A 70,312-nucleotide genomic window follows, 5' to 3' on the forward strand; every position below is an offset into this window, starting at 1 on the left:
CTTCCCTGGGACCCATTTTGTCTAATTTATCCTTGTTAGAGCAGGTTAGACAGTTTGTCACTGCCTCGGGAAAGCATTTTCTGAGGGTCTCAGGTTGCGGACTTTGGTAGAGTACACATGCTTATAAAGCTAGTAAAGTGAACTGTCATGGAAGTTTGTGACTACTACATTTGAGCCTGTCTCCCTGACTACTTCCCAGTTAGTATGGGGACATTTGTGTTCTCTACCATCAGGCAGAGATTCAGCAGTCAAGGCAAACCCGGAAAGGGTTAGAAGGGGGTGGAGCGTGATGACTTGTATGTATGGGACGGGGCAGAAGAGAAGCTATGGGAAAGTGGAGAGTGCATTCCTCCTCCAAAGGCATTGAAAACTGTCTAAAATACACTAAAATTACCATAATGATATGCTAAATGAGTGAGTGACAAACCGTGATGGAGTCATTGTTAAAAGTTCCCAAACCGAAGCAGGGCTGGGGACTGGCCCTCCTTTTCAATGCTGAGCAGGGTCTTTCCTCTCTCTCTTTCCTCTTTCCTCCCAGTGCCTGGTGCTCAGCAGGCTGTAGCAATTGCTCAGTCTAAGCAATATGTGCTAACCCACCCTGCTCCAATCTTGGGGACGAGCCAGATGATGTCTTCTACCTTGGGACTCAGTGTGATGGAACAGATGGGACCTCAGAGAGACCCCGATGATCTAGAAATGAGTGCTTAGCTGCAGTGTGTAAAAAAGTGGGAGCCAGACCCCTTCCCAACTTGTTCAGCCAAAAAAGACAGAAGATTTGTTGCGGGAGCATAAAATATTTATCTCTGTCCAGGATGACAGGACCAGCACTGGCCCAAAGGGACAGGCATCTCAAGCATTTGCCTGAGCTAGAGTTCTGTGATGAACACGGGAACTTCCAAGGGCAGAATGGGAGCTGTGGTAGTCAGGTTTTATTGCTGCGATAAAGATCGTGACCAAAAGCAAATTGGAGAGGAAAAGGCTTATTTGGCTTACACATCCCAGGTCTTGGTCCACTGAGGAACCTGGAGGCAGGAACCTGGAGGCAGGAGCTGAAGCAGAGATCGTGGAGGAGCCCAGCTGACTGACTTGCTCCCATGGCTTGTTCAGTTTGCTTCTTATATGCCCCGGGACCACCTGCCTAGGGATGGTACCGCCCACAGTAGGCTGGGCCCTCCCATATCAGTCCCACAGGCTTGCCTGCAGGTGATCTGAGGGAGGTGTTTTCTCAGCTGAGGTTCCTCTTCCTAGATGACTTTATCTTGTGTCAAGTTGACAAAAGCCAAGCAGGACAGGAGCATGTACAGCAGCCCTCTGCCACCAACATTTCAACGTTGAGCTGGTTGTAAGTCAGTGCCTTCTCTGTAATCTTCTCTCTGGGTCACAAGTTGTGACCAATGGGCTAGGATCTAGTTCTGGGGGCAGGGGTTGGCCACCTTTCCCACAGCAGGTGTAGGGCTGGGTCTAGGTCCCGGAAGAGTCTGTTCAGGTTTTCTCTGTAAATCAGCCCTGGGAAGTAGTACTGGAGAAGGTTGTGCCACTGATCCTATGGACTGCCTGAGGATGCAGCCCCCGGCTCCTTTCCGGAACTTAGTGTTAAAAGCTGACTTCTTCGCAGTGGCTCTGTGACATTTGGGTGAGCTTCAGTTCCCTCATCTGTGAAACGGGGATAATTATCTGCCAGCACAGCGCTAAAGGGGCTTGTATGGAGGTTGTCCTCTTCCTCCTCTTAGTGCCTACCTACTTCAAAGGAGGTGTTGTGTGCGCTTGTGGAACACGGAGCAGTGTTCTCTTGCCCTGGGCTTTTCTAGGTCTCATTCCTCGGGCGGATGGATGACTCCCATGCAGATCTTCAGCTGGGGAGGACTCTGCTCTGTTAACTGACCCTGAGGCTATGGGGAGGGAGTGCGGAGCCCTGGTTTTAATAATTTCGAGGTTTTGCAGGCTCACTGGGGACCTGGGTCTCCAGGTCTGTAGACCGCCCCTCCTGAGAAGTCTCTTGGGATGTTTCCAGAGATACCTCTGAGACCCCGTCCACGCTGCTCAGCAAGTCCTCAAACGCCCGCTGCCCACTGCTCCGCACTGCTGCCTCTAGTGCCTTCTGGCGCCGGTAGAAGTGGGAAAACTTGTTGAAGATGATGGTGATGGGCAGTGCCACCACCAAGATGCCCCCTAGGATGCAGCCTGAGGCCGCCAGCTTGCCAGCCACAGTCTCCGGCACCACATCCCCATAGCCCACAGTGGTCATGCTCACAGTGCCCCACCACCAGCAGGCAGGGATTGTATCAAAGCCCTCATTTTCTTCTTCGGCTGTGTAGGCCACACCAGAGAACACTGACACACCCACGGCCAGGTACAGCAGTAAGATGCCCACTTCACGATAGCTGTGCTGAAACAAAATGTATGAACTTAAGTCAGCGCTATCTGGACTTACAGGCCTAGTATCAAGAGACACCGAGGCTTACACAGTATAAAAGAGGATCCGACATCAAATGGTAAAACTGGTGCCAAGACCCTGACTCTGAACTACACTTTTCCAACTACATTAAGCAACAAAACTCCCTTCGATTGGACACAGGCCTAACTTCTGTGTACATGGTGCCTGTTTGGCTACACTAATTAGGATCCTGGTGTTTTTTATGCACTCACAGAACCAAGAGAGCCACGTTTATATTTCATAATGTGAAGAATTGGTTTCATGCACGTTTGAATTGCTCTATAACATTTCTGACAAGTATGAAAATATCGTCTGCCCCACAAGGAAACTGAGAGGGCATGAGTTCCCTAGGCCCTCTAAAGAGTGTCTGGTTCTCAAACAAAGCTGTCCTGCTCACCTTGCCCACCAGGGATGGTTGGAAATACTGGGAGACCTTTCTTTACTTGGAGACCATTCTTGTTGTCATAGTGGGGACAGGCTGGCACGCATCCATACAGGTCAGGGATAAAGCTTACTATCTCACAGAACATAATTCTTCCCAATGAAGAATTACCTGTCCTCAAATGCCACCAATTCTGAGAACCCCTTTTCTACAGCAGGATAACATACAGAAGAATTGTGTGGGGGTCTGTTTAAAGGCCAGAACTCAAGTAGGTCTGAGGTAGAATGAGAGGTTTTGCCTTTCTGGCAAGCTTCTGGGCACCGAGGAAGCTGTTGATGGCCTGAGACCTCACTTTAGCAGTAAGCCCTGACGCCATGCTATGTTAGCCCGTGTCTCGACTCTCACAGCTCCGGTTATCGCTCTTCTCCTTCCTTGTTGGCAAAGCCAGGAGCCTCAAACTCTGATTCTCTGCAAAGTAGGGAGGGTTTGGCAAGCATAAGGCTCTTCCCTAGGGTGGTTCTGCATTAGAGGGGTCTGACTAACATATTTCCCTGTTTCTGCTTGGTACCTGAAGGCCCTTCCCCAGGGCACACACCAAAGGATGGTGTTCTGGCTGCTGTGCATTATCAGGACAAGCAAGATGCTGTCATGAAGGGGGAGAGGGACTTGGGGGTGCCTTTCTGGGGATCCTTCACAGGGTTACCTAGAGCTTGGGAGAGCGCAACACACTGGAGGTGGGCACAGCTGGCTTGTTCTCTGGGGTCTGCCACTTATTAAGAAGCCACCCACAAGTCCTGTCACCTCTTAGAACGTCAGTTTCCACATCTGTAGTGACAATACAAGCCATTCACAAGCTCCTCATTGTCCTCGGAACAGAAAACAAAGACATGAGTCCAGAGTTCATGTCCCCATACCTCAATCTTGCATCTCGTCCCCCTGTGTCCCTCTGCTGACATGCACTCTGTTCCCTCATCAGATTGTGGCACAAGTTCTTCATGTTGCCTCCTCCTCCTCTGAACCAGGCTAATTTCATCCCCTGCGCAGGGCCAGTGGCCAATAAACTGCAACCAGGCTTATAAAACAGCTTAGCCACCCCAGGATCTTCATTTACGGGAAGAAAATAAATTATAGCATCTGCCGAGGAAGTTGTCCTAAGGACTAATCAATAATGAATGTGAAATTGGCACAGAACACTCATTCTGTGCGCAATAAATGCCAGCTCTCAGCTATTCCTAGGTTAAGAGGAACCTGAGACTCCCTGCACCGTCCAAAGAGGCTAGAAGAAAAGTGCAAGGAGGGAAGCCAATTAGCATCCTGCTTTGCATGTTTCTTTGCGTTATGTCTTATTTGATATTTGACAGACGCATCAAAAGCCTTTCCCTCTCTTTTCCCTTCCTTCCTGTGGACAACAGTGGTTCACCTTAATTTTTAAGAGATGTATTTAGGATTTTGTGTATGCTTATGGCTTTATGCATGTGTGTCTGGGTGCCCACAGAAGTGCTGGAGTCCACTGGAACTACAGTCCAAGTGACTGTCAGCCACCTGATGTGGGTATTGAAAACCAAACATGGGTCCTCTGCAAAGGCAGTTCCTGCTCCACTACACGTGATCTCTCCAGCCCCGTGATTCCCTCCATTTTATTTTCTGTATTTATTTTTATATATTTTTTTCTTCATTCTTCTGGGGGAATACAGGTAGCACCAAAGCCCTTCTTTTAATTTTTTTTGAGATTTATTTTTATTTACATGTAAGGGCGTTTTGTTTGCATGTACATTTGCGTACCACATGTGTGCAGTGCCTGTGGAAGCCAGAAGAGGGTATCAGATGCCCTGGAACTGAAGTTACAGACTATTGTGAGCTGGGAACCTAACCTAGGTCCTTTGGAAGAGCAGTTAGGGCTCTTAGCTGAGTTATCACTCCGGGTCCAGTAAGACCTTCCTTACAGAGTTGCGAGTTTAAATCAGGATGAATATGGATGTGTATCCGGCCTCTAGCTTTATGCCTGGCTCAGTGGGTAGTGTCTTGCCACCTGTATGTGGCAAGGCTACAAATGCAGCAGTTAACCCACTGCCCCAACCCTGTCTCAGCCAGCCTACCTTGAGCGTGGCGCCCAGCGAGCGCAGCCCAGTGGAGTGGCGTGCCAGCTTGAGCACACGGAAGATGCGCATGAGGCGGAACACTTGCACCACCTTGCCCAGGTCTCCGAGTTCCTCTCCGCTGGCACCACGCCGGTCACCAAGCGCCGCGCCAGCCAGCAGTGTGAGATAGAAGGGTAGCACCGACACAATGTCGATGAGATTGAGCGGGTGACAGAAGAAGTTGCGCGTGCTAGGAGCCAGCAGCAGGCGCGATGACACTTCGAAGCTGAACCAGGCAATGCAGAAGTACTCCAGGCGACGCAACACTGGGTCATCGCGCACGTCATCCACGCTGCGACCCGCGGCCACTGCAGCCACCGCTGCCGCTGCCTCCCGGGCTTGGTACTCCGGCAAGCTGTGGATGCACATGGCAGCGATGGAGGCGAGCACCACGCCTATGGACACGCAGCTAAAGAGCTTGCTGGGCAGCGAGTAGCCCGGGTTCTCCATGGTGAGCCAGAGGCGGCGGCGCAGGCGGCCGCAGCGGGCTGCACCGTATCGCGCCAGCTCCCGCTGCACGTCGGAGATCTCGTCGGGACATGGGTCCACGCTGCTCGGCGTGTCGCTGTCCTCGTCCCAGGCGCGAGGCCGTGTCACTCGCCGCTCCAGATAGCGCGCGCGGCAGCACGTGGCCAACGCGTTCTCGCCCAGGCCCCAGTAGTCGGCCTCCTGGCCGAAGGCGAAGACGCACAGCTCGTCCAGCACGTGCAGGTGGCCGGTGCGGTAGAAGTGCAGCAGGCCGAGGAAGAAGCCCGGGTGCCGATCGAAGTAGAACTCGCGTGCGGCTGCATCATAATCATCGCACAAGCGCCGTGCCTGCTCCTCGGACGCTGCCGCCTGTAGACGGCCCAGCCGTGTGCCCGGGAAGCGTGCTAGGGCACGCGCACTCAGCAGCCGCCGCACTCCGCCCACGTTCACGCGCAGCGCCTCATCTCTTGGTCGCCAGGGGACCCGGCAGCCCGGCCGCGGGAACTCGCTCACCATGGCTCAGGTGTTCTACCCTGTGGGTTAAAATCCTTGCATCCATCCACCAGACAGGGTGCTGGAGACAGTGCAGTGCCAGGCATGCAGTAGGCACCCAGATATTGAATGCTCCCTGGACTCAAGTCAGGCCTGGGTCTGAATATCCTTCATCCCCAGACTTGATGACTTTGACTAAGTCACCCATCCCCAATTTATTTCCTCCAGGGCACAACAAATGGGGAGGCCTACCTTAATGGGCGTTAGAAGCAACGGGATGGCCGGGCATCAACTAGGGGCTAGTGTAGGACATCACCTTTTCCTGGACGAGCTTGGGTTTAGGGATCCAGATGTCTACGGTAGCTCTTCTGAACCTCAGTATCCTCCTCTGTAGACGGGGCTAATTAAGGCTTACTACCTAGGATCATTAAGAAAGATGGCTGAAAGATTCTTGATTCTCAGAGTGTATTCCCTGGACTAAAAGAATCTTCATCATAGGAATTGGTCCAAGATGCAGAATCTGTCCTGATTTTGATGACTCACAACCTCTGAGGTAGGAGCCTGCACTCTGTGTTTTTACATCGTTTTATTATTTATTTGGAGGCAGGATCTCACCATGCAGCCCGCTCAGACAGATACTAAACTTTTGATCCTTGGGCCCCAGTTTCCCGAGTGCTGGAATTACACACACACACACACACACACACACACACACACACACACACACACACATACACACAATGCACCCAGCCAGTCTGTTTTTAAGAAGCCTGGAGGAGGGTGATTCTAATACATGGTCAAGTTGAGAGCTACTGGGATAGACTATGTAATAATATGCCTGTGCCCTTCACACCCGACCTCAGACCTTGGTTCTGTGTTACCTTAGCAGTTACATATTTCCTCTTAGCCTTCCCCAGCAGGATCAGACTATCTGCTTGACAGTGTGGGTAAAATGATTGTGTGGCCTAATTCTTTTTCCAGGCTCACAGAGTTTGTTACATTATCCACCTATGTCACTGTCTTCTGGAGTCAGGCATACTGGAATTTAACTTTATCCTTAATGGACCTGGTCCTTGTTTTTCTCTAGATATTGGTTTCCTACAGAATACACAATGCAGACAATAGCACACATTTCAGAGATAGCCAGGGGATCCAGATGGTTTATAGAAATTGTCTGGCTTCAGCTGATACTCCAGAAATGCTAGATTCTTCCACTGTCCACTGATCCCTGATCCTCCTGGAACTGAGGGCTGCTGGCTCATACCTGCTCCATGAAACTGTGTCTCTCATGTGTACTGAGTGGTCAGTAATGCTTTCTTCCAGGGGGTGGGCACACCAAGCCCTGGAGCCCAGATGCCCTTCACTAGTACTGAGCTTGGCATTAGGGGGATTGGGATTTCATCCTTAGCTTGGATTCTGTGCTATGGGCATGCTACTGCGGATGAATTCTTATGAGAATACATGCAAAGTCCCTGGTGCACAATGGATGCTCAGTAAATATCAAAATCGTGTCCCTTCTTGTCATCAGATCTGAGTTCAGATTCTGAACTTGCCACTTCCTAACTGTTGACCTGAGTGGATCCATTGCCCCCTCTGAGCTCTGGTTTGTTCCTTCCTTTGTAGTCTGGACTATACAGGAGAGACTGAGGATTAAACAGCCCTGATGTTTATGGAAGTACAGTCCCTGGTCCATAATTGGTGTATCACTGGCATCCTCCACCGGCTTTGGCATCAGAACATGCAGTTTCTAATTCCACTTCTACACACATTAGAAGGGTGACAGAAGGGAATTTACCTGGCACTCGCTTTCCTGCTGTATGAATTCAGATAATTAATTCAGCAAACATTTCTTGTTAAGACTCCCAGTCAGTCAGAAAGACTGAGTGACTGTCCATGGGCCTCTCAGGGAACTGGTTCAGCACTCTTGGTACTTTTTGTGAGCACCCTTTGCATGCTGGACGCTTCCCTGAGCTCTTCACACACAGCACACCTGTGTGTTTTTATCCTGACACCACCCAGGTTTTCTAAATCCCATTTTGCAGAATGTGCAAGCAAGACCACCCCTGTCATGCTGGCTGTCCGTCCTTGGAGGTCTAGAAGGACTATAGCACCAGTTCGCAGGCCATCCCAGCCTCCCACTCTCCCAGCCACGCCCCTCCCCAGGGAGGCTCCTTACCTGTCCAGTCCTCCAGGGAGTCCAGCGTGCCAGTCCCCAAAGGTGCCGCCCCAGCTGGGCTGTTTTCTGCCCCGGAGGCCCCGCTGCGCCTCACTACTGCGGAGGCCCCGCGGCCCCCTCCTTTCCTGTGTTCCCGTCCCCTGCGGCTGAGGCTGCATCGATCGCTGCCAGGGGAGGGAGGGAGGCCGCGGGCAGTCGGGCGGCCGGAGGCGGTGGTTTCTATTCTTGCCTGGGATGGATGGGGGCCTAACAGCTGGGAGTATCCTTCAAAGTCAGAGCCTGGAGGCATGGGACGGTTAGGGAATGGGGACACCCTTGGAGAAAGGTTTTAAGCTCTGGCCCAGGAATGACAGAGACCACGACTTGTTTAATGATTAATGTGTGACAAGCACTGTTTTAAGTGACTTAGCCCAGGCAGTTTTGACACAAACGCGGCAGGGACACGCTCTTAAGCTTCTGACTCAGGAGGTGCCGTCCAGGTACTTGCTCAGACCTTGGAGGCCTGACTTGTGAGGTTGGGGAGGCGCTTTAGCTCCTTGGAGCCCCAGCTATGCCTGCATAGGCTCTAGTGCACCCCTCTCTCCATGAGTGTTGTGAAGCCAGAAACCCGTCCTTCTGTACCGGAGGCTCAGAAGGCCAATGCACCTAGAGAATCCGGCTTCCTTCCTTCCAGGAGGGTTGGGATGGGGGGGCGACAGGGGAGGGGGGGGGGGGGGGAGAAATGGAAAGACAACCTTGCTGAATACTTAACAACCCCCACCCTCCAGCATTTCCTGGGTGGCTGGCTCCTTCACTCATAACAGTCGTCACCAGTATTGATTGTGGGCCTCCCTTGGGCCAACATGAGCCCCATCCCACCATTCAACATGTGAACATATCTGTTGGTGGGGTGAGCTGTTATTATCAGCTGGAGTTGTGCGGCTAGGTCACATGGCTGAAGTTTACACCAAGTGTACAACAGATAAGATGTGAGCCACTTATGTCATTTACAAGTTCCCGACTGGGGGAGTGAGGTTCAGACGGTAGAGTGCTTGCCTGTTGAGCATGAAGCACTTGGGGTTGATGTCCAGGACTGTGCAAACCAGGCTCTGTTGCTTAGAGCTGTCATCCCAGCAGTCAGGACACAAGGTGGGGGGCGGGCACAGAAGTTCAAGGTCATCCTTGCTTGGATAGTGAGTTCTAGGCCGGTTGGGATCATAAGATACTATCTCAGTTTGTTTGTTGTTTTGTTTATGATAGCAACATGAAAAAAGTAAAAAGAGGGCTGGAAAGGTGGTTCAGCAGTTAAGAGCCTGACTGCTCATTTAGAGGTCTTGCTTGAGTTCAATTCCCAGCACGCACATGGTAGTTCACAACTGTTTATGACTATAGTCCCATGGGAGCTGATGCCCTCTTCTGGTGTGAGGACAAACATGCAGACAAAATACCACATACATAAACAAATGTCTTTAAAAAAAGATGAGTTTTAAAAATAATGTATTTTATTTAACCCAATATGTCCCAAATATAATTTTAATATGATATCAATAAAGAAATTAATAATGAGATACTTCCTATATTCACTTTTGGGCTGAGGTTTTGAAATGTAGTATACTAGTTTTTTTTTAATTGCAGTGTTACAAATTATCATAATTTCAGCATCTCCTACCTTACAAATTTGTCATCTCACCATTTCTGTAGATCATAAATCTGTGAATGGCATGTCTAGACTGTAGTCATTTATGTGTGTTTCAATGTCTGTGCATGTGTATATATATATATATATATATGTATATATACTATTAGTGTATGTGTGAATATATGTATGTGTTAGTATATGTATGTGTATATGCTGTTAGTGTATGTATGTACGTATGTGTGTTAGTATATATATGTGTTTATGCTGTTAGTATATATGTGTGTGTTAGTATATGTGTTTGTATATATATGGATATATGCTGTTAGTGTATTGTGTATGTATGTGTGTTAGTATATGTATGTGTATATGCTATTAGTATATGTGTGTATAATGTATGAGTGCTGGTGTAGTTTTATGTGTGTTAGTGTAAGTGTGTGCTTGAGAGTGTGTGCTTGTGTATGTGACTTACTGGTGTGCTTCTAGAGTACGGTGATGACATATCGGTTCTGTTATTAGATTATGTAAGGTTATGACTTCTGCTGACTTTCATGAAGCAAGTTACCCCGCTGGAAGAGCAGGAAAATGAGGGTGACTTCTGCCCACTGTGAGGGTGACTTCTGCCCACTGTGAGGGTGACTTCTGCCCACTGCCAGCTGGGTGTTTGGTTCCTTTGCCCTCACAGAGCTGAAAAGCTGCCAGCAAATGCTTGCAAGCTGAGGCTTCTTAGCCGAGGCTCCGATAAGACTCCCACCCAGGCTGAATGTGGCTGCAGCTTCAGAAAGAACAGGACCTGTGCTGGGCCTCTTAACTCAAGGACACTATGACCTAATAAGTATATATTGTTTAATCTACTTCATTCATGGTGACTTGTTACTCAGTGATAGATAAGGGTTTTGCTACTGGATTCCTGTGTGACCTTGAACCAAGTGTCTCTTCTTAGCTGTTTCTCCTCCTTATGTGCAAAATGAGAATCAGATCTCCCTTCTGGATTTCAGAGCAGGTTAGCATGTGCTGTGCCATTCCCATAAATAACTTTCCCTTTGCTGTCTCAAGCTAAGTTAGTTGCAGGAACAGAAATGGGTTCCCAGTGGCTACACTAGAGAAGAGTCTGTTTTTTGCTGTAGGATGCAGCCGATACAGCTGCCCTGAGCAGCTCTGCAGATCAGGCTCCTTGGGACTCTCTCCTGCTCTCTCTGGTGGGACCCTTGTCCCAGGAGTGGAGGACACTGGTGCTTTATGCACAGCCCCTAGAGGACCCAGTAGTCTTTTGTGCACAGTGGCTCCTGGGATGCCTTCCCTTTGAGAAGCTTGTCTTTCTGTGCCCCTTTGTTAGAGCTTCCCCCAGGCTGCCGAAGCCTTGTATTGCTCGCAAGAGGAGAGCTACATTTGTTTCTGCAGATGCCCTGCGTGTTTCACCCTCTGTCAACTCCCATGAGCCTCTAAATCAGTACCATCAAATGAATCTGTATGCCAAGATGCTCACTGGGGGAGTCCAACCAAGACAGTTCTCTAGGTTGTAGGTGTAGCATCCACCTTCCAGGAAGTGTGAAGAGGTCCATGGTGGGGGGGGAAGGGGAGGAGAGGAGCAAAGGCTGACTTTGTCTATCAGTGGGAAAACTGTGGCTTTCTGGGAAGGCCTTCCCAGTAGACTAATCTCTACTTCTGACTGGCCGGTCTGGAGCCACATTGACTTCTCTAGCTGGAAGGAAGCCAGGGGGGAGGTTTAAAGTTAATTTAACTTTTTAAATCAATATGGACTGTTATTAAAGTGCACAAATATACACTTGTGGCAGAACTCACATTTCAAGTTTCTGTGTCTGTGTTACCTGGGCAATATGTAGACTGTCATAAGCGTTCTAGTAGCTGAGTGCTACAGATGTTATTTCTAATTGGAGACACTATTGTTGGAAATGGGGGTGTGGGTGGATGATTAGTGTGTCACATTTTCTCCTACCAAAACTCAGGGTTTGGGCTTGGACAGCTTCCAGGCCTCTTATGGCCTCCAGTAGCCTGGCAGGCCTTTACAGCCTGCTGTATATCATGTAGATTCCTAGCTGGGCCCTTATTTCATCCACTAGAGTGTGAGGCATGGCCTGTAGCCTATAGTAAGGGCTCATCAAACACTATTGAATGAATAAAGACAGAAAACAAGGTTGGAATTTGCAAAGGAACTGGGGTCCCAGCATGCCAGGAGACTTTCCACAAGCGCAGTGGGTTTGCAGCGGGAGCTCAGCAGCTGAGGGCTGAGGAGAGGCTACATAGACACGGCTAGTCTCCAAGAAGTAGATGGTGAGTGGACCAGGAATTGGACTAGAGAGACTGTATGGCTATTCCCCCTATAATTTTAGAAGCCACAGCCTGTGATCTGGCACCTCCTGCCACTCCAGGGACCTAACTCAGAATTCAAGACCCCTAGAGTGCTATTGGACCATTCGTTTCCAAACATTAGCTGGTTTATATGGATGTAAAGAGAAGCCTTTTCCTTGAGAGAAGCCTTCCCACCAGCCTGATTCCAGAGCCGCACGAGTCCCAAATAAACACACAGGAGACTATATTAATTATGAAGCTGTTGGCCTTGCTTGTTTCTTACTGACTAGCTCTGACTTAAGGATTTATCCCATAATTGTTAATCTAAATATTTCTCTTACCGGAGAAATTTCCGGGCTTCCTACCCCATGGCAGTTACATCTTGACTTCCTGTGTTTCTCCTACCCAGAATCCTCCTGGACTCATAGTCCCACCTATGTTGCTTCCCTATTAGCCAACAGTGCTTTATTGACATATACACAGGACTTCCCCAACACATGGAGGCTTCTTTCCTGAGCCTCATCTTTTTCTCCCTCAAGAATGAAACCTGGGGAAATGAGGTGTGACCCACCAGGCCTCTGGTGTCCATGATCGAGCATGTTCACAGGAGCTTCTTGGAGCTGTGCAAGCCTTGTTTTTTTATCTATGGATACCCTTGTTAAAGCATCCACCTACTGTAACTACTTAATAAGGATATAAAGAATTGGGACCCAACGGTTCCAGGTTGAATTCTAGCTCTGGTATGTTTGACTCCTTTGGCTTTGTCTAAATTAACCTCTTTGTCCCTCAGTTCTGTTTGTATGTGAAACAGGGAGAAACAAAAGCTACTCAGTAGACCTGTGAGGATTCAGTGGGGTTGATTGTCCATGTGAATGAAAGGATATGGGGCACAGGGTGGTTACTCTGTGATGGTCAGCTCTTGTCTGGGTTGGTTGTTGTCCAAGGAAGGAGATGCTGTAGCTGAATTCTGACTGTATCACCTCCCACCACATCCCAACTAAGAGCTGGGACAGGTTGCTGTCTCAAACTGCTTCTCCATTGCTACACAGGAGTACCAGTCTCCACTTCCTCTGGGTGATGGGTGAAAAAAATGTGTTTTAAAGTGGGAAGCAAAGGGTGGGCACTCACTCTGGACTAAGTAGCAGTCAGTTCCTAGCAGCTGCCATATTTCTGTGACTTCCTCCCACAAATATTAAATTAGCCCCCCATAAGTGTGAGGTGTCGCTGAGGCAGCTGAGCTTTAGGTCACTGGCTTCCGGATGAGCTCTTCTTGTGACAGAGGCTGGAAACTTCCAGAAGGATGGTAGCTTGTGACTGTTAGTTCTACCTAAGCAGGTTCCCAGCTAGGCTCCAAATTACTGGGGTACTGTCATAGCTCCTCTTTCTGTTGCTGGGACAAAACACTCTGACAAAAGCAATGGAAGGTTTATTTCAGCTCACAGATCAAGAGATTGCTCTTCGTGGCGGGGGAGTCAAGGAAGTGGATGCTTGATGCAGCTGGTCATATGATGTCTGCATTTGGAAGAGGTTGATGAGTACACGCATGCTCTGCCCTGCTCACTCACCTCATTCTGTCTATATCAGTATCCAATACCTAGGGAATGGTCCCACCCACAATCAAGATGGGTCTTCCTCCATCACTTAGCATACCAAGATAGCCCCCGCCCCAGGGATGTCCAGAAGCCAAGCTGGCAATTTATAAACTGGCTATTACAGGTGGGACATACACTATCCCCTAGGGAACCTGGAAGGGAAGGGACATGGTGGGCCAAGACTATGATCCTGTATTATCTGTGTTAATGTGACAAGTGAGGAAACTGAGACCCAGAAGGAGGCCGAGAAATATCCAAGATGGCACAGATCCCTCCCATGACTCCAGAGAGCTTTCTTTTTCCTAGGTGTCACCTTGATCTATGTTGTTAGCAACTGTTATTATGAGTCAACAGTTCAGGCATTGGAATCTAGTGAGAAGGGCTGTGGCAGCCAGAAGGTGGAACTTGGCTCATCTTTTGGACTACAAAGGGAAGTGGTGAAGGGCTCCTGGGCTGCACAGTGGGGTCACAGGAGCAGGGACGGGAGAGCCAGAATTCCCAGGTCCATCTCTGTAGTAGCCTGAGTCTAGTGGACAAAAGGAGGCTCAGCAGAGGAAAGGGCGGAGTGCGGCAGGGGCGTGTGCCTCCTTTCCCCTCTTAGTCAGTCCTGGGAAGGAGAGTCAGGAATTTAGCTGTCTGGATCCAAATAATGGATGGGTACTTTCTGACTCCTCTCAAGAAACCCTTATTAGGCTCTGACTGTAGGCTGGACTCCAGGGAAATCAAGAAAAGTGAGCCACAGACCAACATGGGAGACAGACCTACTCTACACATGACATCCCAGCTGCTGGGGCACCTTTCCCTGGATATGGGACAATTGGAATGATCTTAACAAGAGCTTGGCTACAACATGAAATGACATCGACTCCCCAAGTGTCAGGCTCTCTTTGCACTTCCCACTGCCCAGGGAGCTGACTCAGTCAGAGCTCTGCATCTCCGACATCTCTTTAACCCTTGTTAATCTCCATTTATTAAAACAGAGACAGGCTCTGCCTTGGCAGGTGGCCATATCTAACTGGAGCATGAATTAACTTAAGGAAACTGCTGTCTTCATTATAACTGACTTCACAATTTCATTCTGTTTATGACCAGGGATCTTTCAGATCTCACTTACTGTAGTGACCCGACCCCACCATCCTTTAGAAATGAATTGTTACATCCCAAAGTGAGCCATTTAGACAAAGACACTAAGTAAATAGATGCACAGGGGTTACTTTATACAACTTGACACATTTTAGTGTGGTTCTGCAGGGATGGGGAAGATTGTAACAGGATGAGTGTATGGACTGTTGTTTGGGAATTCCTGGCAGACATTAATTTTACAGAGAGAACTGTCCAGGGATGGGTTCAGGGCTCGGTAGAGAAGGGGCTGCTTGAGTTGGCATAAGTGGAGGAAACAGGAAGTAGAGGAGGATGTAGAAACAACTGAGGTAGGGTGGGAAGCTCGGCATGAAAAGGGATGGGGTACTGCAGTGATGAGATGTGTCTTTAAGGTCTCCCTGCACGCAGCAAGAGAACCCTGGAGGCATGCGTTGTAGGGGAAAGCAGCTAGCAACAAGCCAGTGTCTGTCAGGTACAACTGTTCTGCAGAGATGAGCTGGATGGCAGGATCCCTGGCCTCCACCATGATCTCTTCCCGGTGGAAAACACACCTGAGGCACAGAGTCACAGATCCTAAGCCAGAATTAGCCTAAAGAAAGGGAAAGAAAGGGTTAACCCCCCGCTTCTATACCAGAACTCTGAGTTTTACTCCTCCATCTAGATCCGATCAAGCCAACTCAGGATTGCGGAGGCAGGACTCCCCAGCCTCCTGCAAAAGGGCAAACTGAGGTCCAAGGCAGCTCAGGGATGTGGTCTTGGTGGCACAGCACGTTCAGTAACAGAACAGGGGAACCGGTTTCTCTGACACTCTAATGGGAACCCTTGTACACTACTTCTCCAGCTGTGACCATGGGGGGGGGGCTCGCTTCTGGGGGCGTATCCTGCTAGACCGTTAACCTGGAAGGACATCCCAGAGCCAGGCTGGAGGGGAAGGCACCGTCCCGGGCCCCAGGAATGGTACCTTTGCTGGGGTCTCGGCAGTCCCGGCCACAGGCACCAAGGCAGCACCGCTTTTTGCCTGAGCAGTCCGAGTCTTGGTAACACATGTGCTTTACAGGATTGAGACAGCGGAGTTTATCCACCGGGCAGTTTCCCAGCTTCACTGCAGTACAGCGGCTTGAGTGAGTCTTGCTTGTGCCCACCAGCCCTGGGGCTTGAGGCTTGGGCGTTGGCACAGTGGAGTGGGCACTCACCTGAGACCCGAGGGACACATTGGAGGAAGCAGGATCTGGAGCAGCACTTCAAAGATGAGGGACACTGGCGGTCATTCAAGCACTGATCAGGGGTCACCTGGAGGCAAGGCCCGTCGTCTGGTGGGCAGCCCCCCAATTTGTCTGTACGAGAACCCTCACGTCATGCAAGCTGAGGCAGCTCAGGGTTGTGTAATAATCACTGACTGGGGGATTGCAGGTTCTAACCTCTCCGTCTCTTACTTCTCGCTTGCCACCAGCCTGAGTTTTATAGTTTTTCTACCGTGTAGGGCTAATTTGACATTCAAGGGGCATAATGGATAGGAAACAATGAAACTGAAAAACTCAGGCTACAGAGATCACTTAGTTGGGACCTGAGTTTGACCCTCAAAATGTATGTTAAAAAATAAGCATGCACGTGTGTGTGTGTGTGTGTGTGTGTGTGTGTGTGTGTGTGTGGGCATGATACCTGTGCTTGTAATCCCAGCCCCTAGGAGATGAAGACAGGCTGATCGATGAGGTCTGCCAACCAGTCAGCCTGGTCTACTAGATGAGTTCAAGGTTAATGAGAGACTGTGACTCAAAAACAAGGTGGGAGCCACCAGAGAACTGACAGTCTAGGTCGCTGTTTTCTGGTCTCCATGCCTGCACATATATGTGCACCTGTACACACATATGTGCCAACATACATACCCATGTACACACAGTCTCCACCTCAGACAATAAGATGATGCCTGGTCCAGTCCCTGCCCACCTGCATCTCCCTGGCTTCATTCTCCGTCACTCCTGCTCTCCTGCTCTCCTGTTCTCCTGTTCTCCTGCTCTCCTGAGTACCTCCAAGTCCACTCACTTCCCACAAGGCTCAGGCTTTGCCTGGCACCGTCTTCCACCCTGGCCCCTTGGTCAGTTTGTTGATCTCAGTTGAAACGTCACCTCTTCAGAAGACCCTGCTTCTCCGAGCCCATGGAGGCGGGTCAGCACTGGAGTGTGTGCCTGCAGCTGCTTGTCCCTCCCATGGGCTAGAGGTTGAGACTTGTCGCCTGCTTGCCCTCTTCTTCCTAAGCACAGCACAGTGCACAGTGCGGGGGCCTTAATGACCATTGGGAAGAGAGGGATTTGAAGGGAGGCCCAGTGTTGCACGTATGCCAGCTGCTTGCCAACCAGGCACACCTGCAGTACTGTGCCCACCACTTCAGATCCAAGCATCAACTCTGTCTCTGAGCCCTTCCCCCTAGCAGCTCTAGAATGCTCTGTCCTGGAGTTGATCTAATAATCTTCTTGTGATTTCACACACAAGTTGGAAATCTTACTCACTGACACACTTTCTTATATTTTTGGTTGTGAGCCTAGCCTTTAATGGCTGAGCCATCTCTCCAGCCCAACTGAAACATTTTCTATGAGTTAAACACACACACACACACACACACACACACACACACACACACACACACACACACACACAAATTAAAGCCCTCAAAGGACAGTAGCCAGCCTACCCAAGCCCTGGCCTGCACTAGTATTCTCTGGGTCTTGTTCCCTTTTATCGGTTTGTTCTGCTTTTGGCTGCTTTGAGCTATAAGGATAGGGCTGGTCCTAGGGCTTTAGTTCAATCTAGCATCACAGCAGCTTCAGTTGGATCCAGGGCTAGGATATGATCCCAGGGACTCTCCTCCAGAAGTTCTCCCTGCCTCTATCCTGCAACCCACCCAACACCAGCTCTGCCTACCCCCCAGAAGATCCCGCCTCCTTGCTTGGAGTTCAGACAGCTCCATTTGACTCAAAGTCAACCTTCTCTCTCTGACCCTTCCTGGACACTGACTGTGTACACAGTAGGTGGTCCTCGACTGGTCCACTGTCAGCTTTAGTTCTTAAAGTAATGGTTTAAGCTGAACTGCTGCCCCCTTCTGGAGAGTGAAAAACAGCTTGGGAGAGAGCACACATTTTGAGGAATGTCTCTTTGTGAGGGAATGTGGGTATTTTCCAGGGAAGATAACCTGTGTGTTATCATGGGGTGGGCTGGGGGAGGTAAGAGTCTTTGGAGACTACCTAGAGGTTAGGATTTAATATCAAACTCAGAAGCCCAGTACAGGGATGCTCAGGCCTCAGACAGTGGGCCAAATGGAGCTGTCTGAATGCTAAGCAAGGAAGCAGAAACTTCTAGAGGGGGGTAGGGAGGGTGCGCACTGGTGGAGAGTAGACTGCAGGATAGAGGCAGGAGAACTTCTGGAGCAGGGCACAGGGGTTGGGTTCCAGGAACTAGACTGATAGGGATGGGGAAGAAAGTTGGCATTTTAAGTGGGACAAAGTGTCAGTGCCACAGAGTGGAGACAGACATAAAAGTCCAGAGTGTGCGAGAGAGGTGTATGTCATACTTCTCTACCTGATCTCCTTACCACCTTTCCTCCATGCGTGCTATGAGTCTCTCTCTCTCTCTCTCTGTCTCTCTCTCTCTCTCTCTCTCTCTGTCTCTGTCTACACACACACACACACACACACACACACACACACACGCTCATACAAAACTCTCTCACACACACCGTAGCTGGTCTCGTTGACACATTTTTTGTGAGTCTCTCCTTTTCTTTCTCTCTCTCACACTTGTTTACACTCTTTCACACCCACACACATACGGCAGCCAATGTATAGACTCCATGCCTGTGTAGCTATCTTACCTGGGCATGGTTAAATCAGTATATTCAGCTTCACAGATGAAGTTGGGTACATGAGCCTAGCCCTTGGCACACAGCTCTCTAAGTGTAAGTCCACAAAACTGCCAACACCTTGACCTTTGAACGAGGAGCATGGGCTCCTATAAATTAAAGCAGGGGTTGAGCTTCCACCTAGGCAAGCTAAGGTTTTCCTTCCCCCAGCCTTTGTCACTGTCTGAAATTCTACCGAGATGTCTCGTGGGAGAGGAGCCAGGGAAGGATGGATTGATATGAACTAGTAATGGTAAGTGTGTCACCTGACCAGGCAGAGCAGGCCCAAGCTCTGGTGGAACCAGGTCTCTCAACCTGGGTGTGGTATCAGTGCACTGAGTCTCTCTAAAAGGTCACCACGTACGCTGCACTTATGGGCATACCTGACATTTATCCTTCAGGGCCCCATTTACTCTTGAGAGGAGAGCATGGACCCCATTTCATGGGGAGTGAGTTGGTGAAGTAAACCCTTCTTACTCACAAGAACCACGACCAGACACCACTTTTGATACCATCTTATTCTTTGACCTTGGGCAGATCTTTACCACTCTGCCTTGGTTTTCTTATCAGTAAAATGGGCGATAAAAATAGTACTGACTCACTGCAACACAGAGAAGAGTTCTACGTGATGGCTGCCTGAATCACAGGCAACACAAGGTCTGGCCTTGGAACCTCCTAGCATCCTTCCGTCCTCACCCAGGGATCTCCAAGCACCCTCCTCCCCAGACCATCTCATGCCCCAGGCAGAGCCCTGTGTCTCTGAGAAAGGCATAATTCAGGCTAAAAGGGATGGATGCCATGTAGAAGTCGCTCTCTTTATCTACTGACCGTGCACAGGCTTCCCCAGCCTTGGAGGAAGGGTTTCTGTCCCTATTTCTATACAAAAGCAGGGTCAGTTCTGAAGAAGTGAATGTAGGTCAAAGCATTCCAGCCTCAGAGGGGATGGAGGAGTGGCCTCACCCGGATAGGAAGATGCCTGTGTAAGAACACCTCTGCATCCCTCACTGTCAACCCACCATCTGAGTTTTGTCAGAGGTGGAGATGGGTCTGACACAGGGGAAAGGAATAAGAAAAGTAAAAGCAGAGATTCCTCCCATCAGAGCACAGATCCCAGGGGCCACATTCCAAGTCCCTTCTACAGGTTCCTGGGCCCAGAGAAGGCTTATTACCCCCGCCATCATTGATGCCATCAGAATGGTAGGTATGTTTTCCCCTATACAGAGAGACACAGTGACACATAAATACATGTAGACATGTCCATAAGTTCAGACATACTAAGCGTATGTATATAGACAGAGGTTTTCACAGGCACATACGCACACAGAACAAGGTGTGTGTCCTTGAAAACAATCAGATGTGAATTAGGCACAGGCAAGCACTGGGAAAGTGGCAGAGTTAATACACAGGTGAAGACCCAAGCATAACAAGCATGATGTACAGATAAAAATACAGGCTCCTGGGAGCACTGAAGCATGTGAACGAACACACACACACACACACACACACACACACACACACACGCACACACACACACACACACACACACACACGCACGCACGCACGCGTGTGCACATACACCCCACTGGCTCTCCCAAAGCCCTCACTCTCATAGAGAGGAAGAAAGCAACTGGCCCCTGGAGTAGGGGGGTTCACGGACACTCACCTCCCTTATTCCTACACAAGGCCACAGGCAATTGGGTCTCCAAAGCCAGGAGGACTACCAGGAGGAGGGAGCCCTGGATTCTCATGTTTCTTTTGTGGCACCCAATAAGCTCAGGGCCCAGAGGCCCCAAAATTAACAATGCCAGAGCAGTTGAGTCAGGGGAGGAGGACCAGAGGACGATTAGGGCTTGCATTTCCCTGATCTTGGCCCCACCCCCCTGCCTCTGAGTATTGGGCAAGTCTTCTTGCCTGTCTTCAGGTTGCAGTTTTCTCATCTGTAGAGTGGGACATGGAGGAGGGGTTATAATGAAAGCCACGCACAGAGACTTTTTCCTTTAAGGTGGTTCAACTTACATCGCCTGCTCTGCCTGGGAATGTGAGCCTTGGCCACCTCCACCCTCTGACTCCAGGCATCTGGAACAACTGGTGCAACCAGGCCAGTTAGTTGTGCCCAGAGTCTGAAGATGCATAGGGAGATGGCACTGAACTCTTGTTTTGTGAACATGTTTACTAAGCATGTAATTCTTCCATTGATTTCCTTTGGTTACTACCCCAGTTATGCCCCACTGCCTATCCAACAGCTCTACTGGGGATTAAATCCAGGGCCTTTCACATGCTAGGCAAGCATTCTACAACTGGGTTACATTCCTAACCCCTTTAACTTTTTAAGTTTTGAAACAAGGCCTTGCTAAGTTTCCTAGGCTGGCATTGTACTTGCAGCTCTGTAGCCCAGTCAGTCCTCAGACTTGTGATGGTCCTACCTCAGTTTCCCCAGTAGCTTTGATTACAGGCCTGCACCATCAGGCCTAGCATATCCCCCTTCCTTCTTCAACACTCAGTGCGCTATTCCTACGAAGGGTATTTCATTGCTTTGTAGCAAGTGAGCTCTGCTTGCCAGTTTAAGCTCCTGTCACCTGTGTCTTCTTCAGAACACTAAGGCAGACTCTCAGAACTCGTGCCTCCAGGATCTCAATTCCTAAGGCTCCAAGCAAAGGAGCCTTTTCATTTCTGCATTTCTTGTGTTCGGCTTCATTGATGGTGTTCAGGGTGATGGTTGAGAGAGGCATTTGCCCTCCTGACTCTCTTAAGGTCTTGACCCTCCCTCAGGGGCAGGGATCATCGTGGATGGTAAGAAGTGATGCCAAGAAATGGGGATATCAAAGGGCCAGGGTTGGTTCAGGTTGACATGGTGAGAGAGGCCAGGCCTAACCCCTCATCTTGGGCCCCCGTGGATGGAAGTGAGACCAACATCCTTGGGAGGGCACTTCCAAAAGCATCTAGTGGCATTGCCCTTTGCCTGGGCTAGCATGGCTTATACAGGATGGATAGTACATAGCTCTGGTTTGACTAATTAATTCTCTGGCCAGGGCCAATGTAGGTGTCTATGAGACTCCTGCCTCCCTGGCCTCCTGAACAAATCACTCTCCTTTTACTCAAGGACCCCACCCTGAGTTTCATGGATACTGGCTCTGCCCTTGGTGAAAGAGAGTAGCTGAGGCTTGGCATCCCATGGGGACCCAAATGGAAACTCCAGAGTATGGTACTCCATCAACACTGGGGCGATCAAGGGCTTGCCCCAAGTTCTCCCATTCAAAAGATGAGGAACATGTTAGCCAGAGATGGGAGTGAACTGCTCCAACGATACACACCTAATTCCTAGGCAACTTCCTGGATATTGAAAGCAGGGGAATACTTCATGTGTCCCTGAGAAAGGAAGGTGACATTCCAGGACTTGTCTCACTTACTCATACCTAGTTTGGGACAGTCACCCAGGAAGGGCTTGGGTTCAACTTGAATCCTTTATTCCGTGTTCAAAGAAAAGGAGGGACCCTGTCATGTAGGGGCTACTGACATTTGGGACTCTGGCCCATCTTTGGCAGCTTTATTTTGGTGGAAAATTTTTATGGGCTGCATTTCTCCCAGTTATCAAAGTTCACATCCGTGGACAACATGCTATTCCAGGACAGGTTACTCTGTAGACATTCTCCTGTGTTGTAAAATGTTCTCGAAACACCATGGGTTCTGATGGCAGTGTGCCGTTTTAAAAGACAAAACCCACGTGGCCCGCTCTTTACTGGAAGACGGGCAGGTTTCTGATCTTCCGCTTTCACAGGCCCAGTATGGAGTTTTGGGGTCATTCTCAGACACTTCTTTTTTTTTTTTTTTTTGAAATTCTCATAATTTTAATGGTCAATAGCTTCTGGTTGGCTTCTGAATGGTATAGTTAAACAATATACTTAAGACACCCCCACAGCAAGTTCACACCCCTCAGTAAGTAGCGTTGGCTCCATCCATATTCCATTGCCCAGTCAGACTTCGACAACCTAGGACCCACTCCTGGGTTATGGAAAGAGACATCTTAGTGTAAATAGATGAATAAACCCCTGGCTTACCCATGATCTGTTCTTTTTCTTTAAAAATAATAAGTATTAAACCAAACACTTTGCCAGGTGCTGTTGCCTCACGGAGAAAAGCCAAGGTGTTGCTGTAGGGATCTGAGTCCTGTGGGCCCTGTGGTTCTGCCTCAGTCCCCCTTCCTGCAGTCACAGAGCGCAGAGCTCATAAACCTTCTTTGCACAGTACACCAGCGCAGCCAGGACTACTGTGTTGTAGTCTCTTTCTGTGCAGGTCGTCCTTCGGAACCAGCACCGCTGGTGTGGAGGAGGCGAGCATGTGCAGAGGCAGGCGGGACAGTAGATAGGCATCGTACTCCACCTGGTGCTTGCAGCGAGGGTCAAACTGCCAGGAGATCCCATAGAGGGTACAGCAGGCCAGGCTCAGCACAGCAGCGGGCAGGGAGGTGTAGTGGGAGTAATCCAGGGGCAATGCCAATAGGGTGAAGAGGCAGCAGTGCCAGCCAACACGGCTGTCTTGCGCAGGCAATTGCCCACGGTGATCCAATGTGCTGTCTCATCTCCAATCCGGGTTGGCTCTATCACTAGGCTTCCAGCGCCTGCTCCAGCTCATACTCAAACTGGTCCTGGGCATTCTCCCCACTGTAGATTTCATGCACTATGTAGCAGTCGGTGGCTGACACGCTAACCCTCTCTCAGGAGCCACCGCCGCCTGGACCCATACGCCTCCTTCCCCACGCAGCCATCTTGGAGCCTCAGACACTTCTTAAAAGTTTGTTTAAACGGAAGTACTTGGTCAAAGAATGAACGTAATGGATTTCTTCAAGCTGCAGATGTACCTGGTCAGTATTCAAAAGGAACAGGAGAACCTCCATCTGTCCTGCATAGACATCTGTCATTCTGTCTACCCTTGATAGATCCTTTAATTCTCATTGGTTGTCATTTACCATGCATTTCTCCTGACACGGGGAAGGTGCCGAATCCAGATGAGACCCACTAGATTCTGTCCTGCCCAGCCCTCACCTCTCACCTCTCTGTCTGAGTCCTAAGAAGAGAAGGCCCTGCGCATATGAGGATGCTACGAAGCTCTGTTGCTGCTGCACACTGCCAGATAGTTCCTGGACACACCCAACACAGGATGTTAAAAAAACAAAACAAAACTCTAAGTATAACCTCGATAAATAGAAGTTTCTCATCTTAATTGGTCTTCCTCGGAATGGTAATGGCTTGCTTTCATATTTTGCTGAATTTTGTTGAATGTCTTCTTTTCATTTTGAGCTACACGACTGTAATTTTTTAAAAGAGCTGCTTATAACTTATGGATGCTGTTAACTTGTACATGAGTGGTAATAGAGTGGTTTGTTGGATGTGTGTTGGGCCAGACAGACCTGGCTTTGAAATTTAGTATTAGCAAGTTCTAGTTGATTTGAACTTTGATAAACCTCAGTTGCTCTTCTATAAGGTAGACAGAAATAATATTTATCTTATAAGCTAGTTTTGAGAACTGAGTAAGTTTGATAAATGCTTATTCTAATTCTCTACCAAATGCATCTTTCATTTCTTTCTTTTTATTTTGGACTTGTACCCAAGGTTTGAATTTTAGGGCAAACAAATCAGCCTTTTCACTTACATTTGCTTCCTTTATTTAAATATATATTCATCATTTCTAGTTATACAAGTGATTCATTATGAGAGTTCCATACACGCATATAATATATTTTGATAGTGTTCATCCTTGTGTTGCCCTTTCTTTTAAAAAAGATTTACTTATTTTTATTTGATGTGTATGAGTGTTTTGCCTGCATGAATGTATGTGCTTCATATGAGTGCAATGCTCGAGGAAGTCAGGAGAGGACGTAGGATCCCCTGGAACTAGAGACACAGGAGGTTATGAGCACCCCATGTAGGGGCTGGGAACTGAAATGAACCTGGGTGTTCTGTGTGAACAGCAAGTACTCCCAACTGCCACATCATCTCTTCAGGCTCAATAATCCAAACTTCTGTTATGATTAGAACTTTGTAAAAAACCTCAAGTCATGTATGTCACAGGGTGCTCTGGCCTCATGTCTGGAGATGTGATAAAATATCCTGACAAGAAATTACTTAGAAAAGAAGCTTGATTTTTATCTCAATTCCACATCATAGTCCATCATTGTGGGGAAGTCAATATAGACATGTTCCATCACATTTACAGTCAGGGACAGAGAAACAAGCCCAATACATGTCCGGTAGCCTCTGCTCAGCTTTACTTCTCCATTCTTCCGCACTTCAGGGTTCACTGCGTAAGGAAAGTGCTGCCCACAGTGGGCTGGGTCTTCCCATATCAATTAGTTTAAATAAGACAACCACCCACAGCCAGGTGGTGGTGGTATACCCCTTTAATTCTGGCTCTTGGGAGACGGAGGAAAGGGATCTCTGTGAGGTCAAGGCCAGCCTGGTCTACAGAGTGAGTTTCAGGACAACCAGGGCTGTTACACAGAGAAACTCTGTCTTGAAAAACAAACAAACAAACAAAAAAAGACAACTACTCATAGGCATGCCTACACATCAACCTCACACAAGCAATCCCTCATAGAGATTTCCCAGCGGATTCCAGGTTGTGTCCGGTCGACAAGTGAAGCTTATCATTACATACACGCTGCTGCTGGGTTGCTTATTATTTGTCTTGAATTCTTTTTTGTTCATTTGTTTTCAAGACAGGGTTTCTCTGTATAGCTCTGGCTGTCCTGGAACTGGCTCTGTAGACCAGGCTGGTCCCGAACTCAGATCTGCCTGCTTCTGCTTCCAAGTGCTGGGATTAAAGGTGTGCACCACCACACCCTGCTTCTTTGTTTATTCTTGATCCAGCACTGCTATAATAGTTACAGCATCACGATGTTTAAGTGACTTCTGGTATCCATAAATTTTACTAATTTACATTGTCATTTTTTGTGATTTTTTTATTTTAATTTTAAATAGCTTGTTTTACATGTCAATCCCAGTTCCCTCTTCCTCCCCTCCTCCCACACTCCCCCCACCATCCACCCCATCCTCCCACCCTATTGCCAATTCCTTCCACATAGGGGATATCTAGAGTCTATCATTTCATTCAGGGTAGGGTCCAGGCACTTCTCTAAGAGTCCAGGCAGAGAGAGCAACCCTCTTTGTGTTATGGACACACGATGTCTGTTAGTATTCGAGGGATAAACACTGATCCACTGCTCAGGACCCCATAGGTAGCCCAGGCTTCCTCATTGACTCTCACATTGAGGGGGTCTGGATCAGTTCCATGCTGGCCTCCCAGCTGTCGGTCTGGGGTCCAAGAGCTCTCCTCTGTTTGGATCAGCTGTCTCTGCTGGTTTTGCCAGCCCATTCTTTGCCAGTTTGCTCTTCACTTCTCTCTCTCTGTCGCTGGGTTCCTTGGGTTCTGTTGCCTTCATCCAGTGACTGATGGAAGCAGAGGCAAACACCCACAGTTAAATACTGTACATTGTCATTTTTTTTTACATCATAGTCTTTCATTGCCCCTTAGGAACTTGGTGAGTATTTTATTAAGTTGAAAAACAGACCCCGCTGATAGCTATTGACAATTTTTACCGCCATTTCAAAATCATACAGAAGAGCAGTAACCCTTTTTGTGAAGCCCTGTGCATTCCAAGCTCGACAGTGGCATTTACGTTTCCTCTTGCACATGCCCACTGCTTTTTGTTTGACTTCTGAAGAATTTTTAAGCAAACTCAACACATCATAATTCTCCCTTTAGCCATTCAGTACAGATCTCTAAGAAATGAGGCCATTTTAGGCTGAGTGTGGTAATGTGCGCCTACAGTCCCAGCACCCAGGTGTGCAGGTAGCAGGGTCCTGACTGCCAGACTAGCCTGGGCTACATAGCAAAACCCTGTGTCAACTTTGAAAGGAAGGGAATAAGGACATCTCACACAATCCAATGTCATTGTCACATATAATCATCTACCTTTACATTTGCTTTTTTTTGTTGTTATTTTGAGATAGAGTTTCTCTGTGCAGCTTTGGAGCCTGTCCTGGAACTCACTCTGTAGACCAGGCTGGCCTTGAAGTCACAGAGATGCGCCTGCCTCTGCCTCCTAAGTGTTGGGGTTAAAGGTGAGTACCACCACTGCCTGGCCTACATTTACTTTCTATTGTTCCCAAACTGACTTTTTAGGGCTGGAAAGACAGCTCAGTGGTTAGGAGCTCATACCACTCTTGCAGAGGACCCAAATTTGGTTGTCAGAACCCATGTTGGGTGACTCACAACCTCTTTTAACTCCAGATCTAGGGGGATTTCATGGGTACCTGCACTCTCATGCACATGCTTTTACATAGACACACAGACATACACATAATTAAAAATAAATCTTTTTTAAAAATGAATTTGTGCAGTTGTTGGAACCAAATCCGTACAAGTAGCACTCACCACGTGGTTGCAAGATCTCTATTTTCTTTTATTCTAGGATAAACATTCTGGCTCACTTCTGCCCCTTTCCCAGTCATCCTTTTTAATATTTCTGGTTGAGAAAACTGATGTCTAGTTAGTGTGGCCCATATCCCTTCCTTGTGATGTCTTTCAGCTTTGCTCTTCTCATTTCTGTATATATCATTAGCTCTAGAAACTTGATGATGAAAACCACCCTGGCAATTACCTTCCTGGGTGGTGGATATCATGTGCTTCCTGTTTCATCACTTGAGAAAGAGACCGTGCCTGGCTCACCCATTGCTAATGATGTTCAGACAGATTGATGCATTTTAACTGGCGCACCTCAATCCTCTTATTGTAGAGCCATGTTCCCATACACAAGGACAACAAGTATAGCATGAAATGATGAAATGGCATCCTGTAGCATTAGGAAGCTGTGGATGACCAGTGCCTGAGTCAACAACTTAATTAGGGGTTGCAGCTTCCAAAGGGTTTAGATTATAGTTATATATAATTTTTGTTGACCAGGAAAGACATCTTTGTCATGTGGACATTTGCTGTTTGGGAAAAACAGGTGTATATATGCATTCTATTCTCTGTTTTTATATATTCTCTGGTACTTTCATACATGAACACAATATATTTGGATCATATCCCTCCAATTTCCCCACATCTCCCTCCACATCCCCCTTCCAGTTCCTCTCTCTCTCTGTGTCTGTCTCTCTCTCTGTCTCTCTCTGTGTCTCTGTCTCTCTGTCTCTGTCTCTGTCTCTGTCTCTGTCTCTGTCTCTGTCTCTGTCTCTCAATAATTCAGTTAGTCCAACTAGCCTGTCTGTATGCTCATGGGTGTAAGGTCCAAGCAACCCACCATGGGCCATACCACTGAGGACAACTGACTCTGCTCTCCCTAGTGGCCATCAACTGCCAATGCTCCTCAGCTAAGTGGGGGAGGCTCATGTGTCCCTTCCCTCTAGATGCCAGAGTATTTACAGGCTTCTTTGTTCAGGTCTTGGGCTGGGTACAACAGCTGTTGTGAGTTCATGAGTACAGCGACCCTGTCATGTGTAGGTGGCATTATTTACAGCAATCTTCCTGGATCTCTGCCTCTTCCTTAAGTTCCCTGAATCTTGGTGGTGGTAGCGGTGAGTGTTGTGTGATACAATCTCATAGGGATAAACTCTCCAAAGCTCCATAGTCACTTTATTCTCTGCCCTTTGACCAGTTATATTTTTAAAAAATCATATTATGGATAGTTTCATCCTATTTATTCCTATCTCTTAAAATACCATTTAATAAAATTGTATGGTTTTCTCCTCCCAGAAGTCTTGTGTATAGTGCTAGAAGTGTTTATTTGCTTATATATGTACATATTTTAATAATGTTGAATGGGAATTTATTTATTCATTTCACATATATCACATACAGACTGCAGTTTCCTCTTCCTCCTCGCCTCCCAGCTCCTGACAACTTCTCCCCTTCTGCCATCCATTCCTTCTCCTTTCCCTTCAGAAAAGGGCAGGCCTCCCGGGGATACCAACCAAACATGGCATACCAAGTTGTAACAAGACTATGGGTCTCCCTCACATCAAGGCTGGACAAGGCAACCCATTAGGAGGAAAAGGGACCCAAGAGCAGGCAAAAGAGTCAGGGAAAGCCCCTGCTCCCACTGTTAGAAGTTCCACAGGAACACCAAGCTACACAACCACAACATATATGTAGAGGGCCTAGGTCAGTCCCTTGCAGGCTCCTTGATGGTGGATTCAGTCTCTGTGAGCCCCTATGAGCCCTGGTTAGTTGATTCTGTGAGTTTTCTTGTGGTGTCCTTGACATCTCTAGCTTCTACAGTCCCCTTCTCCCCAATTCTGCTGATTTCCCCAAGCTCTGTCTAAAGTTTCTAATGTTTGGCTGTGGGTTTCTGCATCTGTTTCCATCCGTTGTTAGATGAAGCCTCTCCAACAGGGATTTTTCTTTTAGCTATTAAGTTTCGTTAGTCTGTTTGGGATGGTGTAACAAATGACCATAGACTGAGTGTCCTATAAACAACATTTATTTCTCAGAGTTCTGGAGGCTGGGAAGTCCAAGATCAAGGAGCCAGGAGATTCAGGGCCTGGAAAGGCCTGGCTGCCTTTGTACGTCTGGCTGTGTCCTTATGTGGTGGAGGCAAGGCAGTTCTCTGAAGCCCTTTTTAGGAGGTTTTATGCCTCACTCCTCTGGGTTCCATCTGTGAAGGTGAACATGCAGAAGAGAGCCTGCTTATACTGGGGTCAGGATTGGTAGATGGTCCCCTCTACTGGACACAAGGACCCTGGGGCCAAGTTTCCCAAAGCTGGTGCCAATTTCTCCCATACTTTAAGTCATGGATCCTCAGTGGGCAGGTGCTGAGTGACAACAACTTCCAGAGGGGGAAAGGATGGAGCATCACTCATAGGGACAGTCCTGGGAGGAGGGAGGGCCAAAAGACTGTCATCTCTGCTCTGCTCTGGGGATAGCCCCACCACTCCTTACCTCTGTTTTCTTCTTTGTGCAAAGGAGAAGTTCAAGGCCACTGATATCGGAGATCCCACAAGCTCAGAGTGATCCCTCCCTGGCCCTCTCCTCCAAGAACAGCTCCTTCATGCATTCGGGGGATAGGCGGAGGCAGGGGGAGGGCCGCACACTGGAGTGGGGGCTACTCACTTCCTCTATTGTCTTCACAGGCTGCACACACTTGAAGCCACAGTGCAGGTAGCAGCACTTCTCCGGACCCTCACAGTTCCTGTCACTGCAACACTTGGGTGGCTCAGACCTGATGCAGCGCACATTGTCCACTGGGCAAACTCCTTTTTTCTCTTATTGGTGGAGGGAGCCGCAAGGTAAGGGGAGGACTTGGGGGTAATCTGGGAGCTCCCACCAATCCCACCCAGCTCACCACATCCACTCACCCCCTTTGGCGCTATCTCCAGCTACCAGAGCTGAGGAAACGAGGAGCACAGCAAGGACCAAGATGCTGCCTGGTTGCATGATGCCCGGTGGCAGAGGCTGAGGCTGAGGCTGAGGCGTGGGCGGGGGCTGGCCCTGGCTTTCTTTTGTTTCTGCTGGGAGTGGCAATGTACAGGGCTGAAAGTTTGCTAATACCAGGGAGAGCTGTGCTCTCCAAGCCCTGTAAGAAATGGAATTTGGGGCACTTCCAAGACCTCCCTGTTTGCAGAAGTGGTCTCCACTGACATCAAATTACCATCAAGACTAAGGAGGCACAGAGAGGGAACAAAGTCACTCAAGGACTTCAGTCACGACTCTTCAGTGTCTCCCGGGTCCTTGTCAACACTTTCCTCTATTCTTGTCTTTCATACAGTCATTCATTTCAGACTCTCAGAATACTTGAAAGACTTTCAAACGGTTTCAGATAAGCAGGGTTAAGCTCGATGGGGTGTGGGGTATGAACTAAGCTAACATTGGACACCAGCTATGGGCCAGAGGAGCTGGTACCAAGTGTCTTCTGGAGGCTGACGTCCCTTCCTCCCTCATCACACCTTGTCCCTGCTCTCTCTCTCTCTCTCTCTCTCTCTCTCTCTCTCTCTCTCTCTCTCTCTCTCTCTCTCTCTCACACACACACACACACAGTGGGGTAAGAAACAATGGAGATCCTGGAAGCAGATTCCAGGCTGATGGGCCTAAAGGGAAAAACCCTAACTACAGTGTGAGTAGGCTCCATCCAATCAGTTGAGAGCATTAAGAGGAAGATGGAGCAATAGAGACTATGTAGCCTCAACTGCTCATCTCCTATGACCAGACAAGACCAGGCAAGATTTCCAGTGGGGAGGGATTGTGACACCAACCCAGCCATATAACCTTTGGCCTACATCTGTCCTGGATAAGAGTCATCTTGCCCAGCCTTAATACAAGGCAAGGTGCTTAGTCTTGCTACAATTTGATATGCCGTGTTTTGTCAGTGTCTATAGGAGAGCTGTACTTTTCTGAAATAGAAATGGAGGAGGAATGGATGAGGTAGGCAAAGAGGAGGTGGGAGAAGGGACTGGGAGGAGAGGAGGGAGTGGAAACTGCAGTTGGGCTGTAAAACAAACAAACAAACGAACAAACATTTTTAAAGAGAGAGAGGGGGCGGGAGACAGAGGTGTCTGGAAGAATAAGGAATTCTGGAGACACAGTTGCTGTCCAGTTTTCCAGCCTGTCCTCATGTGCACTTCTGACCCAATAATGCAGTGTCAGATCTCCCATCCTGATTACACAGCCCTGCACTTGAGCCTCCGCCTCCCTCACCCCTGCCAAAAAAATGTCCCACTCAACTTAAAACATGGGGAGGCTGGACCGACAGCCTCCAAAGCAATACAGAGAAACCCTTTCTCGTAAAACCAAAAAAACAAAACAAAACAAAACAAAAACCTGGCGTCAAATAGTTTCCTTCAGACTTGTTTTGTATTTGCTACAAAAGTTTAGAAGGCCGGGCGGTGGTGGCGCACGCCTTTAATCCCAGCACTCGGGAGGCAGAGGCAGGCGGATCTCTGTGAGTTCGAGGCTGGGCTGGACCGATAGCCTCCAAAACAATACAGAGTAACCCTGTCTCGTAAAAACCAAAAAAACAAAAAAAGTTTAGAAGGCCACGTTTTCAAATATCTGCTACCACTGTGGTTCTTGTAGAAGCTGGAAGCACAGAAGCAGGAAGTGAAGAAACTGAGTCAGAAGATGTTTTGCTATTAGGAAGATTAGAATGAGCCACACAGGAACTCTTTCTCCAATTGCTAATTTATAATAACTTAAATTTCAAGACCATAAAGAAATATTAATTTAATGGTTGTTACATTTGTTTATGCTGTGGAATATTTATTTAATGATGCAAAGATGTGTTGCATTCTTTTATGTGGCATTTGTTTAACTCTGTGAAGCTGTTTTACCTTGCCCATCTAAAACGCCTGATTGGTCTAATAAAGAGCTGAATGTCCACGAGCTAGGTAGGAGAGAGGCCTAGGTGGGGCTGCCAGGCAGACAGAATAAATAGAAGGAGATAAAGAGAAGGAGAGAAATGAGACAAGGAGAGGACACCAGGGGCCAGCCACCCAGCTACAAAGCCAGTCATGGAGAAAGAAGTAAAGATATACAGAAATAGAGTCAGGTAAAAGTCCAGAGGCAGAAGTAGGATAATTTAAGAAAAGCTGGCTAGAAATAAGCCAAGCTAAGTCCGGGTATTCATATGCAATAAGTCTCCATGCATTAGAGCAAAGAGAAAACCAAACCAACAACACCTTCTCTCTCCCCCTTTCTCTGAGTGTAGTGCATGCATGTGTGTGCGTGTGAGGCCAGAGGTCATCACTAGGCATCTTTCTCTATCACTCTCCATCTTACTTTTTGAGACAGGGTCACTCACTGAGCCTAGAGTTCACTAATTGGCTAGCTATGGCTGACCAGATAGCCCCTGAGAGCCTCCTGAATCCACCTCCCAGCACTGGCATTACAGGTATGTGCCACACATGAGCCTGGCTAACCAAACTCAGATCTTCATGCTTGTGCAGCAGACTGCGTTACCTCTGGAGCATTTCCTCTGGAGCATTTCCCCGCCTTCCAACACTCCAGATGAAAGACAGTGCCTGGTTTATCTCTAACTCAAGCTTCCAGAGTTCCTAGATCAGTATGTGGGGAAGGACCCAGCACCCTTGTCTGGAAGCTGTAGTACACATGGTGTGCTCTTCCATCTTAGGATGGTGTGTCTGCCCCTCGTAAGGTACAAACACTAAAACTGTAACCCTAAAATCTCTGGAATCTGATCTATGGAAGAGAGAGAAGGGGGAGGAAGGAAAGAGGGAAGGAGGGCAGAGGAGGGAGGGAAAAAGTACAGAAGAGGAGGCAGGAGGTAGAGAGGAGAGGAGGCAGTGCAGAGAGAAGCCTTACAGAGTCCCACACAGCCTAACGTACACAGTGGATTTGACTTATTTTGAGCGTTTCTCCAAAGAGTTCATGTATGGCAAGCTTGTCTTCAGTGTGGCCATATTGTGTGGTAGGGAGCCTTTAAGTGGTATGGCCTGGTAGCAGCTGATTTGGTGGTGAGGAACACCTTCAGAAACAACCAGTGCATATCTGGTGGAACTGGAATTTTTCCTTTGGGATGGGCTGGTGCCTCCCTGTATTTTTTTCTGCATACACTGTCTTGACTTTCACACATGTTACCGCCACTGTGGGATGCTAGTCAGCATGAGTCCCTAACTAGAGCTAAAGACAGAGTGAGTATGTTCCTGAGCCTCCAGAACTATAAGAGAAATCAACCTCTTAGCAGTCAGCTATGACACCAGGAAATAGTTATTCAATAGGAATTTATTTGCTTGTTTTGCTTTAATATTAATAAACACTTAACTTAGCAATGAAAGGGGGGGGTCTATGAGACAGAAGAACTTGAGCTCAGTTATCCAAGTCGGAGCCAACAGCACTGCATCTTCTCAGGCTTGGCTAAGGCAGGGTTTCCATCTAGGAAGAGAAGAATCAGAAATGCAAGCAGTTGTAAACCGTTCTGGGAACATGCTTTGGGATCCCACTGCCACCGTGGCCTCAACCTTGCTAGGTCCTCTTCTTCCAAGAGAACTGGGATGTACTGTCTGTCAAAGAATTGGGGACTGAGGGCTGGAGGAGTCTAGGCAATTCAACTGTGAAATTATGAACTCATAATCCATGACTTTTCAACCTAAATGTGAAATACAACAAACTGAGAAAAAGGGCAGTTGAAAATAATCATGGCAAAAAAGTTCGGTGATAGTTAGGTGACTTAGAGATAATGCTGTCCAAATGGTCCCATCATACAGGGAAGTCTGGTACCCATTTCAAGAAGGGTGCTGTGTATCCCAGGCGGACCTCGAACTCCCTACATAGCCAGGGATGACACTGACCTCCTAACCCCTCTGTCTCAATCTTTCAAGTGCTAGGATTACAGGTGTGGGGCACTGCTTTTTTCTTGAATGTTATGTTTTCTAGGCACTCCTCACCCCCATACACTTAAAAGCTCCGATCACAGTGATTTCCACAGGTGCCGAGCTCTCAGCTCTCTCTGAGCCAGGTAAGATGGATCCACTGGTAGGTTACTGGGGGCAGTACCGAGTACAGGGGGTCTGGGGCCACTCACTTCAGTTTCGGCTATCCATGGCTCCTCACAGCGCATCTGACAGTAGTAGAAACAGCACTTTTTGATGCCTTTGCACGCTTTATCTCTCTTGCATAAAGGTAGCCGGACAAACGGGCAGGGAAGAAAAAACTCCGGGCAGTCCCCAGGTTTTGGCGTTATTGCAGAAACATGCCCCCTCCCCCAGTGCCTCCAGGCCCCCCCTGCATCACCTTTTTGATTCTTTAGTTTAGGCTGCACCATGCTGAGGCAAAGGATGATAGCTGTAGCGAAGAGTGCGAGGCTGCTTGGCTTCATCTCTTAAGAAAAAGAACATGGAGGAAGTGTCTGTTTGGATCAGCGCTGGGTGGCGGATAACCAGCAGGGGGCGCCGTGATTCACAGATCAGAAAAAAAACGGAAGTGCATCAGCCTGAACCGGAAAGACTTAGCTGGTTCCTTTCAAGTCTCACCCCTACTCCCTTTCCAAGAGTGGGGGTGATAATGTTCGGTTCTTAGGGTCTAGCAGGGCTGGCTTGGCCTTCCCCAATTTGTAGGTTCAGGTAGCAAGAGAGTAGCTGCTCAGAGGCCACGTGTCCCAGCTAGTTGACCCAATCTTCTCATGTGGCCAGAAAATTTGAAACACTACTTCTCTAAGTACTGCGCAGGTGTGGGCACACAGGAAGCTTTACTTTTGCCTGTTAATGTTTAAATGCTACCCACACCATTGCAAAGACAAAGCAAGATAGTGTAATGGGTTACCTAAGCTTTCTAAATTTATGGAAGTTTTCATATGTGCCATGGGATTTAAGATCAAGGTTTATGGGGCCCGGGGCAGCTTAGCCACATACCTGCCATGACAGGCTTGATAAAAAACAGTCAAGACAGATACCCACAGTTAAACACCGAACTGAACTCCTGGAGCCCATTGACAGAGATGGAGGAGTGATGAGCAAAGGGGTCAAGACCGTGATGATGAAACCCACAAAGACAGCTGACTGGACGAGGAGGAGCTCTTGAACCCCAGACTGATGGCTGAGAGACCAACAGGGGACTGAGCTAGACTCCATGAATGTAGTGTCAGTGAGGAGGCCTCAGAAATCTCTGGGGCCTTGAGTAGTAAGATCATTGTTTACCATGGCCTACGAATGAACTCTTGGAGCCCATTCCACATGGAGGGATGCTCTCTCAGGCTGGACACATGGGGAAGGGCCTAGGTTCTGCCCTGGATGAAATGACAGACTCTGGAGATCCCCTATGGAGGGCCTCACCCTCCCTGGGGAATGGTGTGGGGATTGGGTGGGGGACTGGGGGAGCTGATGAAGGGACAAGGGAGGAGGGGTGGGAGAGGGAGCTGGGATTGACAGGTGAAGCATGCATATTTCTAATTTAAATAAAAACATATATTGAGGGAAAAAACCAAGGAATGAGGGAGGGAAAAGAAAAAGGAGACACAACTAAAGAAAACATATACCTAAATTAAAATATCTATATTCAGACCATGTAAAGATACATTTTTTCTTCTGTTCTATTTTAGCAATTAAACTAAAAACTTCCATTCACGTCACAAAAAAACAAAAACAAACAAACAAACAAACAAAAAGACAGTCAAGAAAGTAGGCCTGAGTTTGAGTTTCAATTTGCTGGCAGGCAACACAGGCTTCCAGGAAAAGCCATAGGCTGACACCACCCAGGGGCAGGCCAGTTTCTAAAGGGGAGTACCTGATGTTCCAACTATTAGATAAGATTAGATAAGATCACCAGATGTCCCTGAGCCCAACATTTACCTATTTCCCTTTTCATCAAGATGCCCCTAAACAATCAGGGTCCTGAACCTCAGAAATCCCCACACCCCAACCTCTACCGTGATAAAACCCCACCCCAACTGAGCTCAAGGCTCCCCGATCTTACTGCTGCATGGGAACACAGAGTCCAAGCTTTCACAGAAGGATTAGGACACCTTAGTAGTCTTTGGGGGACCCCATGATCTGGGCATAACAGGTTTATAAATACTTTGTACATTTCCTCTGTCTCCTCTGTCATTTTGGGGACAGGTTCTCCTGTGGGGTATCAGAAACCTGGCCAACTATCCAGGTCTAATGAGGTCATAGATCTTGAGTTCTTGACCCAATCTGGGCTACATAGCTAAAAAGAAGGGAAGGGAAAAAGTGAAAAAGTAAGCTCACAGCCAAATTTAATAATGTAACAGTGGTATATAAGTCATCCATGTGCACCATGGTAGGGCAACTATGTTCCAGTGGATGGCCTCACATTCATTAGCATATGGGCAGCATAAATTTGACTCAGTGTGTTATTAAAATGCAAAGGAAGACTTGATGTTGAGAGGGGGGGACAGGTGGGGAAGTAAATCTAGATGGAGATAAGAGAAGGAGTGGAGTGAATATGATGGAAATACAGTGTATAAAATTCTCAAAGAATTAATAAAATATTTTATTAAAAATAGATAAAACAATCCCCCAAAACAAAAATGGCAGCACCCCACTCATACCTTTAATATGAAGATTAAAAGATACATTTATTAAAATGTAAAACTATAATAATTTGCTAAGGTATGTATAATACAGAAAGCTTTAAATTATTATATCAAAAGTAAAATAACAGGTGCTTGTGGGGATTCAAAGACAAAGGCCCTTTAACACTGAAGGTCACATAAATCAGTTCAGTTACTGTAGGAGTCAATGTGGAGATACCTCAAAAACTGAAGGTAGATCTATAATATGAACCAGCCATATCACCCCTGGACTTTTACCCAAAGGACTCCACATATTTTAGAGATATTTGCAGATTAATCGATGATCATTGCCACACTAATCGCATTAGAGAAGTAATGAACTCTGCCTCGGTGTTCAGCCACAGAAGAATAAAGCAAATGTGTGGTGCTCATAACAATGGGACTGTGTTCAGCCATCAGAAGAATAAAATGCCATCTTCAGGAAACTGGGTGGAATAGGATCTCATAGTCTTACATGGAATAATTCACACTCAAAAGAAATGCTCCCCGGGGCAGTGGTGGTGCACACCTTTAATCCTAGCTCCCGGGAGGCAGAGGCAGGTGGATCTGACTTTGAGGCCAGCCTGGTCTACAGATTGAGTTCCAGAATAGTCAGGGCTATGTTGAGAAACTTTGTCTTGAAAAACAAACAAACAAGTAATCAAAAAGACAGATACTTTATGATTTTTCCTTATATGGGACTCTAGGTTAATTATGTGTATGTATAAATTAGGAAGAGGACTGGGAAGGAGAGGCTGAGAGCTGAAAGGAGAGGCAAGGAGTTAAAAAAAGAAATGGAATACATGTGACATGAAAGCAAATGGAGGAACTACTTTGTAGGCTAATAAACCATTACTTTTGTTAACCTACAAAACAAAAGCAAAACAAACCACCAGCACCACCACTGACAAGATCGAAGAACAAAACTCAAAACACCAGAAAGGAGATGTCGGAAGTATGTGCATCATTGCCATGGGCATTCTTGTATATACATTTTGAAGAATGTAAGTGGGATGTAGTTAGAAATGGAATTGCTGGATTGATGGCATGGAGGAGGGTCCAGCTCACTGTGGGCAGTGCTGCCCCCTGGGTAGATAGGCCTAGGTTTTGTTAGAAGGCAGGTTGAACAAACCGGAGGAAGCAAGCCAGTAAGCAGTGTTCTTCCATAGTTCCTGTCCTGACTTCTTTTAATGACAGACTGTGCAAACCAAATAAATGATTTTGTGGTGGTTTGAATGAGAATGGCCCCCATAGGCTCATATGTTTAAATACTTGGTTGCCATTTAATGGAACTATTTGGGAAGGATTGGGAGGTATGGCCTTGTCACTGGGGGTGGGCTTTGAGGTTTTAAAAGCCCACACAATTCCCAATCTGTCTCTCTCCACCACCCTCTGTTCAGAGGTTGTGTCTCAAGATGTGAGCTTTCAGCTCTAACTCCAGAACCATGCCTTCCTGCTGCCATACTCCCTGCCATGTTAGTCATGACTCACCCTCTAATACTGTGCACCCCCACAAGCTCTTCCTTCTGCAAGTTACCTTGGGCATGGTGTCTCTTCACCACCATAGAGAAGTAACTAAGATATTTTTCCCCCCAGGTTGGGTTTGGTCTGTTTTATCACAGCAACAAAAAACTAGAACAGAAATTGGGAGCAGAGAATGGAATATTGCTGTGATGGACTGGGCCTTTCCTTCCTTCTTTCTTTATTTCTTCTTCCTTCCTTCCTTTCTTTCTTTTCCTTTCTTTCTTTCTTTCTTTCTTTCTTTCTTTCTTTCTTTCTTTCTTTCTGGATAAAGCTTAGAGTTTTGAAGCTTTGGAAAAGCCACTCATTGCTCAAAGCCCAATGAACTGTTACAGAAGCTTGGAAGATAGGAATGTTGAAGAAGATGCAAGGGACTACAGCCATATCACCCTGAATACACACAGCTTTGTCTGATCTCAGAAGCCAAGCAGGGTTGAGCCTGATTAGCACTTAGATGTGAGAAAGGTGCAGGCAATAGAGGCGTTGTTTATTGGGAAATATATTTTAAGATATGTTACATTCCTTTATGCTATGGAATATTTGTTTAATGATGTAAAGATGTGTTACATTCTTTTATGTTACCTTTGTTTAACTCTGTGAAGCTGTGTTACTTGCTTGTCTAAAACACTGGATTGGTCTAATAAAGAGCTGAATGGCCAATAGATAGGCACAAGAGAGGGATAGTCAGGGCTGTCAGACAGAGAGAATAAATAGAAGGAAAAAATGAAGAAGAGGGAGGAGAGAGAAAGGGAGAAGGGGAGGAAGACATCAGGGGTCAGCCTCCCAACCACCTAGGCAGCCAGGGAGTAAAAAGGAAAGAAAAATACATAGAATAGAGAAATATAAAAGGACAGAGGCAAAAGGTAGATGGGATAATTTAAGAAAAGCTGTCTAAAGATAAGCCAAGCTAAGGCTGGGCATTCCTATGTAAGAAATCTCTATGTACTTATTTGGGAGCTGGGTGGTGGGCTCCCAAAAGAGTAAAAAAAAATAAAAACCAACTATAGCTTTTATGCTATCCATTAGAATCAATAATCTGTGGAAGAAAAAGCTGTGTTTTACAGGAACAGTCAATGTGACTTAGCCAGGACTGAAGAATCAGCAGTGATTAGTAAGAGAACATCATTACTGAGGCGATACCTTCTGGAGAGTATTTCTTCAGGTTCCATACGCAGAAGCTGTGGTTCTGCTGTTGGCACCCACACTTGGTAACATGCAAGAGTTTCTTTCCCCACTGTGCTGATCTTGAAGGCATTGGGTGGTGTCAAGGAGAGCAGCCGAGGCTTGGCATTGAGTGGCAGTGGCAGAGTCTCCCTGAAGAGGGGTGGTAACAGGCTGTTGGTGAAGTTACAGCCTCAGTTGTGGTGAGAACCCCAGGAATAAAAATGTAATAAATTTAGAGAAGCTAAGGCACCGTGAGGCAGGCACAGAGTCCCTGAAGAGAGGCCAGGAGGCTACTGGTGAGGGTGAAGCTTTGGAAAACTCAAATGGATATATCTTCACAGGTTTGTTTCTAGTTCTTCTGTTTTCTTCCCTTGGTCTGGATACAACCATGTCCTGATTCTGTGGCTCGGTAGTTGCTCTTACTTTTTCTTTCTATTTATTACTGACCTGATATTTATTATTTCTTTTTGTATCATCAATATATACTTAAAATTTTTTATTTTTAAATTTAAATTAGAAACAAGGTTGCTTCACATGTCAATCCTAGGTCCCTCCCCCTTTCCCTCCCCACCTCCCACTCCTCCTCCCAACCCCCCCCAATACCCTCTCATTTCCGCAGGGAGGGTGAGGCCCTCCATGGGGGATGTCCATAGTCTGTCATTTCATCCAGGGCAGGGCCTAGACTCTCCCACAAGAGTCCAGGGTGAGAGTGCATCTATCATTGTGGGATGGCCACCCAAAGTCCATTTGTATGCCAGAGATAAATATTGATCTACTACCCAAGGCTCCATAGATTGCCTAGGCCTCCTCACTGACACCCACATTCAGGGGGGTCTGGATCAGCCATCAGTCTGGGATTCAAGAGCTAACCCTTGTCAGGTCAGCACAGTCTTAACCCCTTTGCTCATCAGTCCTCCTCACTGTCAATGGGTTCCTTGAGTTCAACTCGGTGTTTAGCTGTGGGAGTCTGCCTCTGCTTCCATCAGCCATTGGATGAAGGTTCTGTTACCCAGACTCTCTGGACGTGGGATTATAGGCTGGCACTCCCCAGATCTATGTCTAAAATCCATATATGAGAGAGTACATACTATGTTTGTCTTTTTGTGATCGGGTTACCTCACTCAGAATGGTTTCTTCTAGTGCCATCCATTTGCCTGCAAATTTCAGGATTCCATTGTTTTTTTTTGTGCTGAATAGTACTCCATTGTGCAAATGTACCACATTTTCTGTATCCACTCTTCGGTTGAGGGGCATCTAGGTTGCTTCCACGTTCTGGCTACTACAAATAATGCTGCTGTGAACATAGTGGAACAGATGTCCTTGTTGTATGAATGTGCATCTTTTGAATATATGCCTAAGAGTGGAATTGCTGGATTTTGTGGTAGGCTTATTCCCACTTTTCTGAGGAATCTCCATACTGATTTCCAAAGTGGCTGTACAAGTTGGCACTCCCACCAGCAGTGGAGTGTTTCCTTTTCTCCACAACCTCTCCAGCATAAACTGCTGTTGGTGTTTTTGATTTTAGCCATTCTGACAGAAGTAAGATGGTATTTCAGAGTTGTTTTGATTTGCATTTCCTGGATGGCTAGGGATGTTGAGCACTTTCTCAAGTACCTCTCAGCCATTTTAGACTCCTCTATTGAAAACTCTCTATTTAGTTCTGTAGCCCACTTTTTAATTGGATTCTTTAGTGTTTTGGAGACTTGCTTCTTGAGTTCTCTGTAAATTTTGGAGATCAGCCCTCTCTTAGATGTGGGGTTAGTGAATATCTTTTCCCAATCTGTGGGTTACCTTTTTGTCTTGCTGACTGTGTCCTTTGACTTACAGAAGCTTTTCAGTTCTAGGAGGCCCAATGTATTAATTGTTGACCTCACTGTCTGTGCTACTGGTGTTATGTTCAGGAAGCAGTCTCCTGTACCAATTCCTTCAAGGGTACCACCCATTTTCTCTTCTAAGAGGTTCAGTGTAGCTGGATTTATGTTGAGGTCTTTGATCCATTTGGACTTAAGTTTTATGCATGGCGATAGACATGGATCGATCCGAATTCTCCTACATGCTAGCCTCCAGTTATGCCAGCACCATTTGTTGAAGATGCTTTCTTTTTTCCATTGTATATTTTTAGCTTCTTTGTTGAAGATCAGATGCTCATACATGTATGGGTTAATATCAGGGTGTTCAATTCGATTCCATTGGTCTACCTGTCTATTTTTGTGCCAATACCAAGCTGTTTTCAGGACTACAACTTTATAATAGAGCTTGAAGTCAGGGATGGTGATGCCTCCAGATGTTGCTTTGTTGAATAAGGTTGTTTTGGTTATCCTGGGTCTTTTGTTTTTTCATACAAAACTGATCATTGTTTTTTCAAGGTCTGTGAAGAATTGGGCTGGGATTTTAATGGGGATTGCATTGAATCTGTGGATTGCTTTTGGCAGGATTGCCATTTTTATTACATTGATCCTACCTATCCAAGAGCATGGGAGATCTTTCCATTTTCTGATGTCTTTAATTTCTTTCTTTAAAGACTCAAAGTTCTTGCGATACAGGTCTTTCACTTGTTTGGTTAGTGTTTGGTTAGGTATTTTATGTTGTTTGTGGCAATTGTAAAGGGCGATGTTTCTCTGATTTTTTTCTCAGCCCTTTTATCATCTGTATATAGTAGGGCTACTGATTTTCTTGAATTGATCTTGTAGCCTGCCACTTTGCTGAAGTTCTTAATCAGCTTTAAGAGTTCCCTGGTAGAGTTCTTTGGGTCATTTATGTAAACTATCATATCTGCAAATAGTGAAAGTTTGACCTCTTCCTTTCCAATTTGTATCCCCTTGATCTCCTTTTGTTGTCATATGGCTCTGGCTAGAACTTCAAGTACAATATTGAAATGGTATGGAGAGAGTGGACAGCCTTGTCTTGTTCCTGATTTTAGAGGAATTGCATTGAGTTTCTATCCATTTTAGTTTGATATTTGCTGTTGGTTTGCTGTATATAGCTTTTATTATGTTTAGGTATGTTCCTGTTATCACAGATCTCTCCAAGACCTTTATCATGAAGTGGTGTTGGATTTTGTCAAAGGCTTTTTCAGCATCTAGTGAGATGATCATGTGATTTTTGTTTTTCAGCTTTTATATGGTGGATTACATTGATGGATTTTCATATGTTGAACCATCCCTGCATCCCTGGGATGAAACCTACTTCATCGTGGTGAATGATTGTTTTGATGAGTTCTTTGATACAATTTGCCCATATTTTATTGAGTATTTTTGCATCAATGTTCATGAGGGATATTGGTCTGACGTTCCCTTTCTTAGTTGTGTATTTTTGTGGCTTGGGGATCAAGGTATTGAAGCCTCGTGAAAAGAGTTTGGCAAAGACCATTCTGCTTCTGTTGCATGGAATACTTTGAAGAATTGGAATAAGCTGTTTCTTTGAATTTCTGGTAGAATTCTGCACTGAGGCCATCTGGACCTGGACTTTCTTTGGTTGGGAGATTTTGGATGACTGCTTCTATTTCCATAGGGGTTATAGGTCTATTTAAATTGCTTATCTGTTCTTGATTTAATTTTGGCAAGTGACAGCTATCCAGGAAGTCATCCATTTCCTTTAAATTTTTGAATTTAGTGTGGTACAGGTTTTCAAAGTATGCCCTGATGATTCTCTGAATTTCCTCAGAGTCCATTGTTATGTCCCCCTTTTCATTTGTGATTTTGTTAATTTGCATGTTCACACTCTGTCATTTGGTAAGTTTGTTTAAAGGTTTGTTTATCTTGTTGACTTTCTTAAAGAACCAACTCTTCCTTACATTGATTTTTTGTATTGTTTTCCTAGTCTCTGCTTTATTGATTTCAGCCCTCAATTTGATTATTTCCTGGTGTCTATTCCTCCTGGGGGAATTTGCTTCTTTGTGTACTAGAGCTTTCAGCTGTGTGTTAATTCTGTAGCGTAACTATCCTCCAGTTTCTTCATGTGGGCATATTTAGTGCTATGAACTTCCCTCGTAGTACTGCTTTTAAAGTGTCCCATAGGTTTGGGTATGTTGTGTCTTCATTCTCATTGAATTCTAGGAAGTCTTTAATTTCTTTTTTCATTTCTTCTTTGACCCAGGGATGGTGCAATTGTGCATTATTCAATTTCCATGAGTTTGTAGGGTTTCTGCAATTTGTGTTGTTGTTGAATTCTAATTTTAACTCATGGTGGTCTGATAGGATGCATGGAGTTATTACAATTTTTTTGTACCTGTTGAGATTTGATATGTTGCCAAGCATGTGGTCGATTTTTGAGAAGGTTCCATGTGGTGCTGAGAAGAAGGTATATTCTTTTTTATTTTGGTGGAATGTTCTATAGATGTCTGTTAATCCCAATTGGGTCATAACTTCTATTAGTTCCTTTGCTTCTTAAGTTTCTGTCTGGTAGTTCTGTCTAGAGGTGAGAGTGGGGTGTTGAAGTTTCCCACTATAAGTGTGTGGGGCTCTATATGTGAATTGAGTTTTAGTAATGTTTCTTTTACGAATGTGGATGCCTTTGTATTTGGGGCATAGGTGTGCAAAATTGAAACTTCATTTGGTGGATTTCTCCTGTGATGAGTTTGAAATGACCCCCTTCATCTCTTTTGATTTTTTTATTTTCAAATCTAATTTATTAGATATTAGGATTGCTACCCCTACTTTTACTTGGGTCCGTTTGACTGGAAAATCTCTTCCCAACCCTTAACTCTGAGGTAATGTCTGTCTTTGAAGGTGAGGTGTGTTTCTTGTATGCAGAAGAAGGATGGGTTCTGTCTTTGAATCCATTCTGTTAGCCTGTGTCTTTTTATGGGCAAATTAAGACCTTTAATATTGAGGGATATTAATGACCACTGAATCCTATTTTTCTTTGATTTAGAATGGTTGTTGTTGGTGGAATTATGTGTGGAATTCCACCTCTTTTTCTTTGGCTGTTGGTATAGAGGGATTCTCTAATGCCTATGTTTTTTCTGGTTATAGTTAGCTAACTTCCTTGGGTTGGAGTTTTCCTTCCAGAACTTTTTGTAGGGCTGGGTTAGTGGATATGTATGGTTTGAATCTAGTTTTGTCATGGAATATCTTGTTTTCTCCATCTATAGTGATTGAAAGCTTTGCTGGGTATAGCAGTGTGGGCTGGCATCCATGGTCTCTTAGTGTTGGTAGAATATCTATCCAAGACCTTCTGACTTTCTGAGTTTCCATGGAGAAGTCAGGTGTAATTCTGATAGGTTTGCCTTTATATGTTACTTGAACTTTTTCCTTAGCTGCTCTTAATATTCTTTATTTATTCCGTATATTTTGGGTCTTGATTATTATGTGGTGAGGGCCTTTTTTATGGTCCATTCTATTTGATGTTCTGTAAACTTCTTGTACCTTCATTGGCAAGTCATTTTTAGGTTGGGAAAGTTTTCTTCTATGATTTTGTTGAATATGTTTTCTGCCCCTTTGAGGTGGTTTTCTTCACCTTCTTGTATACCTATTATTCTTATGTTTGTCTTTTCATAGTGTCCCATATTTCCTGGATGTTTTGTGTTAAGGATTTGTTGGACTTAAGATTTTCTTTGGTTGATGAATCAATTTCTCCTAGTGTATCTTCAACACCTGAGATTCTCTCATCCATCTCTTGTATTCTGTTGGTTACACTTGCATCTGTAGTACCTGACTGTTTGCCCAGCATTTCTATTTCCATCATTCCTTCAGACTGTGCTTTTTAAATTGTATCTATTTCAGTTTTCAATCCTTGCAGTGTTTAAATTGTTCCTTGCAATTTTTGCCTTGTTCTTTCATCCATTTGTTGCATTTTTTGAATTTTTTGGTTTGTTTTTCCTTCCATTTCTTGCATTTTTTTGCTTTGCTTTTCCTCCATTTCTTGATTTTTTTTTGGTTTGTTTTTTCTTTGAGGGATTTTGCTATATCTTCTTTTAGGGCCTCTATCATTTTCATGAAGTCGTTTTTAACATCATTCTCTTCTGCTTCATTTGCATTAGAATGTTGGAGTCTTGCTGGTGTGGAGTCTCTAGAATCTGGCAGTGTCATATTTGTTTTTCTGTTGCTGGGTCTGTTTTTCTATTGCCTCCTTCCCATCCCTCCTTCTAATGGATGCAGAAAGAGCCCCTTACTGGTCTGGTTGTTAGGGGACCAGAGTTCCCTTTCAGTGGGTGCAAGCAAGTCCAGTACTCTGGTAGTTCTCCTCTTCCTGGTCCTAGTCCTGGTCCTGTGGGTGGAGAAGAAGACCAGGAATCTAGGGTGTGTAGGCTCCCACCTAGAGAGGAGACTCAGTGGCAGTCTCCAGGCACTGGAGTATGGGCCCAGAAACAGACCCCGAATTGCCTGGTCATGTGGTTGGAGAAGACAGGGAAACTGGGGTGTGTAGGCTGGCCCTGGGAGGGAAGGCTCACTGGCAGTACACATGCACTGATCCAGTGGGTGGAGAAGAAGACTGGGAAGCTGGGGTGCATATGCTCCTTCTGGGTGTGGAGGCTCTCTGGCAGTCCCTAGGCACTGGAAGGCAGGCCCAGATACAGGGCCCAGTTTACCTGGACCCTGGTCACGTTGGTGGAAGAGAAGACCTGGAATCTGGGGTGTGTGGCTCCTGCCGGGAAGGGAAGCTCCTCTTTATTATTTCTTATCACCTGCTTCTTTGAGTTTCGTTTGTCATTGTTTGTCTAAGACCTTGAAATTCATGACTAAGTTATTTATTTGAGATTTCTCTGATAATTTTTACAAGGCAAACATTGGTAAGTGTAAGTATTGTTAGAACTGCCTTAGCTGTATTCCTAGGAGTTTCCTAATTAGTGCTTTCATTTTAATTTGCCTGTTGGATGTTTTAAGTTTCTTACTCAATCTTCACATTGACTTACTGTATAAACTTTTCCTTTGGAATTTCTTTAGCTGTTTTGTAAAGGCAAAGTTGTGTTCCCATTTTCATTTTGTTCTATGAACTCTTTTCTCCCTATCTCTTCATTCGAGAATTTATCATGCAGTATTGTTTCTCTTTTTCTTGGCTTCCAGTTTCACTGTACTGTTATCTGATAATATATAATAAATTATTTTAATTACTGTTTTGTTTGTTAAGGTTAGCTTTGTGACAAGATCTCCTGAGCAAATTGGGAGCATGGGGGGGGGAGGTAGGAGAAAGAGGAGGGAAGAAGGGGAGGGGGAGGAGAACAATCAGGAAGGTTGAGTTGGGGGAAGAACAGAGAAGGAGAGCAAGAAAAGAGATTCCTTAATAGAGGGAGCCATTACAGATTTAAAGAGAAATCTGGCACTGGGGGAATGTTCAGAGATCCACAAGGATGACCCCAACTAAGAATCTGAGAATAGTGGAGAGGCTACCTTAAATGCCCTTCCACTATAATGAGATTGATGACTACCTTAAATGCCATCCTAGAGCCTTCTTCATCCAGGAGCTGATGGAAGCAGAAGCAGAGTCACAGCTAAGCATTGAGCAGAGCTCCTGGAATCCAGTTGTAGAGAACGAGGAGTGATGAGCAAAGGGGTCAAGATCATGTTGGGGAAACCCATAGAGACAGCTGATCTGAGTAAGTGGGAATCCACAGACCCCAGTTTGACAGCTGGAGAACCAGCATAAGACCAAATTAGGCCTGAATGTGGGTGTCAGTTGGGGGAATCTGGGCAGTCTTTGAAGCCTCTGGCAGTGGAACCAGTATTTATCCCTAGTGCACAAATGGGTTTTGGAGCTCATTCCCTATGGAGGGGTACTCTCTCAGCCTAGATTCACAGGGGAGGGGGAGGAGGGCCTAAGTTCTGCCCCAAATGATTGACAGACTTTGATGATTCCCTCATCGGAGGCCTCACTCTCCCTGGGGAATGGATAGGGTATGGATGGAGGGTTGGTGGGGGGAATGGGAGGACAGGAGGGGGCGGAACTCCCTCTGTAAAATAGATTATTTTTAATTTAAATTAAACTAATAAGATTTGCTTTGTGACCTACAGTACAGTCTGCTTTATATAATTCTTCTGAGAACAAAGTCCATTGGATAGAACATCAGTGGAAAGTATCTAACAATCCAATTATTCCTCTCATGAAATAAATTTTTCCTATCGTCTTCACAATGGAACTTCCTTTCTGTTTTGTGTGCAGTCTTTCTAGTATATCCTGCAATGCTAGATGGGAGGTCTTTCTGGTTTCTAAAATCCCAGCCTAAGGTAGTTTTTATTCTTAACTGCAATGAAAAATAGACAAATACACAACTCTTTATTCCTCTGTTTTGTATTCATATTAACAAGTGCTTAACTCTTGGAAGGGCCTTGGAGGACCGAGAAGGAACTAAGGGCCAGCCACCCTAGACTGAGACTGTACCACATGTGTCTTCTCAGTTTGTTGTTGTTGGCTTTTTTGAAACAGGATTTCTCTATGTAGCCCTGGCTGTCCTGGAACTAACTCTTGTAGTCCAGGCTGGTCTCGAACTCACAGAGATCTGCCTGCCTCTGCCTCCTGAGTGCTGGGATTAAAGGCATGGGCCACCAACGCCTGGTGTCGTCTCACTTTTGTCTAAAAAGAACAGAAATAAGATCAGATGCAAACGGTGCTGGGCACATGATTCTGGGTCACCTGCTCCCCATGCCCTGAATCTTACTGTGTGCTTTCTTTCCAAAAATACTGAGATATACTGGCAGGGAACTAGGAGCTGAGCATGAGTGGTTCTTGCTAGTCAGGTAGAAAATTGAAATTTCATAATTCCTTCATAACTTAAGGTGCAGTGGGGACTGCTTCATTGATGTAAGATATGAAAAGGGGAAACCGAAAATGAGCATAAAGAAACGTTCAGGGCAGTTGAGGAGCTTTGGAATAATCTTATGCAGATGTCCTTAGTATGCAGGAAAGGGTGACACCTACCCACGCAATGATAGTGCATTTTCTGAGGAAGGGGGCAATCTCTGGACAATCCTAATTAATTCAGATGTCCTGACTGCCACGCTGTCTAGAGGTACAAATAGTTTGCAGCTCCTTACAAGGCAAGGGACTCAACACAAGGGTTCCAGAAGGAGCATCAAGAATAGCTGCTCACCTAATCCAAAGTGTCCCAAGGCTCCGTACAGCGCATCTGACAGTAGTAGAAGCAACACTTTTTGGCTCCTCTGCAGCCTCTATCATGCTTGCATATGGGCATGAGGATAAAAGGGCAGGAAAGATGAAACTCTGGGCAATACCCTGGTTTGACTTCACCTGCAGAAAAATACCACAAGGTGAGTCTTGGGCACCTATAAACTGAGAGCCACACTTCGGGCAACAGTGCCAAGTGGTTCCACAGACTCCTCCAAAGGAAGGCTTTCCTATCCAAGCAGACCCAGGAGCACTGTATCTTACCCTTCTGCTTCCTGAATATAGGCTGAGTCATGTTACAGCAAAGAAGGATGGTCACTGTGAGTAGAGAGAGGTTAAGCGGCTTCATCTCCCAAGAAAGCTGTGCAGGTGGACATGGAGGCCAAGGATGCTTATGCCAGCTTCATGGGGGGACTGCCATCAGAAGGACCTGTGGTTCACAGAGTAGGACAGCAGAATTAACACCTTGATACAATGTTCTAGGGCCTGGGTGGGCTGTCCTGTTCTCAGGGTATCACAAGACTGACCTTTTCATGGGGTCTGCTTTATGCAGGACACTAGGAGTCAGTAAGAGTAAAATACTTTTTCTAGACTGGGGATCAAGACTGACCAACCCCTGGAACAATGGTTCCATCGTAAAGAGTACTGGCTGCTCTTCCAGAGGTCCTGAGTTCAAGTCTCAGCAATCACATGGTAGCTCACAACCATCTATAATGGGATCTGATGCCATTTAACATGCTGATGTACAAGCTGACAGAGCATTCATATGTTAAAAATACATAAATATATACTTATTACATAAGACTTTCTTCTTACTGGAAATGCAGAGAAACCAGAACCCTCTCTCCCAGCAGCCTTCATTAAGGGTGCATTTGAAAGTTTACTTTCCACAAATCAACATTTAAACACCCATGACATCACAAAATTTAGGGAGAACAGCCTAGCAATACAATATTAGAGTTATAAAAAATGTCTATTTACAAGGAACACAATATTAACTATCATTTTGTTTCTTAATTTCCTTTTTTAAAATGTCTTCATAAATATGTAAAAGCTTCAGTTGCTGATGAAATAAAAAAAAAACAGAAATCTAATTGAGGTCATTCTGGACTGTGACAAACAACATTTGGATTCTTTCTGCATGCCCATGAAAATGTGAGGTTTGTATAGGTGGTTAGGAACTGCTCTTTCTGTATGCTTGGAATCAAGTTCAGGTCCTCCATGAGAGCAGTATGAACTCTTAACCACTGAGTCATCTCCTGATTATACATCTTTTAGCTGTAATTTGTGTTGCTGTCTTCTATCTTTGGGTTGCTATGACATTGGTGACCTGTAGATTTCATTTTAAAGAAAATTTCTTTTTAGTTGATTTAGCCTGCCAATATCTTAAAATGCCACTCTGGCCCAGAAGACTTAGTTTTAAAAAGTCTATTATTCCCTGAAACTTTAGGGTGCTCAAATATGGAAAAGGATGTTACATGGAAGGAAGCTACTTTGTAAACTTACTTTAAATTGATATAAAAATAAAAACTTATCTAATGAATTTTGTCATACTTAAAAATGATCACAGGTCATGAACAAATAGAGTCCCCTCCTCCTAACCAGGAACATGTTGGTTGAGATATTTATACTAAGCCAATGGGATATTTCTTGGGAAGTTAGGAAATCATGATTATTTCCCTATGAACTATTGAATATGTGAAAAATATGTGTATGACAAAGGTTAATAACTCAATGAATTAATTTGATGGTTTCTACCACAGCCCCAAACACAAAGCAATGCTTTAGGATTAGGGATTTGGGAGCCTTTCCCTCATCATGAGAATGCTGACAACCCAGAGGCAATGATCCTCTCATACACATATTTTATGTTAAAACAGCAAGGAGCCATGTGTAAGGCCCAGGCGCGTGTGGTCTATGTGGCTTTACTCCTAAATCTTTTCTGAGATCCTCATAAGACTGTTAAGTTTGTTCACAAGGAAGGTATCTTAACACCCACTGTCTTTGCCCAGTGTTGTAACCCTGTCAGTTACACTCAGCAAAAACCCTGATTTCATGGAGCCCCATTGAAAGCTGTGACTTCAAACCCTACCAAAGTTGTGCATATGGCTACTGTAAAGATTCCTGAGGATCCCCTTCCATACTTTTGGGCATGTCTTTCTTTCTGAGTGATGTTCTTTCTCTTAACCCTTAGCTAACTATGCTAAAAATATCCTTGACATTTTTATTTTATTTTATTATTTTACTATGTGCTTGAGCCTGGTGTATGTTGTATGTGCATCATATACATGTAGTGTTCAAGGAGAATGAAAGAGGCATTGAACCCCCTGGAACTGGAGTTACAGATGGGGGTGAGCCACCATGTTGGTGCTGGGAACTAAACCTGGGTCCTCTGCAAGAGCAGCCAGTGCTCTTAACCACGGACACGGCTCTTCAGCCCTTTGAAAAATGTCTTTTAATAAACTCAGATTCTGCTTCATACTGGCTCTTCCTGAAACTCTGTTCTGTGTCAAGCCAAGGGTTCAACTTCACCCCAGTCAAGGTCTGCCAAAGACTAACAGAACTCATCAGCTGTTGGAGGTAACAGTGTGGAGCTGTGTCTCTGTCCCTGCTGCTGCTGTCAGGGATGTAATGAATGGACCTGCAGAACTCAAGCCAGACTCAAAAAGACTGTTTTTTTCTCTTGACAGAGAGCATTGGCGGGAGAATTTATCAAACAGAAGAAAAATTGCAAACTTCAAGACAGGTCATGTGGAATTTAGGTTTAAAAAATACACAAGACGTAAAAGCAGATGTGGGAAGAGACAGAACCAGTGAGTATGGGGCAAGATTTGGTAATGAGAAAGTACAATAACAAACTTGCATGGGGAAGACAAAATGAAACCTGTGACACTAAGTGATAATCCATCATGGAGGTGGGAAGGACAGTTTTGCATTTATACTGTTCTCCAACTCTCATTAGCACAACATACCGAGACAATAACTGGGGATGAGGAAGTCTATCTCAGACTCGAGTACTGGATGCACAAGATTAAAAGCCAGCACCAGGCACACCCTTATACATCTCTGTCCTGACTGATACACATGGTGTTAGCCTCTACATCAATGATAGATAGAAACATGTACTCCCTTCCAGAGTACTAGCTTCTATCACAGCTGGATGACAGCAGCACTGTCAGTCTTGAGAGCCACAGAATTCCAATATGTTGCTAAGCCAAGTTCAAAGATCAGAGGATGTGCTATCCATTTCAGTCCCCAGGACCACAATAGCTGTAATAATCACAAACATAGGGATTATTGCTCATAGCTTGCAGTGAACTGTTGAATAAACTTCCTATCAAAAGGCAATCTCAGATACTGCCAGAATAGCAGAATAAATATTGGAACACATACTTCATCAATTCAAGGCATGGATGCAAGGTAAAGATGAATAACAATCAGGAAAACATGGCATTGCCTACTGGAGAAAATACAATGTCTGAGACTGAATGCAAATATATAGACCTACTAACTTCACAACAATTGAAAATAATTTTCAATTTAGAAGAATCGAAATGAACTTCAAGAGAGTGAAGGGAAATAATACTGAAATTCATTGGAGAAATTTAGCAAAGAGATTAAAGTAATGATTAAAAATCCATACAGAATTACCAAAGTTAGAAAACCTAAGAAATGATGCATGTGCATGTGAGCGTCATTAGAACTGATTGAACCAAAGAATCTTTTGACTCACAGACAGGCTGCTTGAAAATACAGTCTCTGTGGAAGGAAAAGCAGAAAAGCAGAGGAATGCTTCTGCAGACAACATGAAAAGGAAATGTTTGTGTCAGTGGTATTCAAGGGAGAGCAGAGAAAGACATTTGTGTTTTAAATCCTTTGAGGAAACAATACCAGGAGACTTTGCAAATCTAAGGAAAGATCAGAGTGTCCAGATTCAGGAGATCAAATTTCTTCTACCAGGGTTAATCTTTTTGGTTTTTCGAGACAGGGTTTCTCTGTGGCTTTGGAGGCTGTCTGGAACTTGCTCTTGTAGACCAGGCTGGTCTCGAACTCACAGAGATCCTCCTGCCTCTGCCTCCCGAATGCTGGGATTAAAGGTGAGTGCAACCACGCCCGGCGCTACCAGGGTTAATCTTATTCCATGAAGTATCCTGATCAAAATTCCAAAGATCAAAGACAGAGAGGAGCCCAAGGCAGTGGGAGAACAGAGGAATCAGTCAACACAGAAGGAAATTCCAGTGAGAGTGGTAGGAGACTTCCCAGAGGCATTCTTGCGGACAGGGTGAGATACTTAATGTTTCCAAAGGGAGAAACATGTAAATCAAAAATACTCACCCCACAGACCTGTTCTTGGTGAATGGAAGACAGATAAGACACCTGTACAGAAATAAAAATCAAGGGAGGTTGTCTCCACAAGACCTGTTTTTCAAGAAAGCCTGAAAGGAGTTTGTGAAGCTGAACAAAAAGAACGTTAATCAGTAATAAAAAATACTTAGAATCAAACAAGCTGAAGGACAGTGACAGGAATAGGACATAAAACATCAGATAAAACAGACTAACCCACAGCTGCCAGTACCGACGACCTCCCTGACTTGAGGCGCATTGGGCAATCCTTTGAGGGCATGAATGGAAAAAAGCAGAGGAGGGAAACGTCCCCTGCCCATCTGTTTGGCAAACTGAGGCATCAGCCTTCTTGTATGCTTGCACCAGGATTTACCCATGGAGAAGACGTAACTATCTGAAACATGAACATAGAATGCTGGGTCAGTAGAGACCCAAGCAGATGATGCAAACATCTGAATTGAAGGGGGGTAGAATGAAGTCTGGAAGGAGATGTGGCACCAGTAAAGATAGGACTTGAATAGCGTACTGATCAATTACAACTGAGTCATGTGTTAAGTATTGCAACACAAAACATTAGCATTACAATGTATTAATACATTTCTAATATCTTCTCCAATTTCTTTTTTCTTTCTTCCTTTTTAAATTTAAATTATTAGACACAAACTTGCTTCACATGTCAATCACAGCTCCCTCTCTCCCCCTCCTCCCCTGCCCTCCCCACCAGTACCCCCAGTCTCCCATCCAATCTCCACTCCGATCCCCAGGGAGGGTGAGACCCTCCATGGAGGATATCCAGAGTCTGTCATTTCCTCCAGGGCAGGGCCTAAGCCCTCCCCCAAGAGTCCAGGCGGGGAGAGCATCCCTCCTTGTGGGATGGACAGTCAAAGTCTGTTTGTATGCTGGGGATAAATACTACCCAAGACCCCATAGATTACCTAGGCCTCCTCACTGACACCCACATTCAGGAGGTCTGGATCAGTCCCATGCTGGCCTCTCAGCCATTAGTCTGGGGTCCAAGAGTTCCCTCTTGTTCAGATTAACTGTTTCTGTGGGTTAAACCAGCCTAGTCTTAACCACTTTGCTCATCAGTTCTCATTTTCTGTCACTGGATTCTAGGAATTCAGTTCAGTGTTTAGCTGTGGGTGTCTGCCTCTGCTTCCATCAGTCACTGGATGAAGGTTCTGTTTCTCAGACTCTCTGGCAGGGGGATTGTATGCTGGCACTCTTCTGATTCACGTCTAAAATCCATATATGTGTGAGTATCTCTTTGTGACTGGGTTACCTCACTCAGGATGGTTTCTTCTAGTGCCATCCATTTGCCTCCAAAATTCAAGATTCCATTGTATTTTGCACTAAATAGTACTAAATTGTGTTAATGTACCACGTTTTCTTTATCCACTCTTTAGTTGAGGGCCATCTAGGTTGCTTCCAGGTTCTGGCCATTACAAATAATGCTGCTATGAACATAGTGGAACAGATGTCCTTGTTGTATGAATGGGCATCATTTGTGTATATGCCTAAGAGTGGAATTGCTGGATCTTGTGGTAGACAGATTCCCATTTTTCTGAGGAATCTCCATACTGATTTCCAAAGTGGCTGTACAAGTTGGCACTCCCACCAGCAGTGGAGGAGTGTTCCCTTTTCTCCACATCCTCTCCAGCATAAACTGTCATTGGTGTTCTTTATTTAAGCCATTTTGACAGGAAGAAGATGGTATCTCAGAGTTGTTTTGATTTGCATATCCCGGATGGTGAGCACTTTCTTAAGGGTCTCTCAGCCATTTTAGAGTCCTCTATTGAGAATTCTCAATTTAGTTCTGTAGCCCACTTTTTAATTGGATCCTTTGGTGTTTTGGGGACTTGCTTCTTGAGTTCTTTGTAAATTTTGGAGATCAGTCCTCTCTTAGATGTGGGGTTAGTGAACATCTTTTCTCAATCTGTGGGTTGCCTTTTTGTCTTACTGACTGTGTCCTTTGCCTTACAGAAGCTTCTCAGTTCCAGGAGGTCCCATTTATTAATTGTCGATCTTAGTGTCTGTGCTACTGGTGTTATGTTCAGGAAGCAGTCTCTTGTACCAATTCCTTCAAGGGTACCTCCCACTTTCTCTTCTAACAGGTTCAATATGGCTGGATTTATGTTGAGGTCCTTGATTCATTTGCATTTAAGTTTTGTGCATGGTGATAGACATGGATCTATCTGCAGTTTTCTACATGACAGGCTCCAGTTATGCCAGCACCATTTGTTGAAGATGGTTTCTCTTTTCTATTGTATAATTTTAGCTTCTTTGTTGAAGATCAGGTGTTCATATGTGTGTGAGTTAATGTCGGGGTGTTCAACTGGTCTATCTGTCTATTTTTGTGTCAATACCAAGCTATTTTCAGGACTATAGCTCTGTAATATAGCTTGAAGTCAAGGATAGTGATGCCTCCAGATGTTGACTTGTTAAACAGGGTTGTTTTGACTATCCTGGGTCTTTTGTTTTTCCATATAAAGTTGAGAATTGTTCTTTCAAGGTCTGTGAAGAATTGTGCTGAGATTTTGATGGGAATTGCATTAAATCTGTATATTGTTTTGGTAAGACTGCCATTTTTACAATGTTGATCCTACCTATCCAAGAGCATGGGAGATCTTTCCATTTTCTGATGTCTTCTTTAATTTCTTTCTTCAAAGACTCAAAGTTCTTTCAACACAAGTCTTTCACTTGTTTGGTTAGTATTACTCCAAGGTATTTTATGCTGTTTGTGGCAATTGTAAAGGGCAATGTTTCTCTGATTTCTTTCTTAGCCCTTTTATCGTCTGTATATAGTAGGGCTACTGATTTTCTTGAGTTGATCTTGTATCCTGCCACTTTGTGGAAAGTATTTATCAGCTGTAGGAGTTCCCAGATAGAGTTTTTTTGGGTCACTTATGTAAACTATCGTATCATCTGCAAATAGTGAAATTTTGACCTCTTCCTTTCCAATTTGTATCCCTTTGATCTCCTTTTGTTGTCGTATTGCTCTAGCTAGAACTTCAAGTACAATATTGAAAAGGTATGGAGAGAGTGGACAGCCTTGTCTTGTTCCTGATTTTAGAGGAATTGCATTGAGTTTCTGTCCATTTATTTTGATGTTGGTTGTTGGTTTTCTGTATATAGCTTTTATTATGTTAAGGTAAGTTCCTGTTATCCCAGATTTCTCCAAGACCTTTATCATGAAGGGGTGTTGGATTTTGTCAAAGACTTTTTTAGCATCCAGTGAGATGATCATGTGAGTTTTGTTTCTCAGCTTGTTTATATGATGGATTACATTGGTGGATTTTTGTATGTTGAACCATCCCTGTATCCCTGGGATAAAGCCTACTTGGTCATGGTGGATGGGTTTTCTGATATGTTCTTGGATACAATTTGCCCATTTTTTTTGGTTTTTCGAGACAGGGTTTCTCTGTATTGTTTTGGAGGCTGTCCTGGAACTCGCTCTATAGACCGGGCTGGCCTCAAACTCACAGAGATCCACCTGCCTCTGCCTCCCGAGTGCTGGGATTAAAGGCGTGCACCACCAACGCCCGGCAATTTGCCCATATTTTATTGAGTATTTTTGCATCAATGTTCATTAGGGATATTGGTCTGAAGTTCTCTTTCTTAGTTGTGTCTTTGTGTGGCTTTGTCATCAAGGTTATTGAGACCTTGTAGAAAGAGTTTGGCAAAGACCCTTCTGCTTCTATTGTGTGGAATACTTTGAGAAGAATTGATACAAGCTGTTCTTTGAGTTTCTGGTAGAATTCTGTACTGAGGCCATCTGGCCCTGGGCTTTTTTTTTTGGTTGGGAGACTTTTGATGACTGCTTCTATTTCCTTAGGGGTTATAGGTCTATTTAAATTGCTTATCTGTTCTTGATTTATTTTGGCAAGTTATATCTATCCAGAAAATTGTCCATTTCCTTTAGATTTTCAAATTGTGTGGAGTACAGGTTTTCAAAGTGTGACCTGATGATTCTCTGGATTTCCTCAGTGTTTGCTGTATATGTCCCCCTTTTCATTTCTGATTTTGTGAATTTGCATGCTTACACTGTCATTTGGTAAGTTTGGATAAATGTTTGCCTATCTTGTTGATTTTCTTAAAGAACCAACTCTTTGTTACATTTATTATTTGTATTGTTTTCCTAGTCTTCTTTATTGATTTCAGCCCTAAGTTTTATTATTTCCTGGCATCTACTCCTCCTGAGTGAGTTTTCCTCTTTGTGTTCTGGAGCTTTCAGCTGTTAATTCTCTAGTGTAATTGTTCTCCAGTTTATTCATGTGGGCACTTAGTGCTGTGAACTTTCCTCTTAGCACTGCTTTCAAAGTGCTCATAAGTTTGGGTATGTTGTGTCTTCATTCTCATTGAATTCTAGGAAGTCTTTAATTTCTTTTTTCATTTCTTCTTTGACCCAGGAATGGTACAATTGTGCATTATTCAATTTCCATGAGTTTGTAGGTTTTCTGCAATTTGTGTTTTTGTTGAACTCTAATTTTAACTCATGGTAGTCTGATAAGATGCATGGAGTTATTCCAATTTTTTTGTGCCTGTTGAGGTTTGATATGTTGCCGAGTATGTAGTCAATTTTTGAGAAGGTTCCATGTGGCACTGAGAAGAAGGTATATTCTTTTTTATTTTGGTGGAATGTTCTATAGATGTCTGTTAATCCCAATTGGGTCATAACTTCTACTAGACCCTTTGCTTCTTTGTTAAGTTGCTGTCTGGTAGTCCTGTCTAGTGGTGAGAGCAGTGTGTTGAAGTCTCCCACTATAAGTGTGTGGGGCTATATATGTAATTTGAGTTTTAGTAATGTTTCTTTTATGAATGTGGATGCCTTTGTATTTGGGACATAGATGTTCAAAAGTGAAACTTCATCTTGGTGGATTTCTCCTGTGATGAGTATGTAATGACCTCCTTCATCTCTTTTGATTGATTTTTATTTTGAAATCTAATTTGTTAGATATTAGGATTGCTACTCCTGCTTGTTTCTTGGATCCATTTGATTGGAAAATCTTTTCCTAACCCTTAACTCTGAGGTAATGTCTGTCTTTGAGGGTGAGGTGTGTTTCTTGTATGCAGCAGAAGGATGTGTTCTATCTTCGCATTCATTCTGTTAGCCTGTGTCTTTTTATGGGCGAGTTAAGACCATTAATATTGAGGGATATTAATGACCACTGAATCCTTATTCTTCCTTGATTTGGAATGGTTGTTGTTGGTGGAATTATGTGTGGAATTCCACCCCTTTTTTCTTTTGGCTGTTGGTAAGGTGGGATTATCTAATGCTTATGTTTTTCTGGTTGTAGTTAACTTCCTTGGGTTGGAGTTTTCCTTCCAGAACTTTCTGTAGGGCTGGGTTAGTGGATATGCATTGCTTGACTCTAGTTTTGTCATGGAATATCTTGCTTTCTCCATCTATAGTGATTGAAAGCTTTGCTGGGTATAGTAGTCTAGTCTGGCATCCGTGGTCTCTTAGTATTGGTAGACTATCTATCTGGGAACGTCTGGCATTTAGTGTCCATGGAGAAGTCAGGTGTAATTCTGATAGGTTTGCCTTTATATGTTACTTGACTTTTTCCTTAGATGCTGTTAATATTCTTTCTTTATTCTGTGTGTTTGGGGTTTTGAATATTATGTGGCAAGGGGACTTTTTTGTGGTCTACTCTATTTGGTGTTCTGTAAGCTTCTTGTACCTTCATTGGCATGCCTGTCTTTAGGTTGGAAAAGTTTTCTTCTATGATTTTGTTGAATATGTTTTCTGCCCCTTTGAGGTGGTTTTCTTCACCTTCTTTTATACTTATTGTTCTTTTTATATATTTTTATTATTTATTTTTAAATTTAAATTTAGATTAGAAACTAGGTTGCTTCACAAGTCAGTTCCAGGTCCCTCTCCGTTTTCCTGCCCTCCTCCCATGCCCTCCCCCAACCTCCCCAATATCCTCTCATTTCCCCAGGGAGGGTGAGACCCTCCATGGGGGTGTCCATAATCTGTCATTTCATCCAGGGCAGGGCCTAGACCCTCCCCCAAGAGTTCAGGGTGAGAGTGCATCTCACATTGTTGGATGGGAGTCCAAAATCCATGTGTATACTTGGGATAAATACTGATCTACTGCCCAAGGCTCAATAGATTACCTAGGCCTCCTCACTGACACCCCCATTCAGGGGGTCTTGATCAGTCCGATGCTGGATTCCCAGGCTTCAGCCTGGGATTCAAGAGTTAACCCTTGTCAGGTCATCTGTTTCTGGGGGTTAAACCATCCCAGTCTTAATCCCTTTGGTCATCAGTCCTCCCTCTCTGTTACTTGATTTCTTGAGTTCAGCTCAGTGCTTAGCTGTGAGAGTCTGCCTCTTCTTCCATCAGCCACTGAATGAAGGTTCTGTTTCCCAGAATTTCTGGCTATGGGATTGTAGGCTGGCAATCCCCAGATCTATGTCTAAAATCCATATATGAGAGAGTACATGCCATGTTTCTCTTTTTGTGACTGGCTTACCTTACTCAGGATGTTTTTTTCTAGTGTCATCCATTTGCCTGCAAATCTCAGTATTCCATTGTTTTTTCTGCTGAGTAGCACTCCATTGTGTAAATGTACCACATTGTCTCTATCCACTCTTGGGTTGAGGGGCATCTAGGTTGCTTCCAAGTTCTGGCTATTACAAATAATGCTGCTATGAGCATAGTGGAACAGACATCCTTGTTGTATGAATGGGCATCTTTTGGAAAATGCCTAAGAGTGGAGTTGCTGGTTCTTGTGGTAGGTTTATTCCCATTTTTCTGAGGAATCTCCATACTGATTTCCAAAGTGGCTGAACAAGTTGACACTCCCACCAGCAACGGAGGAGTGTTCCCCTTTCTCCACATCCTCTCCAGCATAAATTGTCATTGGTGTTTTTGATTTTAGCCATTCTGACAGGAGTGAGATGGCATCTCAGAGTTGTTTTGATTTTCATTTCCTGGATGGCTAAGGATGTTGAGCACTTTCTCAAGTGCCTCTCAGCCATTTTAGACTCCTCTATTGAAAATTCTCTATTTGGTTCTGCAGCCCACTTTTTAATTGGATCCTTTGGTATTTTGGAGACTTGCGTCTTGAGTTCTTTGTAAATTTTGGAGGTCAGCCCTCTGTCAGATGTGGGATTAGTGAATTTTTTCCCATTCTGTGGGCTGCCTTTTTGTCTTGTTGACTGTGTCCTTTGCCTTACAGAAGCTTCTCAGTTTCAGGAGGTCCCATTTATTAATTGTTGATCTCACTGTCTGTGCTACTGGTGTTATGTTCAGGAAGCTGTCTCTTGTAGAAACTCGTTCAAGGGTACCACCCACTTTCTCTTCTAAGAGGTTCAGTGTGGCTGGATTTATGTTGAGGTCTTTGATCCATTTGGACTTAAGTTTTGTGCATGTCGATAACCATGGATCAATCTGCATTCTCCTACATGCTAGCCTCCAGTTATGCCAGCCCCATTTGTTGAAGATGCTTTTTTTCCCATTGTATATTTTTAACTTCTTTGTCAAAGATCAGATGTTCATACATGTGTGGGTTAATATCAGGGTTTTCAATTTGATTCCTTTGGCCTACCTGTCTATTTTTGTGCCAATACCAACCTGTTTTCAGGACTATAGCTCTATAATAGAGCTTGAAGTCAGGGCTGGTGATGCCTCCAGATGTTTCCTTGTTGAACAGGGTTGCTTGTGCTATCCTGTGTCTTTTGTTTTTCCATACAAAATTGATCATTGTTTTTTCAAGGTCTGTGAAGAATTGGGCTGGGATTTTAATGGGGATTGCATTGAATCTGTAGATTGCTTTTGGAAGGATTGTCATTTTTACTACATTGATCCTACCTATCCAAGAGCATGGGAGATTTTTCCATTTTCTGAGGGCTTCTTCAATTTCTTTCTTTAAAGATTCAAAGTTCTTGCAATACAGATCTTTCACTTGTTTGGTTAACGTTACCCCAAGGTATTTTATGTTGTTTGTGGCAATTGTAAAGGGTGATGTTTCTCTGATTTCTTTCTCAGCCCTTTTATCATCTGTATATAGTAGGGCTACTGATTTTCTTGAATTGATCTTGTAGCCTGCCACTTTGCTGAAGATGTTAATCAGCTGTAAGAGTTCCCTGGTAGACTTCTTTGGGTCATTTATGTAAACTATCATATCATCTGCAAACAGTGAAAGTTTGACCTCTTCCTTCCCAATTTGTATCCCCTTGATCCCCTTTTGTTGTCATATGGCTCTGGCTAGAACTTCAAGTACAATGTTGAAAACGTATGGAGAGAGTGGACAGCCTTGTCTTGTTCCTGATTTCAGAGGAATTGCATTGAGTTTCTGCCCATTTAATGAGTTTCTGTCCATTTAGTTTGATGTTGGCTGTTGGTTTACTCTATATAGCTTTTATTATGTTTAAGTATCTTCCTGTTATCCCAGATCTCTCCAAGACCTTTATCATGAAGGCGTGTTGGATTTTGTCAAAGGCTTTTTCTGCATCTAGTGAGATGATCATGTGATTTTGGTTTTTCAGCTTGTTTATATGGTGGATTACATTGATGGATTTTCATATGTTGAGCCATCCCTGCATCCCTGGGATGAAATCTACTTGATCGTGGTGAATGATTGTTTTGATGTATTCTTGGATCCGGTTTGCCAGTATATTTTTTATTGGTTTTTATGAGACAGGGTTTCTCTGTATTGTATTGGAGGCTGTCTGTCCAGCCTGGCCTGAAACTCACAGAGATCCGCCTTCCTCTGCCTCCCAACTGCTGGGATTAAAGGTGTGCACCACCACTGCCCGGCTCAATTTGCCAGTATTTTATTGAGTATTTTTGCATCAATGTTCATGAGGGATATTGGTCTGAAGTTCTCTTTCTTAGTTGTGTCTTTGTGTAGCTTGGGGACCAAGGTTATTGAGACCTTGTAGAAAGAGTTTGGCAAAGACCCTTCTGTGTCTATTGCGTGGAATACTTTGAGAAGAATTGGTGTAAGCTGTTCTTTGAATTTCTGGTAGAAGTCTGCACTGAGTCCATCTGGACCTGGGCTTTTTTTTTGGTTGGGAGATTTTTTGATGACTGCTTATACTTCCATAGGGGTTATAGGTCTATTTAAATTGCTTATATGTTCTTGATTTAATTTTGGCAAGTGATAGCTATCCAGGAACTCATCCATTTCCTTAAAATTTTTAAATTTCGTGGAGTACAGGTTTTCAAAGTATGCCCTGATGATTCTCTGAATTTTCTCAGAGTCCATTGTTATGTCCCCCTTTTTATTTCTGATTTTGTTAATTTACATGTTCACACTCTGCTGTTTGGTAAGTTTGGACAAAGGTTTGCCTATCTTGTTTATTTTCACAAAGAACCAACTCTTCGTTGCATTGATTCTTTGTATTGTTTTCCTAGCTTCTACTTTATTGATTTCAGGCCTCAATTTGATTATTTCCTGGCATCTACTCCTCCTGGGAGAGTTTCCTTCTTTGTGTTCTAGAGCTTTCAGCTGTGCTGTTAATTCTCTAGTATAACTATTCTCCAGTTTCTTCATGTGGGCACTTAGTGCTATGAACTTCCCCCGTAGTACTGCTTTCAAAGTGTCTCATAGGTTTGGGTATGTTGTGTCTTCATTTAGGTTGGGAAAGTTTTCTTCTGATTTTGTTGAATATGTTTTCTGCCCCTTTGAGGTTGTTTTCTTCTCCTTCTTCTATACTTATTATTCTTAGGTTTGGTTTTTTCATGGTGTCCCATATTTCCTGGATGTTTTGTGTTAAGGATTTGTTGGACTTAAGATTTTCTTTGGTTGATGAATCAATTTCTCCTAGTGTATATTCAACATCTGAAATTCTCTCATCCATCTATTGTATTCTGTTGGTAATGCTTGTATTGGTAGTACCTTACCATTTGCCCAGCTTTTCTATTTCTAGCCTTTCTTCAGATGATGGTTTTTTTATTGTCTCTCTTTCAGTTTTCAACCCTTGCACTGTTTGCATTGTTTCTTGTAATTTTAGGTTTATCTTTTCATCCATTTGTTGCCTTTTATGAATTTTTTGGTTTGCTCTTTCTTCCATTTCTTGTATTTTTTGGTTTGCTTTTTTTCCAGCTCTTGTATTTTTTGGTTTGTTTTTTTCCATTTCCTGCCTTTTTTTGGTTTGTTTCTTCTTCCATTTCTTGCATGTTTTGCTTTGTTTTTTTCTTCCATTTCTTGCATTTTTTTGCTTTGTTTTTTTCTTCCATTTCCTGCCTTTTTTGGTTTGTTTTTTCATCCATTTTTTGAGGGATTTTCCTATATCCTCTTTTAGAGCCTCTATCATTTTCATGAAAGTGGTTTTAAGGTCATTCTCTTCTGCTTCATTTGCATTGGCATGTTGGAGTCTTGCTGGTGTGGAGTCTCTAGAATATGGCGGTGTCATATTTATTTTTCTGTTGCTCAGTGTGTTTTTGTATTGTCTCTTTCCCATCTCTTCTTCTAGTGTGTGCAGAAAGAGCCCCTTCCTGGTCTGGTGGTTAGGGGACCAGAGTTCCCTTTCGATGGGTGCTAGCAAGTCCAATAATCCAGTAGTTCTTCTATTCCTCGTTCTCCTTCTAGTCCCATGGGTGGAGAAGAAGACCAGGAATCTTGGGTGCTTAGTCTCCCACCTGGTCCCCTGGACTCCCTGGATCTGCTGGTTTCCTGGTCTCGTTGGTGGGAGAGAAGACCTGGAATCTGGGGTGCTTGGCTCCCTCCGGGATTGGAAGCTCCGCCCGTGCAGTTCCCAGGCAATCCCCAGGCACTGGAACACAAGCCCGGATGCAGGGCCTGTTTTACCTGGTCCTGCCCAGAACAGCTGGTTCCCTGGTCTCCCTGGATCTGCTGGTTTCTTGGCCTTGTTGGTGGGAGAGAAGACCTGGAGTCTGGGGTGTTTGGCTCCCACTGGGATTGGAAGCTCTGTGCAGTTCCCAGGTGATTTCCCAGGCACTGGAACACAGGCCTGGATGTAGGGCCTGTTGTACCTGGTCCTGCCGGAACAGCTGGTCCCCTATACCTATTGTTCTTATGTTTGTCTTTTCATAGTGTCCCATATTTCCTGGATATTTTGTGTTAGGGATTTGTTGGACTTAAGATTTTCTTTGGTCAATGAATCTATTTCTCCTAGTGTTCAACACCTGCGATTCTCTCTTCCATCTATTGTATTATGTTGGTTATACTTGCATCAGTAGTACCTGACTGTTTGCCCAGCATTTCTATTTTCAGCATTCCTTCAGACTGTGTTTTTTCATTGTATCTATCTCAGTTTTCAACCCTTGCAGTGTTTGAATTGTTTCTTGCAATTTTTGCTTTGTCCTTTCCTCCATTTCTTGCATTTTTGGGATGTTTTGGTTTGTTTTTTCTTCATTTCTTTATGGGATTTTCCCATATCCTCTTTGAGGGCCTCTATCATTTTCATGAAGTTGTTTCTAAGGTCATTCCCTTCTGTTTCATTTGCACTGGAATGTTCAAATCTTGCTGGTGTAGAGTCTCTAGAATCTGGTGGTGCCACATTTATTTTCTGTTGCTGAGTGTGTTTTTGTACTGTCTCCTTCCCATCCCTTCTTCTAGTTGGCACAGAGAGATCCTCTTTCTGGCCCGGTGGTTAGGGTAACAGGCTTCCTTTTCTGTGGGTGCAAGCAAGTCCAATACTCTGGTAGTTCTCTTCTTCTTGATCCTAGTCCTGGTTCCATGGTTGGAGAAGAAGACCAGCAATCTGGGGTGCATAGGCTCCTGCAGGGAGGGGAGGCTCAGTAGCGGTTTCCAGAGACTCTGAGGTAGTTTTCTTTACCTTCATCTATACCTGTTATTCTTAGGTTTGGTCTTTTCGCGGTATCCCATATTTCCTGGATATTTTGTGTTAGGGATTTGTTGGACTTAAGATTTTGTTTGGTCGATGAATGTATTTCCCCTAGTGTATCTCAACACCTGAGATTCTCTCTTCCATTTCTTATATTCTGTTGGTTATGCTTGCATCTGTAGTACCTGACGATTTTTCCAGCTTTTCTATTTTCAGCATTCCTTCAGACTGTGTTTGTTTGTTTTTTTTTGTTGTTGTCTCTATTTCAGCTTGTAACCCTTGCACTGTTTGAATTGTTTCTTGCAATTTTTGGCTTGTCTTTTCCTCTCTTTCTTGCATTTTTTGGGTTTCTTGGTTTGTTTTTTCTTCCATTTCTTTAAGGGATTTTCTCATATCCTCTTTGAGGGCCTCTATCATTTTCATGAAGTTGTTTTTAAGGTCTTTCTCATCTGCTGCATCTGCATTGGGCTGTTCAGGTCTGTGAGTGTAGAATCTCAAGACTCTGGAGGTGTCATATTGGTTTTTCTATTGCTGGGTGTGTTTACATATTGTCTCCTTCTCATCATTTCTTCCAGTGAGTGCAGAAGGAGTCTCTTCCTCTCATGGTGGGTATGTGACTATGGTTCCATTCCAGTGGGTGCAAGCAGGTCCAATACTCTGGTGGCTTTCCTCTTGTGTGAATGGAGAAGGTCCTAGTACCAGGGCCTAGGAAATCTTTGGGTAGGTTGGACCCTGTCTGGGTGGGATCCACAGTGTGCAGTTCCCAGGTCTCCAGTGGTTCTGCTCAGGGCACTGGAAGTTAGGCTTGTCTGTTCTGTGTGAGTAGAGTGGGACTTGGATGCTGGCAATCTCTGGGTGGGCTGGCTTCTGCCAGGATGGGAGCTGCAGTGCACAGTACCCTGGCCTCGGCTAGTTGTGCACAGATCACCAGAAGGTGAGCTGTACACAGGCACAGGCCTATCTAGCCCCATGGGTGGAGAAAGGGACTATGGTGCTGGCAGTCTCTGGGCTGGCTGAATCCCTTTGGGATGGGGTCTGCCATGCACAGTCCACAGGTCTCGATGGTTCTGCTCAGGGCACCGGAAGGCAGGCTGGAGACAGTCCCACACTTACTTCTCCAGCCTGTTGGGTGGAGAATGGGACTTGGACGCTGGCAGTCTCTGGGCAGGCTGGCTCCTGCCGGGATGGGAGCTGCAGTGTGCAGTACCCTGGCGTCAGCTCTTCTATTTCTTTTTTCAAGGACTTGAAGTTCAACTATGTTAGTAATAGTCAGAACCTGGAAACAACCTAGCTTTCCCTCAACCAAAGAATGAACAAAAAACTGTGGTGCATTCACACAATGGAGTATTAGTCAGCTGTTAAAAACAAGGACATCAGGAAATTTGAAGGCAGATGGATAGAACTGGAAAAAATCATCCGGAATGAGGTAACCCAGACTGAAAAAGACAAACATGGTATGTATTCACTCATAAGTGGACATTAGCTATAAAATAAAGGATAACTATGCTACAATCCACAGACCCAGATAGGCTAGGTAACAAGGAGGGTTTTTGGGGGTATTCCTAGATCTCCTTGGAAGGGGAAATAGAAGAGATTTCATGAGTGGACCAAGAGTGGGTGGTGATCAGGTTGGTGGAAGGTGGGGGGAGAGTTTTGAAAGAGACGACTGGAAAGGGGGGCATTTGGGAGGGTCAGGTAAAATCCTGGTGCAAGGAAATATCCCAGGAATCTACAAGGATGACTCCAGCTAATATTCCTAGCAATAGCAGATACATAGCCTGAACTAGCCATCTCCTGTGGCCAGATTGGTGACTAACCCAATACTATCAGAGAGGCATCATTTAACAACTGATAGAAACAGATGCAGACCCATAGCCGAACGTTAGGCACAGTTTCAAGGAATCCTGCAGGAGAGGGGGAGAAGGGATTGTAACAGCCCAGAGGGGTCAAGGACACTACAGTAAAACTCACAGAATCAACTATCTTAGCTCATAGGGGCTCACAGAGACTGAACTGACAACCAGGGAGCTTGCATGGAACTAACTGACCTAGGCACTCTGCATATATGTTACAGTTGTATAGCTTGGTCCTTTTGTGGGACTCCTAACAGTGGGAACAGGGCATACTGGGTTGCCTTGCTCAACTTTAATACATGGGAAGGTGCTTAGTCTTACTGCAACTTGATATGCCATGTTTTGTTGATACTCATCGGAGATGGAGGAGGAGTGGAAACACAGGGGAGGCTGGCGATGGGACTGGGAGGAGAGGAGAGAGAGGAAACTGCCTGGGATCTAACCCACATAAACAAGCAAACAAACAAATGAATAAATGATCTTAAAGCCAAAGGTCCATTCACCCCTTTCTCTTCTATTGACTGTAATGTAGAGGCAGAGGTCAGCATTCTAGAGCCTAAAAGTAAGATTTAAGATTCAAGGTTCTAGATTTAAGGGCAGGATCCTGGGAAACTGAGGTGCATAAAGATGGTGGGATTCAGGGGCTCTGAGAGGCTGTTGTTGGGCTACCTTACTATCCAGGAGCTGATCACACTCGCTTCTTCTCTAGAGAAAGAAGGCCAATAAAGTTGCTATATTTTAAAAATGATTACTTTGTGAATTATCAACCAATCAGTTATTTTGTACATGTCTTTTACGATGCATGTGGGGGTCATGAATGCACGACATGCATGTAGGAGTGCAAAGGACAAGTCTACAGAGCACTTCTCTCCCTCTGTGTTCACCTGGGTTCTGGGTATTGAACTCAGACCATCAGGCTTATGCATCATGCACCTTGACCTGCTGAGCCGTCTTACCAGTCCTCAAGTTATTTTTAAATGCTCATATACAGCATGATGGGGTTCATTTTGGCATTTTGCTCTTATTCATTCCTCTCTGCCACTGTACTCTTCTAGCCTTCCCTTTGCTGGTCTCTTCTGTCTCAATAGTCCTCCCCCTTCTCTCACACCATGTGAATTCGATTCTTTTTCTCCACTCTCCTCTCCCCTTAAGGTTTTGTCTTCTCCTCCCATTGTCCCTTTCTATGCTCATGATCTACACTGTGTGTAACAAAAAAATCTAGATTCCTCATGTGATAGCAAGCATGCAGTGATTTTCTGAATCTGGCTTACTTTGCTTAAAGCTTTTATCTCCAGGCCCACCCATTTTCCGGCAAATGTCTAAGAAACGTCCATCATGCAAACATATGTACTTCATCTTCTGTTGATGGACATCTAAGAAACGTCCATCATGCAAACATATGTACTTCATCTTCTGTTGATGGACATCTAAGAAACGTCCATCATGCAGACATACGTACTTCATCTTCTGTTGATGGGCATCTAGATCATTTCTATTTCTCAGCCATCACATAATGCTCAGTGCGGAAACAAGTGTGCATGTGCATGAATGTGCGTGGCAGGTTGACGTAGGGTCCTTCAGGCACATAGCTAGAAGATTAGCGGGGCCAAACCTAGGTTCCATTTGTAGTTTTTGAGGAAGCCCCGCATTTACTCCCATAGTGGCTGTACCAGTTTGCATTTGCATCACTAGTGTGTGAAGGTCCCTATCTCCCTACATTCTCCTTGGCATTTATGGCGGCTTGTTGTTATAGCTTTACATCTTACAGGGATGAAATGGAGCCTCAGTGTAGTTTTAATCTTCAATTCCCCAGTGGCTAAGAATGTTGGACACTTTTTCAGATATTTCTTCTTTTGATAGCTGTCTATTCTGTTCTTTGGAGTATTCAATTTTTACAGTTTCTTGTATATTCCAGGAATTAATCTCCTGTCAGATATATTGTTGGCAAAGATTCTTCCCATTCTGTAGGCTTTTTCTTCATTCTATGTAGTTTCCTTTGCTATAAAGAAGGTTTTTATAAATAAAATTTTAAGATTAATTTATTTTATTTTATGTGTATGAGTGTTTTACCCGTGTATGCATGGGCATATGAGTGAGTGAGTGTGTGTGTGTACCATGCACATGTTCAGAAAGAGGGCATCAGATCTTCTGGAACTGGAGTTATGGATGTTTGTGAACCACCTGAGAACTGAGCCTAGTTCTTAACCATTGAACCATCCCTCCAGCCCTCTGTACAGAACCTTTTTAAATTCTATGTAATCCCATTGGTTAATTCTTAGGATTATTTCCTATTTGAATTATTTTTGAAGTCTTTGTCTATACTCACATATTGAAGTTTCTTTATTTTCCTTTAGTGATTTCAAAGTTTCAGCTCTTACATTAAGATCTTTGATCCATTTAATACTGATTTTCATAGCTGGTGAACGATATGGATCTAGCTTAATTCATTTACATTGTGAATATTCAATTTTTCTTCATCATTTGTCATTTTCCTATGCATGTTTTTGGCACAATGTTGAAAATTAAGAGGCTGTAGCTATAATGATTTATCTCTGGGCCCTCTGCTTCATTCTATTGATCTATATAGACCAATACTATACAACTTTTGTCATTATGTGTCTGTATATAAATTGAGATCAGGTATTGTGATGCCATTTTCACAAAATTAATCCTGTTTATCCATGAGCTTGAGAAATCTTTTTACCTTCTGGTGTTTTCTTCAATTTCTTTCTACAGTGTCTTAAATTTTTTATCTTTGAGAAGTCTCTTACCTCCTTGGTTAGGATTATTCTGCTCAAGGAACATTTTATTTTACTTTATTTGCAGCTATTGTGAATGGTTTCTTTTTTATTTACTTCTTCTGTGGTAAGTTTATTATTAGAAAACCATCTCCTCTTACATGATGATTTTTTGAGATAGGGTCTCTCTATGTAGCTCTAGTTGGTCTGGAACTTATTTTGCAGGCCAGGCTTGTCTTGAACTCACAGAGATCCACCTGTCTCTGCTTCCTTAGTGCTGGAATTGAATTGCGTGCCTTGCCTGGCTCTTACATGATAATCTCGTATGCTCTGATACTTCACTGATAATGTGTTTAAGACCTATGTGGTTTTGCAGAGTCTTTAGGATATTTTATGGGTAGGATCATATCATATGCAAAAAGTGGTAATTTGACAGCTTCCTTTCCAGTTTGTATGCCTTTTATTTCTTTCTCTTGTCTTACTTCTCTAGCTAAGTCTTCCAGCTCCTACCTGGGCTTTGTCTGTCTACCTAGGACATTATGTACTTGGGCATGGTCAAGACTCTTTTACTACTCAAGTGTCTACCTTCCTGTTCCTTCCAGGTTCTATGTGTGGTATTTTGAATGTAAATGGCCCCCACAATCTCATATGGAGGTATGGCCTTGTTGGAATAGACATGGGCTTGTTAGAGGAAGTGTGCTGTAGGTGGAGTTTTCTGTCCCAACTACCTGCTCCCAAGTAACTAACTTGGAGACTTAATATAAATTATAAATGTTCAGCCAATAGTTCAGCTTGTTACTAACTAATTCTTACAACCTAACCCATTTTTATCAATCTATGTGTTGTCACATAGTTCATGACTTTTACCTCTATCCCATTTTGTGTGCAATTTGCTTTTCATCTGGTTGGCAACTCCTGACTCTGCCCTTACTCATTCCATCACTTTTAGTTTGACTTTCCTGTCTAACTTTATCCTGTTCAGCTATTGGCCACCCAGCTTGTTTATTAAATCAATCATAGCAACATATATTCACACAATGTATAGAAGGGTTATTCCACAGTAGTGTGTTACTGTGGAGGTGGGTTTTAAGGTCTCATGCAGTGTCTCAGCCTACTTCCTGTTGCCTGCATATCAACATGTAGCAGCTCCTTCTCCAGCTCCACGTCTGCTTGCACGAAATCATGCTCCCTGCCATGTGATATGGACTAAACCCCTGAAACTGTAAGATGCCACCTTAAATGTTTTCCTTAAT

The 70,312-nt window shown here is 44.7% G+C and overlaps 3 protein-coding genes, 1 long non-coding RNA gene, 1 other non-coding gene and 1 pseudogene across 6 annotated transcripts; all 6 read right to left on the bottom strand.

The window, feature by feature from the left end:
• Window positions 1–914: 914 nt before the first annotated feature.
• Kcns1 (potassium voltage-gated channel modifier subfamily S member 1) lies at window positions 915–8,253 on the bottom strand. The gene is made up of 4 exons (XM_040733026.1): window positions 8,091–8,253; window positions 6,167–6,332; window positions 4,913–5,955; window positions 915–2,386 (listed from the first exon to the last, which is right to left on the bottom strand). Exons 3-4 carry the CDS (start codon window positions 5,936–5,938, stop codon window positions 1,919–1,921), a joined length of 1,494 nt encoding a protein of 497 aa, XP_040588960.1. The 5' UTR covers window positions 5,939–5,955; window positions 6,167–6,332; window positions 8,091–8,253; the 3' UTR covers window positions 915–1,918.
• Window positions 8,254–14,803: 6,550 nt separating this feature from the next.
• On the bottom strand, window positions 14,804–20,478 carry Wfdc5 (WAP four-disulfide core domain 5). Of its 2 annotated transcripts, XM_040733023.1 has the most exons (4): window positions 20,261–20,440; window positions 15,902–16,042; window positions 15,670–15,810; window positions 14,804–15,297 (listed from the first exon to the last, which is right to left on the bottom strand). In XM_040733023.1, the coding sequence occupies exons 1-4, from the start codon at window positions 20,343–20,345 to the stop codon at window positions 15,293–15,295; spliced, it is 372 nt and encodes a 123-aa protein (XP_040588957.1). In that variant the 5' UTR covers window positions 20,346–20,440; the 3' UTR covers window positions 14,804–15,292. The 2 variants fall into 2 exon arrangements, with proteins under 2 accessions (XP_040588957.1, XP_040588958.1); XM_040733024.1 differs by lacking the exon at window positions 15,670–15,810 and having other exon boundaries at window positions 20,261–20,478.
• Window positions 20,479–22,802: 2,324 nt separating this feature from the next.
• On the bottom strand, window positions 22,803–23,359 carry LOC121134560 (annotated as a pseudogene).
• Window positions 23,360–29,058: 5,699 nt separating this feature from the next.
• LOC101836940 lies at window positions 29,059–29,587 on the bottom strand. Its single transcript, XR_005871566.1, has 2 exons — window positions 29,376–29,587; window positions 29,059–29,248 (listed from the first exon to the last, which is right to left on the bottom strand). It is a non-coding gene; the product is annotated as an uncharacterized LOC101836940 (transcript).
• A 3,722-nt stretch (window positions 29,588–33,309) lies between these two features.
• LOC121134575 lies at window positions 33,310–34,422 on the bottom strand. The gene is made up of 3 exons (XR_005871678.1): window positions 34,336–34,422; window positions 34,127–34,162; window positions 33,310–33,477 (listed from the first exon to the last, which is right to left on the bottom strand). It is a non-coding gene; the product is annotated as an uncharacterized LOC121134575 (long non-coding RNA).
• A 13,901-nt stretch (window positions 34,423–48,323) lies between these two features.
• On the bottom strand, window positions 48,324–48,707 carry Wfdc12 (WAP four-disulfide core domain 12). Its single transcript, XM_005087867.1, has 2 exons — window positions 48,623–48,707; window positions 48,324–48,481 (listed from the first exon to the last, which is right to left on the bottom strand). Exons 1-2 carry the CDS (start codon window positions 48,705–48,707, stop codon window positions 48,324–48,326), a joined length of 243 nt encoding a protein of 80 aa, XP_005087924.1.
• Between the last annotated feature and the right edge of the window lie 21,605 nt (window positions 48,708–70,312).

Source organism: Mesocricetus auratus, unplaced genomic scaffold (genome assembly GCF_017639785.1).
Source record: "Mesocricetus auratus isolate SY011 unplaced genomic scaffold, BCM_Maur_2.0 Super-Scaffold_100028, whole genome shotgun sequence".
In the NCBI taxonomy this organism is placed as follows: Eukaryota; Metazoa; Chordata; class Mammalia; order Rodentia; family Cricetidae; genus Mesocricetus; species Mesocricetus auratus.

Coding starts and splice junctions, on each gene's coding strand:
- Kcns1 (XM_040733026.1), bottom strand. CDS start 5,938: ATGGTGAGCGAGTTCCCGCGGCCGGGCTGCCGGGTCCCCTGGCGACCA. Junction 2,387..4,912: donor CGCTGGGCGCCACGCTCAAG/GTAGGCTGGCTG, acceptor ATTTTGTTTCAG/CACAGCTATCGTGAAGTGGG.
- Wfdc5 (XM_040733023.1), bottom strand. CDS start 20,345: ATGAGAATCCAGGGCTCCCTCCTCCTGGTAGTCCTCCTGGCTTTGGAG. Junction 16,043..20,260: donor CTTGTGTAGGAATAAGGGAG/GTGAGTGTCCGT, acceptor GTTCTCGTACAG/ACAAATTGGGGGGCTGCCCA. Junction 15,811..15,901: donor ATGTGTCCCTCGGGTCTCAG/GTGAGTGCCCAC, acceptor GCTGTACTGCAG/TGAAGCTGGGAAACTGCCCG.
- Wfdc12 (XM_005087867.1), bottom strand. CDS start 48,707: ATGAAGCCGCTTAACCTCTCTCTACTCACAGTGACCATCCTTCTTTGC. Junction 48,482..48,622: donor TATATTCAGGAAGCAGAAGG/GTAAGATACAGT, acceptor ATTTTTCTGCAG/GTGAAGTCAAACCAGGGTAT.